This window comes from Capricornis sumatraensis, chromosome 7, assembly GCF_032405125.1.
Source record: "Capricornis sumatraensis isolate serow.1 chromosome 7, serow.2, whole genome shotgun sequence".
NCBI lineage: Eukaryota > Metazoa > Chordata > Mammalia > Artiodactyla > Bovidae > Capricornis > Capricornis sumatraensis.
In genome coordinates, this window is record NC_091075.1 from 91,047,840 (window position 1) to 91,102,589 (window position 54,750).

General features: G+C 39.1%; 1 protein-coding gene across 1 annotated transcript; it reads left to right on the plus strand.

Annotated features, from left to right (window-relative positions):
- Positions 1-837: 837 nt before the first annotated feature.
- On the plus strand, positions 838-48,785 carry LOC138081853 (alpha-fetoprotein-like). Its single transcript, XM_068974967.1, has 14 exons — positions 838-922; positions 2,244-2,295; positions 2,434-2,575; positions 4,287-4,498; positions 10,286-10,418; positions 15,866-15,963; positions 17,131-17,260; positions 24,939-25,153; positions 26,569-26,701; positions 28,500-28,597; positions 30,706-30,844; positions 32,228-32,454; positions 40,449-40,581; positions 48,741-48,785. Exons 1-14 carry the CDS (start codon positions 838-840, stop codon positions 48,783-48,785), a joined length of 1,842 nt encoding a protein of 613 aa, XP_068831068.1.
- The last annotated feature ends 5,965 nt before the right edge of the window (positions 48,786-54,750 follow it).

Genomic DNA, 54,750 nt, shown 5'->3' on the forward strand with positions numbered 1-54,750 from the left:
TTTATAAATGAGGAAACAGAGAACAGGAATGGTTTAAATAGTAACCAGTGGTCTCCTATTTCCAAAACTTTGGGGCTTTAAGTTTAGCTTGAACTTCTAAGTTAATCCATAGTCTCCAGCGTCCTACCCTAGGCTAAAGACCTGGATTATAGGCAAAGCAGAAAACAGCTGAGAGATGTTGGTATCTCAACTTTTACTACTAGCTCTTGGATGGTGTGAGGTCTGACATCAGAAAGACCTGAATTTCTACCTGTGAGTCCATGAGCAAATTATACAACCCTGAGTCTTCAGTTATTATTCAAGAAATAAGAATCCTGCTACCTAAATACAGTCATATAAAGTGCTAGACTTGCAGCGAACACTCAGTATATAGGTTGCATTCTCACGGGTTTGTTTCCCAAATCTGTGCTCCCCACTCTCACTAGAGACCTAAAAATGTATCCAGCACTGGAACTAGGGTAGTCATAATATGTGTTTACCTGATCTCCTGCCATTTTAGAACTTTGTACATGTCAACAGGCATTTCTAGGAAATAAGGTATTTACCAAAAACGTCTATTGATTACTTTAGTTCAAGTCCTATGTGATGTAATGTTGAAAAAACAAGTAGATTGACATGACTCATTTTAAAATCCAGTATTCATTAATGAATGCTATCTATCAGAAATACTTCTTCATTATCATGAATTTCTGTAATCTTTTCAGGGTTATAGTGGCCTGGGGAAAATATTCACCAGAAGAAGTTTAATTATTAATAGTACTTACTCAGAAAGAATATAAAAGGATTATTCAGTTCTCTCGAATGATAGAGTACCTTCTATAAAGTTTATCTGAAATAATGAAGACTGTTAGATCCATATCTTTTCTTATTTTCTTCAGCTACATTAAGTGTCAGACTCTTCAGAGAAGTTTACTAGATGCAGGTAGGGAATTCTGTTTATAACCTATACATCCTTGTGCCAGGAGGTGAAACATCATGACAAAACTTCATAGATTGAAAAAAAGAATTAATATATTGGGGAAACACAAGCAGAAAACACACACGGGGAAACACATACATTTTACTTCCAGTCTAGACGAGAGAATGATATATTTTGAACTTGCATTTAAAATTGGATAAATTATTTTAGATTGAGCAATAGTGTTTATAGACTAATATCATGAGCTACATTATTCAGCACCTACTATGTGCCAGCCACTGTGCTCATTGCTTCACATATAGGCTTTCATTTAATCCTAACCACTATCCAGTGTAGTAAAAGTGATTAACATTTGATTGATAAAGACACAAAAACCCTGAGTGCTTAAGTTAGTTTCTCAAGGCCATATTCAGTATCGAGCTAGAGGCCGAACTCAGAATAACTGTCTCCAAAGCCTCTCCTTGTTAATATTGCTAATGGTATGGTTTCTTTATTAAATAGATAGTGGCTAAACTCTTTAGACTTAGCTACTGAACAATTTCAAACTCTTCAGAAGCTGTTGGTATAAGAAGGAAGACATGTTTTCAATAGAGAGCATGTGTATGTGTACACGGTGAGTGAAAGTGATGAAGATGTTGAGTGAATCCTAGTTGTATAAGATATTGTCTTTGCCACATTAAGACTAGCAAAGTAGTAATGTTTATATTGTTGTTCCTAATGCCAGCATTTGATTTTCTTAGTGTTCTTTGGGTGAGCTAGTAACTTCTAGTAAGTTATTTAATTAAAAAGTCAAGTTTAGTTAACTCAGAAGTGTCAATACAGATATGTGTAACATTTGTTGGCCAATGACAGATAAGAATATATATTTGACAGATTTCAACTACATGATGTTTTGGACTAGAAATAAATCATTCACAGAATACAGCTTAAATACAAAAAATGTTCTCAGTTGCTCAGTCATGTCCAACTCTTCGTGGCCCCATGGACTGAAGCCCGCCAGAATCCTTTGCTCAAGGGATTCTCCAGGCAAGAATACCAGAGTGGGTTGCCATGCCCTCCTCCAGGGGATCTTCCTGACCCAGGGATTGACCCACGTCTCTTACATCTCCTGAATTGCAGGCAGATTCTTCACTGCCAGAGACACCTGGGAAGCCCAAATACAAGAAAATATATATTCTTATAAAATTTATCCTGATTTATGATGTAAACAAAAACAGATCTGGAAATTTATGAGTGAATAAATGTAGGTTTGAATTGTAAAAAGGGGATTTCAACTTGGAAAATTTCCTCTTTTGCAAATAAAAATCTCATTTTCTTTTTCCAGCCATGCAGCAAATAAATGGCCAGAATTATCTAGAGGAGAACTTAAAAGCTGTGTGAGTTTTATTATCAAATTTTTTAATTGAAATTTACATTCATATTATTTTGTAGGGGAGTAGGGCAGTGATATAACAAGACTGATGGAGGAAAGGGGTTTGATTGGCTTCAACATTCACACAAGTGTTCTGTTTCAGCACTAACATTATGATTGCACAGTTTCTTCAGAAACTGACTTATGAAGAAGTACAAATCATAGTTCAAGAGTTGCTAGATCTCGCAGAAAAATGCAAGAGCCTCAAGTCACATGAATTACCATCAGAATCCTGTCACCAGTTGGTAGGTGAATCATGTTCTGCCTTTTCCTCTCTATTTTAAAAAAAACAAAACAAAAACTAAATTGCAAGTGAAAGATGTTGCTATGGGATGGGTTGATTGAATAATCAAGCAAGCGATTTTAAAGCAAAATGTGTACATGAGTCACACTCAAGATATAATCTTTGCAGGTTTATGAACCTACAGTATATTAAGCTCATATCTAGGAGATCACATTCTGAGAACCAAAGGCTTGAGAAAATGAATTATACCATAGAATGTCAGCTTGTTCATCTAAGTTGATTGCTCTTTCTCTGTCACGAGACTACTATTGTCTGACATCTCATATGAAGATTCCTGGGAAATTAAAATACTGATTTAAAAAAGTGTCTAAGAGAATATAAAAAAGAAGAAGAAAGTGAATATTATTCTAGGTTTTTTTCCCACCTAGTAGAAAATCTTGAAAATTACTATTGTCTGTTATAAAGTGTATATCTTGTGATTATAAAAATTCTTTTTTGTTAAACTCTTTATTGAATTTGTTGCCATATTGCTTTTGTTGTTTATGTTCTGGTTTTTTGGCTGTGAGGTATATGCGATCTTAACTCCCTGGCCAGGAATTGAACCCATACCCCATGCATTGGAAGGTGAGGTTTTAACCACTGGACTACCAGAGAAGTCCCAAAAATTATTGATAAACATATCAACATAGTCTTATAATCTACATATTTTTGAATCAATTATTCTCATATCAACAATTTAAATACAAATAGTTTTCTTTATTTGTAGGTTTTTTCCACTCTATCTTCTTGGGCTAAAACCTATCTATTTTTTATTAGAATCTAAGTAGTCGTAGGAAAGGGTTTCTCAGGTAGTGCTAGTAGTGAGAGAACCTCCTGCCAGTGCACCAGACATGAGTTCAATCCCTGGGTCAGGAAGATTCCCTGGGGGAGGGCATGGCAACCCACTCCAGTATTCTTGCCTGGAGAATCCCATGGACAGAGGAGCCTGGAGGGCTACAGTCCAAGGGTTTGCAGAGTTGGACACGACTGAAGCGACTTAGCAGGGCATGCACACAGTCATAGAAAAATCATTAGCCTTATTAGAAACACACTTTACATGAAATACTTCTGCACTTATTGTACAGTGATTTCTTCTTATTTCCACTTCAAGAGATGACCTTTTTCTGACTTTATCCCCTAAATCTGGAATGTCATTTGAGGTTTACAGCATCCCACACATTTACTGCCATCCAAAGGCATTTGAAAACTGAATCATTACATTTCTGTTAGAATATTTGACACTGAATACGCATTGCCTTAGAGCTCAATTTTTAAAATAAGTCCCCATGGAAACCAACTAAAAGCCATCACGAAACAAGGAAAGCAAGCCATCACATATTTCTTGGTGGATAATTCTTATTAAAAATTCCTTGATTTCTTTAGGCCCTGGCCATTTTGGCTTATGCTTATTTTAATACCTCTCAGCTGTATGAAAATGAAACACTTATATAAGTAGGGAGAGAACGATAAATTCTATTTGGCCAATGTCTAGCACATGAGACTTAACAATCTTTTAAAAGACTTTTGCTCAAAAGAGCTATGTCCAAGGACTATTGGATACAGAGTATAAGGTTATACACTCAGTTGCCTTTTCTTTATAATTCCTGAACTTTTTTATGGTTAGGAGTATGGACCATATGTGCCTTCCCTCATGTTATTATTTCCTTCTACAGATGACTACCTTCCTAGAGCATATTTGCTATAATGAAGGAATGGCTGACAAGCGTGTATTTTCTGACTGTTGCAATATAAATAAGACAGCAAGACACAAGTGTTTCCTATTACACAAAAAGGATGATGCAGGTTTCAGTGAAATATTCCGGATTTCAAATCCCGAGCAGATCTGTGAGATGGACAAAGAGAATCAAGTGCCAGTGAAAGACCAGTAAGTCACCTTTCCTTGCCAGGTCTTTGAAAAAGTATTTTCTAATTTTGAAGAGAGATTTTTAGATAAAGCCTCTGAGTACACAATGCTTTATTATATAAAAATAAAGTAAAAATTTGAGCTACAATTTATTTTTTTCCTTCAGAATGACAATGGTCTTAGCGAACCCTGGAGGGCATGAAAATGCCTGTCATCAAACACTAAAAATGACTAGGATCTGTAAAGGACCCATCTCCTTAAGGGTTGGATTGGTCAGACCAGTAGCAAATGATCTTGAAAACTATGGTCTAGTAGGCAAAGCATAACAGGCAGAGTATTGGAAACAGAGTGCAGGTAACAGCTTAGGCAAGGGGCCAGTACAGGTTCACCAAGGTATAACAGGAGGGATATGTGACAGGCATAGACTCTGTCACTGGGAACCTAGGAATAAACAATAACGATAGATTGGACAGAGATCAGTTTCTACTCAAGAACTCTGATTCTATAATTCTTGCCTACAGTGGATAGCATTATAGCCCATGGGTAGGTGTGCTCATATTTTGGTTTCTTAGTTAGCATAGATGTCTATCTTTAGAGACTTACAAGCAAGTAGCTGGGGCTCAGACGCAGGAAACCAATACCGAGAGACAAAAATGACAGGAGAAGTGCAAAGCTTCAGTTCTCAAGGAATGCAGTTCTGGTCATTTGGTCAAGACAGACAGACACCAGGAATAAAGGAAGGAACTGAGTGCTGGATATAGTGCAAGAAGCATGGTGCTGATTCTATCATTCATAATTTCGGATTTTAGAAATTAAACTCTACACCAGAAATGAATGAATAGACCTGGTGACTTGATGCTGAACAATGTAAACATCTTTAATTCAACCATCCAGAGGCAGAAATCCCCCATGAGTTACTGAGCCTTCAAGAAGAACTTAAATGGCCCAGTCACTTAGGGTGAAAGGACTAAGGGACAGCGGGTTGGACAGGTTCTTACTTGCCTAACATGAGCGGTAACCAAATAAGAAACTAAATATGAGCTTGGTTAGCTATTTACTAGCCATTCGAGGTGAGAGTTATAAAATCAGGTTTGGGTTGAACATTCAGAGATTATAAAACCTAACTAACACTCAGGCAGTGAATCTAATCTCTTCTTGAACATTTACAATTAAATCAGTTACTGTTGTTTAGCCAATAAGTCGTGTCTGACTCTTGGCAACACCATGGCCTGTAGCCCTCTAGACTCCTCTGTCCATGGGATTTTCCAGGCAAGAGTACTGGAGTGAGTTGCCATTTCCTTCTCCAAAGTCAGTATTGCGGAGTTATTTCATATGCTGATTTAACTTAAATGCGTGCTGCTGCTAAGTCGCTTCAGTCGTGTCTACAGCTATACATATTCAAGGGAAAATAATTTTCTGATTACTTGCTTTATATTATAAGCCAACAACTTTATTTCTCAAAGAAACAGTAACTTATATCAAAGCTGGAGAAAAGTCAGCTATTATGGTCTTATCAAAAGATAGTGTATTGGACATGTATACCTTCTTGTACATTTGGATTATGTAAGAAGTTTTCAAAAACAGTTGTGATCATGGTAAAATTTTATTATATATCTTACTTTAGTACCCAACTTCCAACTAAGTATGACTCTGTGTTACTTTACAATGGGACTTTCTATTATATTTTTAAGTGGTTCTGATTATTAGAAAGTTTTTTCCTCATACGAAGTTCAACTTTGCCTTTGGAGGTTTGTACTGAAAATTCTTGAAAGGAACTAAGTTCAGTTCAGTTCAGTCGCTCAGTCGTGTCCGACTCTTTGCAACCCCATGATTCGAAGCATGCCAGGCCACCCTGTCCATCACCAACTCCTGGAGTTTACTCAAACTCATGTCCATCGAGTTGGCGATGCCATCCAACCATCTCATCCTCTGTCGTCCGCCTCTCCTCCTGCCCCCAATCCCTCCCAGCATCAGTCTTTTCCAATGAGACAACTCTTCGCATGATGTGGCCAAAGTACTGGAGTTTCAGCTTTAACATCAGTACTTCCAAAGAACACCCAGGACTGATCTCCTTCAGAATGGACTGGTTGAATCTCCTTGCAGTCCAAGGGACTCTCAAGAGTCTTCTCCAACACCACAGTTCAAAAGCATCACTTCTTCAGTGCTCAGCTTTCTTCACAGTCCAACTCTCACATACATACATGACCAATGGAAAAACCATAGCCTTGACTAGATGAACCTTTGTTGGCAAAGTAATGTCTCTGCTTTTGAATATGCTATCTAGGTTGGTCATAACTTTCCTTCCAAGGAGTAAGTGTCTTTTAATTTTATGGCTGCAATCACCATCTGCAGTGATTTTGGGAGCCCCAAAAAATAAAGTCTGACGCTGTTTCCACTGTTTCCCCATCTATTTCCCATGAAGTGATTGGACCAGATGCCATGATCTTTGTTTTCTGAATGTTGAGCTTTAAGCCAGCTTTTTCACTCTCCTCTTTCACTTTCATCAAGAGGCTTTTTAGCTCCTCTTCACTTTCTGCCGTAAGGGTGGTATCATCTGCATATCTGAAGTTATTGATATTTCTCCCAGAAATCTTGATTCCAGCCTGTGCTTCTTCCAGCCCAGCATTTCTCATGATGTACTCTGCATAGAAGTTAAATAAGCAGGGTGACAATATACAGCCTTGACATACTCCTTTACCTATTTGGAACCAGTCTGTTGTTCCATGTCCAGTTCTAACTGTTGCTTCCTGACCTGCATACAGATTTCTCAGGAGGCAGGTTAGGTGGTCTGGTATTCCCATCTCTTTCAGAATTTTCCACAGTTGATTGTGATCCACATAGTCAAAGGCTTTGGCATAGTTAATAAAGCAGAAATAGATGTTTTTCTGGAACCCTCTTGCTTTTTCCATGATCCAGCGGATGTTGGGAATTTGATCTCTGGTTCCTCTGCCTTTTCTAAAACTAGCTTGAACATCTGGAAGTTTACAGTTCACGTATTGCTGAAGCCTGGCTTGGAGAATTTTGAGCATTACTTAACTAGTGTGTGAGATGAGTGCAATTGTAAGGTAGTTTGAGCATTCTTTGGCATTGACTTTCTTTGGGATTGGAATGAAAATTGACCTTTTCCAGTCCTGTGGCCACTGCTGAGTTTTCCAAAATTTGCTGGCATATTGAGTGCAGCACTTTCATAGCATCATCTTTTAGGATTTGAAATAGCTCAGCTGGAATGCCATCACCGCCACTAGCTTTTTTCATAGTGATGCTTTCTAAGGCCCACTTGACTTCACATTCCAGGATGTCTGGTTCTAGGTGAGTGATCACAACATCGTGATTATCTGGGTCATGAAGATCTTTCTTAGTTTAGCTTAGTACCCAATAGAAAGCAAAGATACTGAATGACTCTACTGAGATTTCCTATTGGCCAAGAATTTTGCCTTTTTTTGAGAGGCAGTTATATCTTAATAATATAAATTCTGCTTTATTTCCCCCTACAAGTTATGTTTAAGAAACCTTGCTGAATTGAAACAAGTCTGTTGATTGAACTTTCAAGAGTAAGTAGGTTGAGTCTGGGCTGAAGGTTGTGGGGAGAACACCATTTTTTCTCCTTTCGCTTAAGGTGTTGTTTAGTTGCTAAATTGTGAATGACTCTTTTGTGACTCCATAGGCTGAACCTCACCAGGCTCCTCTGTCCATGGGATTTCTCAGACAAGAATACTGGAGTGGGTAGCCATTCCCCTCTCTAGGGGATCTTCCTGACCCAGTGATCAAACTCACATCCCCTACATTGTAGGCAGATTCTTTATCACTGAGCCACCTGGGAAGCCCCCTTTGAATATACTATCCCTGAAAGTAAATAAAGCCTGACTATACTTTCATTTTGGCTTTTGTCTTAATTAGCTGCTCTGGCACTTGGCCTCTCGGCCTTCTCCAGCTCAGCTCAGCTCAGCTCCTGACAACTTTCCTTTAAGAAGTAACTCAGAAATGAAAGTTGCTTCTATTTTGGAGCTATACCACCTGGAGCATGTGTTTCAAAGTTTACTTCAAAAAAGAAAAAGAACAAAGAACTGTGCAAAGTAATTAACAGCCAAGCCTAGAAGTGGTATATGGCATGTTTATTCAATTGATTAGAACTCAGTTACATGTTCTCACCTAACTGCAAGGGAGGCTTGAGAAGAAACTTTCCTGTGATTATAAGAGAAAATGGATTTGTTTAAGCCTTAAGCCAGTTTTTGTCTGCAATATCAACCTTCATTGGGTATTTGTGTGTGGGAGGAGGGGTGGGGAGTAAGTAATTTGAGCAAGCTTTTGGAATAGTGTGAGGAGATATGATGATAAGTGAAAGGCAGGCCTGGTGCCCAGGCTCCACAGTGAGTGTAAAGGATGAATTTGAGAGGGACTTCCCTGATGGTCTGGGGTTTCCAGGTGGTGCTAGAGGTAAAGAACCTGCCTGCCAATGCAGAAGATATGAGACATGGGTTCTGTCCCTGGGTCTGGAAGATTCCCTGGAGAAGCGCATGGCAACCCACTCCAGTGTTCTTGCCTGGAGAATCCCATGGACAGAGGAGCCTGGTGGGCTACAGTCCATAGGGATGCAGAGTCGGACACGACTGAAGTGGCTTAGCAAGCACACAAGCACTATGTGGTGATTGGCTTGACAGCATTATTAACTCGGTGGACATGTTTTGAGTAAACTCCAGGAGATAGTGGAGGGCAGAGGAGCCTGGCATGCTATAATTCATGAGGTCCCAAAGAGTTGGACCTGACTTAGCAACTGAACAGTGACAACAATCACAATAAAAACTGTGATTTCTTTGATAAAGTTTCCCATTCTACATGAGACTTCCAGGATGATCTGAGTTCTTGTGTTACAAATATTTCTACTTAGCAAGAACTTAGAAAAACACTATCTGAAGCTCTGGCTTCAACCAAACACAAGAGGTACAGATTTTTAAAATGTGAATTCTCCCAAATTTAGAGCTTTATTCCATTTTAAAAACCAACCACTCATTAAAATAGCATGAGTTGATGCTAGGGAAGAGAATAGGTCTTATCCACCTCCTGGACTGTCAGATGTCACTAACTGTAACATTATTAACAGTGACTAATTAAATTACCTGGATTAATTCATTATTATTCTGATTTGGCTTTCAATAAAAAACCTTTATATCTTAAAAAAAAAAAAAAAGACTCTGAACTCCCAATGCAGTGGGCACTGGTTCGATTCCTGTTGGGGAACTAAGATCCCACATTTTACAAAATGTGACCTAAAAAATGTAAGAAAAAAGAGAAAAGAATGAATTTGAGAAGCAAATTAATATTCAGATTTAGTCATAAACCCAAATATTGAGTGACACACCTTGGAGGACAATGGCATAAACTTTTGTAGTCTAGAAAGAACTTACAGATGATCTTGAAAGATTCCTCTTCATCCACCAATAACTTCTAAATTTAGTTCCCCTTTACCAGCTGTACTATCCTCCATTTACAATAACTTTCTACTTTTACTACTTATATAAAAATGAACACTTTTAATTAGTGATTTCCTTTTCTCACTGGTCCAGAAGATACAGTGGATTACTTCTTGGGCACTGTCTAACCTCACAATGACCTGTCTGTTGTGAACCTTTGATACATTTAAGTGTAGTGGTATCCCATTTATGTTACCATGAAATTCTAGAAGTTTCAGGTCAACTAAGCTAAATGAATCATAAGTTTTTAAGAAACAGTGTCAGAACATGTTCTTGAATTCCAAATTATATTATTCCATAATAATTCCATTACTATGACTTTGTATTTGTCAAATTATAGGTACATTTATGAAACTTCTAGGAAGCACCCATTCGTGTATGGACCCACTATTTTAACCATGTCTGTTTGCTATGAAACAGCTGTTCAGTCATGTTGCCAAGAAGAAAATAAGGCTGAATGCTTCCAGACAAAGGTAAACTATTTTTTATCAACTGTTATGTAGGAACTTGTTATGCGAAGTGTGGACTGTAGACCAGCAGCGTATGAATCACCTTGCAGCTTGTTAAAGATGCAGAATGAAGCTCTTCTCCAGACCTGCTCAATAAGACATCATTTTAACAAGATACTCAGGCCATTCATATAGTCCTCAAAATTTGAGAAGCATGATCCAGCACAAATATCACTTCATAATACATATTTAATACTTCAATTATTATTTCTGCATAGCAAAACACCCCAACATCTCTTTTTTCTCATATTACCTTATTTAATAATTAATTAAATGGTGTCATTGACTTGGCTGGTTTGGACTTCCTCACAGTGTGGCAGCCCAAGGGCAGCTGGACTGCTAACATATGGCCAGAGTCTCAAGAATGAGTATTCTTATGGATAAAGCAGAAGTTGTATGGCCTTTTATGACCAAGCCTCAAGATTTACCTTTATTAAACTCTATTGGCTGAAATACTACAAAACTTTGAAGGAGAAAGTAAATACACTGTAACAAAAGCTTGTTGTAAGAGGAACATGAGCTAGAAGACTTTATTTTAGCTAACCCTGGAAAATACCATTAGCCACACATTTAATTTTAACCATATGGCCTTTTTTCCTTAGTTGAATAGACATAAATAAGTGATTAGTTCCATGATAAAAGAACTTTTTAATGTATGCTCATTAAAGGTTCTCTGGATACCAACATAAAATAACTGTCTCAAGAAGGCACACTGGATGGATTTTTCAAAGGTCGCGCTGAAATGAATAGTAGTTTGATAATCAATGCAGTAACACTGTTTTCTTGCTGTGTTCTTTGATCTCTTCAATGAGCATTTCTCTCATAATCCTCTCAACCCCTATTTCTCTACTCCTTTAACTATGTTTCTCCTATTGAGCTCCTCATCTTCTACCTTGTGTAAGAAATTAAATGATGTAGCTAAAGAGTCTCTAGCATATACTAAGTATGCAATAATCATAGTTATCTTTAAAGCTACACACACACACACACAGACACACACACACACGTATATTTCTTATCTCTCTTCCATTCTTCCCCTGGAACTGGAGTTAACTCCAGTTCCTTCAGAAGCAAATTCTGAATCCTAAGCAGCACAGTTTTTTTTTTTTTCTCTCCTTTTGGTTTCATATTATTAAAAACAACAAAAGCAAGTGATTGTGTAGACTTATGTTTCATTATCAGGCATTTTGGAAGAATGAACTTTTTCATGACTGTTAGTTTTTCCAGCTAATTTGTTACAAAGTTTTCTTAATTTTAACCCTTTTCAGAGGAAATTTTTCCTTAATGTATAATATGCCCCTATAATTTTTAAAAATTTTTATTGGCATATAGTTGATTTATAATGTTATGTTACTTTCTGCTGTATAGCAAAGTTAACTAGTTATACATATACAAAGACCAACTCTTTTTTTAGATTTTACCCCCATAAAAGTCTTTATTTATTTATTTATTTCAATTAATTAATTAATTACTTTAAATTTTAATTTTTACTTTATTTTACTTTACAATACTGTATTGGTTTTGCCATACATTGACATGAATCCACCACGGGTGTACATGCGTTCCCAAACATGAACCCCCCTCCCACCTCCCTCCCCATAACATCTCTCTGGGTCATCACCGTGCACCAGCCCCAAGCATGCTGTATCCTGCATCGGACATAGACTGGCGATTCGATTCTTGCATAATAGTATACATGTTTCAATGCCATTCTCCCAAATCATCCCACCCTCTCCCTCTCCCTCTGAGTCCAAAAGTTCTTTATACACATCTGTGTCTTTTTTGCTGTTTTGCATACAGGGTCGTCATTGCCATCTTTCTAAATTCCATATATATGTTTTAGTATACTGTATTGGTGTTTTTCTTTCTGGCTTACTTCACTCTGTATAATTGGCTCCAGTTTCATCCATCTCATCAGAACTGATTCAAATGTATTCTTTTAAAAGGCTGAGTAATACTCCATTGTGTATATGTACCACCGCTTTCTTATCCATTCATCTGCTGATGGACATCTAGGTTGTTTCCATGTCCTGGCTATTATAAACAGTGCTGCGATGAACATTGGGGTACATGTGTCTCTTTCAATTCTGGTTTCCTTGGTATGTATGCCCAGCAGTGGGATTGCGTGGTCATAAGGCAGTTCTATTTGCAATTTTTAAAGGAATCTCCACACTGTTCTCCATAGTGGCTGTACTAGTTTGCATTCCCACCAACAGTGTAGGAGGGTTCCCTTTTCTCCACACCCTCTCCAGCATTTACTGCTTGCAGATTTTTGGATCGCGGACATTCTGACTGGTGTGAAGTGGTACCTCATTGTGGTTTTGATTTCCATTTCTCTAATAATGAGTGATGTTGAGCATCTTTTCATGTGTTTGTTAGCCATCCGTATGTCTTCTTTGGAGAAATGTCTATTTAGTTCTTTGGCCCAGTTTTTGATTGGGTCGTTTATTTTTCTGGACTTGAGCTGCATAAGTTGCTTGTATATTTTTGAGGTTAGTTGTTTGTCAGTTGCTTCATTTGCTATTATTTTCTCCCATTCAGAAGGCTGTCTTTTCACCTTGCTTATATTTTCCTTTGTTGTGCAGAAGCTTTTAATTTTAATTAGATCCCATTTGTTTATTTTTGCTTTTATTTCCAGAATTCTGGGAGGTGGATCATAGAGGATCCTGCTGTGATTTATGTCGGAGAGTGTTTTGCCTATGTTCTCCTCTAGGAGTTTTATGGTTTCTGGTCTTACATTTAGATATTTAATCCATTTTGAGTTTATTTTTGTGTGCAGTGTTAGAAAGTGATCTAGTTTCATCCTTTTACAAGTGGTTGACCAGTTTTCCCAGCACCATTTGTTAAAGAGATTGTCTTTACTCCATTGTATATTCTTGCCTCCTTTGTCAAAGATAAGGTGTCCTTATGTGTGTGGATTTATCTCTGGGCTTTCTATTTTGTTCCATTGATCTATATTTCTGTCTCTGTGCCAGTACCATACTGTCTTGATGACTGTGGCTTTGTAGTAGAGCCTGAAGTCAGGCAAGTTGATTCCTCCAGTTCCATTCTTCTTTCTCAAGATTGCTTTGGCTATTCGAGGTATTTTATATTTCCATAAAAGTCTTTAAACGGTATTGAGTGGAGTTCCCTGTGCTATCTATACACTAGGTCCTTATTAGTTATCTAATTTATATATAGTTAAGTTGCTCGCTCAGTCGTGTCCGACTCTGTGACCCTGTGGACTGTAGCCCACCAGGCTCCTCCGTCCATGGGATTCTCCAGGCATGAATATTGGAGTGGGTTGCCATTTCCTTCTCCAGGGAATCTTCCTGACCCAGGGATCAAACCCAGGTCTCCCACATTGCAGGCAGATGCTTTAACCTCTGAGCCACCAGGGAAGTCCAGTTTATATATAGCAGTGTGTCTACTTTGCCAACAAAGGTCAGTCTAGTCAAGGCTATGGTTTTTCCTGTGGTCATGTATGGATGTGAGAGTTGGACAGTGAAGAAAGCTGAGCACCGAAGAATTGATGCTTTTGAACTGTGGTGTTGGAGAAGACTCTTGAGAGTCCCTTGGACTGCAAGGAGATCCAACCAGTCCATTCTGAAGGAGATCAGCCCTGGGATTTCTTTGGAAGGAATGATGCTAAAGCTGAAACTCCAGTTCTTTGGCCACCTCATGTGAAGAGTTGACTCATCAGAAAAGACTCTGATGCTGGGAGGGATTGGGGGCAGGAGGAGAAGGGGACGACAGAGGATGAGATGGCTGGATGGCATCACCGACTCGATGGCCGTGAATCTGAGTGAACTTCGGGAGTTGGTGATGAACAGGGAGGCCTGGCGTGCTGCGATTCATGGGGTCGAAAAGAGTCGGACAAGACTGGGCGACTGAACTGAACTGAGTGTTTATATGTCAGTCCCAATCTCCCAATAAATATATCCCTCCCTTCTACTTTCCCTGTTGGTAGCCATAAGTTTTTTTTCTATATCTGTGACTCTATTTCTGTTTTATAAATAAATTCATTTGTACCACTAATTTAGATTACACATATAAGCGATGTCGTATGTTCGTCTTTCTCTGTCTGACTTGACTTCACTTTGTACAACAATCTCTAGGTCCAGCTATGTGTCCCTATAATGTTAAGCATGCTGCTGCTGCTGCTACTAAATAAGCAGGTGCTTTTGAATTAGTTAAGTTCTTTTCTCCTCTCCCTTGCTCTATGATGGTTACAGTCCTGCTTGCCTCCAGAATGTCTGTTCCCAGGAGTTCTTAGTCCTTACCCAGAGAAGACTGCATAGTCAATCGTGTTAAAGTGATGTCTGTGATCACAGAATGTGCTTTATGAGTTAAGCTTTCACAGACTCTTTTGTGAAGAAGAGAATAACCTTATTTGTATTGATTTCAAAGAAGTGTAACACAACAAAATAAAAATAAAATAATAATTATATTTATAATTAGTTATAAAGTATAAATATTATCTTAGTGTCAGATTTGTGATTTGAGTAATGCCTCTGTATGAATTTTTAAATTTGTTCTTTAAAGAAGCATTGTAAGATATTGATACCCGAAGTAAAATTAAGATATGGTCAATATAATGTTTTAAGTCAATATATAGAGCTATTCTGAAATTTTAAATGTTACTTATATTCTCACCACACAGAGATACTAATTTCAGTATATTTATTTTTATTCATTCACAGGTTTTATTTTGTACATTCTTGTGACCAAATTGAATATATAGTTTTTAATAGAAACTTAAACATATGTACTTTACATTAAAAGTGTACATCTTTTCAAAAACAATGTGCCATTATTCACTTAGGCATCTCTATTCTTTTGAGACATTTTTGTCTCCAAAATTTTGCTACCATAGCAAGGCATACATGTTCTTTTTGCATAATTATATTTTTGTTTATTCAGAGACATTTATTTGGAATAGAGTTTCAAAAGTCAAAATTCTGAGTTAAAGAATATGAAGCTTTGGGGGGACTCCATTAATTTATATTGCAAAACTGGAGTGTATATTATAGATAAGCATTTAAAGACATGTTCACCATGACAGGGCTAGTAACTTGAATAAAACTGAAATACAACTGTAAGACATTATTGAAATTTATTCTGTCAGCTCTCTGGATTCTTGTTTGTTCACAGTCTTGTTCTCATTTATACATCAAATGTCTAAGTTAAGGGACAAGCGATCTCTGGAGAAGTGAGTGCTATTTTGTAAAAAACAAATAAACCCAAAAAACAACAGAAAAACAAAACTTTCACCAAATCATGCTTTTATGTTTGGTCTTATAGGTAAGGCAATAAAAACTTTCTAATTTTGAGAAGATACATGATTTTTTTTTTCTCTTCTTTACTAACCATGAGGTGAACTTTTTCAGTTATTACCATAGTTCTTTGATGAGTCATTTTTCTAATTACAGCTGGAACCCATCAGAAAGTACGTTAGAGAAATATCTTTGAGGCATCACCATTTATGTGAAATTGGGATTAAATTCAACCACAGAGTAGCAACAGCTGTGTAAGTCACCTACTTAGATTTGTGGACTTTGCTGCTTTGGATCACCCTCTGATTGAACTCATTGAAAAATCATCTATCTTTTGTTCACTAATGTCTCTCAGCACAAACCGGGTTCTTCTCTCTACAGGTGTGCTACTCGGCTATTCAACAGGGCACCCTGGGCTATGCTTCACATTGCACAGTCCTCGTCTCCACTCACCGTCTCCTATCTTAATATCTTCCCGCAGCTCAAATTTTTAAGGCTCTTTTCCAGTGTACAAAAGATTCTCTATATTCAGATTCATACCCTTAGTTGTTCTGTATGGTTAAGGCTGGAGGACAAAAGGTATTTTTCTCTTGGAAGATAAGAAAGATTTTGGCTCTAATGTCACAGAATACAGGAAAATTGAGTGGTGTTTTTAGGGTGGGGATAGAGGAGTGTGGAGTGGGAGGAGAATTTGATGTCACTCAACATGTCTCTTTCTTGGCCCAGATTTTGTTTCTGTTTACCCCTGAATGCATGCATCTTCCTTATATCACCTTCTTACCCATTTTAGGACAATATCACATTGCCTGGAAGCTCAGTTCTTCTTATAAGGCAAGCCTATTTTTCATGGTTCAGTGGTAAAGAATCCTCCTGCCAAGGAGGAGATGAGGTTTGCTCTCTGGGTCAGGAAGGAATGGCAACTCACTCCAGTATTCTTGCCTGGAAATCCCATGGACAGAAGGACCTGGCAAGCTACAGTCCATGGTCACAAAAGAATTGGACATAGCTTAGTGACTAAAGAACAACAGAACAAAAAAAATTTCAGGGATGTTGTTCAGTTGTCAACAGAGAGGGGCAAGGGAGAACCAAACCTTTTATAATTAATGTCTTTATGGAAAAGAATTTTATTTGGAAATAGGTCAGATAAATTCTCAAAGTACTTGTCCAAGCAACTCAACTTCTTTAAGCAATAATCTGAATAATGACAATGACCATTTATGAACTGAATAATTTTCATTTTGTGACTTAGATTTTTGTATGGCTCTGGATTCTGTCACTGAAGAAATAGAAAACATAATATGCAACTATCTTCATCCTACATTTATAAATGTAGTTCTATTCTTTTGATCACTCATTGAACTAGGACTAATTTTAGAAAGAATTGAATCCAAAAATTTAAAAATGCACTTTTCTCCCCCCAGGGAATTCGTTCTGTTGACTAAAAAGCAACCTAAAGCTAATTTTTCTGAAATTGCCAAGCTGTCCATGGATATTAAAAATTTGCATCAGATCTGCTGTGAAGGAAATGCAGTAGGGTGTGTACTTGGCAGGGTAAGATTTTCTCTTTCCTGAAAACTCATCTCAAATTTAAAAATATTTGTATTTCTTAAATAAATATTATAAATATATATATATAATATATACCATATAAATATGGTATATACTAAAGCTAAAAGAGTAATTATTACTTCTTAATATTACCAGTAGAATGATGTCTCCTCTCCTTTCTCTTCTCATGCAACATTTTTTTCTTTCTTTCTCTCTCCCTCCCTCCCTCACCCTTCTTCCCTCCTTTTCCCTCCTTTCTCAACCTGTCTTACTTTACTTTATTATTTTATTCTTAAATTTTATTCTTAAATTTTTAGAGTTGACTGTTAATTTCCTCCCAAATTGTGATTGTATTTCATTCATCTTTGAATCTCTAGCAAATCCTATAATTGCAAACTATACCTTCAGGCCATACCAGCCTGGAGGGAAGAAGAAACCACCAAAACAGAGATATGGCAACAAGGGGCAAGGGCTGGGGCATGGGCAAAATAGAATTTATCTGTCCCAGATTCAAATATAAAGTCTCAAAACCCCAGAGAAGGAATATATTGTAGCTGTTAAAAACCCAATAAGGGTTTAGTAAATTACAATCGTATACAAGTCATGTTCCTATCCATTCTGCAAGTTTGAAAACTAATAGTTTTCATCACAATTAAAAAATAAAGCAGAAGCAAAGTAAGAATAACATGATTTCAGAGAGAAATCCTTTTCTCTTAAGAGCAGTAAGCTCTACCTCCAACCATTTTAGTCTCATTACACAACAGATTCCTGGGTTGTTCAATGGGGAAAGAATATGCCTGCAATGCAGGAGATGAAGATGTGGGTCCAATCCCTGGGGCAGGAAGATTTCTCTGGAGGAGGGCATGGCAACCCACTCTAGTCTTCTAGGCTGGATAATTCCATGGACAGAGGAGCCTGGTGGGTTATAGTCTATGGGGTCGCAGAGAGGCTGACACAACTGAAGCACACAGGCACACAACAGATTAAGGGATGTGGGTAACAAGTGTAGTTAAAATAGAAAAATCATTGACTAGAACACTCAACAGAATCCCTAGAATTCTTAGTCCTCAAATATTTACTTTGCCAGAACAGAGAGTTGGGCTAAGGCCACAGCTTTTCCTTGGCAGCTGTTGCAGTTGGCCGTTGCTTGCTGAGGTCAGTGCCATGTCATCTTGACCAGTTGTAAAGGCGGTGGCTGCCACTGCGAATTCCATCCTGGAGACAGGCAATGTGAAGTTGTTCTTTGGAGTAGTTTCTGTATGGCAAGAATCTCAACTGATACTGGAAGGAATACTGTCCTGCACACTTAGAAGTCCTGCTGGCTCTTCAGGATAGGCTCTCAGACTTCTATCTGCATGAAGTTTATGTGAATTTGCAGGGAAATTACAGGGAACTTTGACTTCCTTGGTGGCTCAGATAGTAAAGCATCTGTCTACAATGCGGGAGACCCGGGTTTGATCCCTGGGTCGGGAAGATCCCCTGGAGAAGGAAATGACAATCCACTCCAGTACTATTGCCTGGAAAATCCCATGGACAGAGGAACCTGGTAGGCTACAGTCCATGGGGTCGCAAAGAGTCGGACACGACTGAGCAACTTCACTTTCACTTTCACTTTGAGGACTATCCATGGTTGTTAAAACAAGACAAAATTGCTTAAGTCCTTTAACACATAAACAATACCTATTCCAAATTGGTAACTCAAGAACAGCTTCCATTATAGTCTATATTGTGATAGACATGGGATTCCCTCATAGCTCTGTCAGTAAAGAATCCGCCTGCAATGCCAGAGACCTGGGTTCAATTCCTGGGTTGGAAAGATACCCTGGAGAAAGAAATGGGTTCCTTCTCCCAGTCCAGTACTCTTGCCTGGGAAATCCCATGGACAGAGGCGCCTAGTGGGCAACAGTTAATGGGATCACAAGAGTCAGACATGACTTAGTGACTAAACCATTGAAACCACGTGACAGATGTGCTAGAACGTTCTCCAGTTATTTAATAGTATTGGCTAGTATTCTAACCAATATAAAATAACTATGGGTACTTCTGGCATTCTTGCCATATTCCAGACTATAAAGGTAACAGGTTTAGAGTTATTGGCTTTATAAAGAAATTGTTTACATGTAATTTTTCATCCCTTTTTAGAGGTCATTTTGCTTTGTTTCAGTTAGGGTGGATTCTGAACATTAGCAAATATTCTTTTATCTCCTAGAGATGATCATTTGATTTATATTGTTTGACTTATCCATTAGTGAATTATCTTAAAAGATTTATTAATTTTTGCCCATCTTTACATTGCTCAAGTCAATCTCATTTTACTCTGTCTCTAGCCTTTCTCTCTCTCTCTGCCTTTCTCTATGAATATTATACATATATAAGTCAAAGTTTTGCACTTATGTTTAGATATGAACTGGATTTGGAACTGTCTTTTTTGGCACATACTTAATCTGGTTTTGGTGTCCAGTTATGCTCATTTCTAAGAAATGGATTAGAATTTTTTTCCTTTTGAATTCTCTGAAATAAATATTACTGTAACATATCTATTTTGCGAGGGTTTGTCTGTGAAGCTGGAACAGGGATGGAGGTATAACCTGGTGTACAGCTTCTCCATTTCTTCTGTTATGGATTCATTTAAATGTGTTCTCAGCTAATCTTTGGGAGAAGGCAATGGCACCCCACTCCAGTACTCTTGCCTGGAAAATCCCATGGATGGAGGAGCCTGGTAGGCTGCAGTCCATGGGGTCGCTAAGAGTCGGGCACGACTGAGCAACTTCACTTTCACTTTTCACTTTCATGCATTGGAGAAGGAAATGGCAACCCACTCCAGTGGAAAATCTCAGGGACGGGGGAGCCTGATGGGCTGCTGTCCATGGGGTCGCCCAGAGTCGGGCACGACTGAAGCGACTTAGCAGCAGCAGCTAATCTTCATTATTCATGAATTCTGTCCTTGTGAATTCACCTACATGCCGAAATTTTTTTGTAACCCCAAAATTAATACTCACAACACTCTGTGGTCATTCCCAGAAACTTATGCATGTTCAAAGCAGTGGAAATTTAAGTTGTCTGATGCACAAGTTTCCAGCTGCAATAGAACAAGGCGATGCTCTCCGCCTTCCCACTGTAGCTCTCGTTCCGTAAAGAAATGTTCATTTAATGCCATGTTTTCTGCATTTCTGCATTTTTTGTTGACAATTTAGCAGTTTAAAATGGCCCTGTATATAACACTGAAGAATTGCCCAGTGTTCCTAAGCACAAGAAGCTGTGTTGTGCCTTGAAGAAGGACTATATATTTTAGACAAGCTTTGTTCATGCATGAGTAACAGTGTTAGCGGCTGTGAGTTCAATGTAAATAAATTGCCAATACTCAGTAGTCCCCCTTACTTCCTGCCTTGCTTCCTAAGGTTTCAGTTAACCATAGTCAAATTCCATCTGAAAATAGTAAACAGAAAAGCCCAGAAATAAACGATTCCTAAGATTTAAATTGTGCACCATTCTGATCAGCAAGATGAAATCTTGTGCCGTCTTGTTCCATCGCATCTGGGATGTGACTCATCTCTTTGTCTAGCGTTTCCTGTGGATTAGTCATGATAGTCATATAGGTCACCAGATTGGCTGCCCTGGGATCACGGTGATTGGGTTCAAGTCACAAACTGACCTCAGTGCATAAGCGTGGCGATGCTGGCCAAACAGAAGCTATAAAGTGCATCCTTTAAGGGGAAAGGTGAAAGCTCTCCTAATAGGGAAAGGAAAAAAAATCATATGCTGAGGTCACCAAGATCCATGGTAAGAACAAATCTTTTCTCTATAAAATTGTGAAGAAGGAAAAATAAATTCGTGTTAGTTTTGTCACACATCAAACTGCCAAAGTTTCGGCTACAGTACATGATAAGTGCTTAGTTAGTTAAGATAGAAAAGGCATTAAAATTGCACAATTAGGTATTTTGAGAGAGACCACATTCACATAACTTTTATTACATTATATTGCTACAATTTTATTATGTTACTTTTGTTAATTTCTCACTGTGCCTAATTTATAAATTAAACTTTATCATATGTGTGCATGTACAGGAAAAAATATAGAAGGTTTGGTACTACCTGTAGTTTTAGGCATCCACTAGGGGATCTTGGAATGTCTCCCCTGCAGTAAACAGGGGTGGGAGGACTACTGTATATTAAATAAGGAGTTTTTAAACAGAAACATACACAAAACAAGGGTTATGTCTTGATTTGTTGATGAACATGTGGTCAGAGTTAGAAACTTTATCCTCTATTTCCTCTAGGGCAGATGATTCAATATTCGCGAATTCAGTGTTTATAACTACTGTGAATAATGAGACTCAGCTATCCTTATTTATGTCAGGGCTCGAAATATACGCTTTCCTTTAAAACTTCTCCTTCACTAGTATTTTCTCATTTAGAAATAGAGTTCTGCCTGACAATATTATTATTGGACAACTAAAAACATCAATTGTGTAACTATACCTCCTTATCCCTTTCATTAATCAGTTTTGCAAAAGGATTGTTTAATTTCTTATTCTTTCCCAAGATAGTGTTCTTGGAAAATGGAGTAAGACTACTCCAGTCTTACAAATAGGTGGAGCCTAGTCAGAAGTGATTTATGTCATTTCTTTTGTTGTTGTTTTTCAGTTGCTAAGTCATGTCCAGCTCTTTGCAACCCCATGGACTGCAGCATGCAAAGCTCCTCTGTTCTTCACCAGCTCTTGGAGTTTGCTCAAATTGATGTCTTGAGTCACTGATGCCATCTAACTATCTCATCTTCTGCTGCCCCCTTCTCCTTTTGCCTTCAATCTTTCACAGCATCAGAGGCTTTACCAGTGCGTCTTTTCCAATGCCATTTCTCGGCCGGGCCTACAAAATCTCCTGGCCAAAACACTCCCAATCTGAGGGCAATGTTAGAATCTATAGGTGGGTGATCACAGAGCCTTTGCCAGCCTTGTTGCTAGAACTACTGCCCACAGGCCCAATGCCTCCCCTTTCAACAGGACTTTATTGAAACAGATTTGGTCCTAGTAAGCCACTGAAGGCAGCCTTGTCTCCAAACTAATGTAGACATTCTCCCTATTGATCTCAACCTGACCCCATAATGCAGCTTCTACTTACCACTCTCAGATCTAGACTTTCAGTACATTCTCCTTCTCTCCTGATCTCTTGATCTTTATGTCAACTAAATATTCCCAGTAAGTTCGAAATATCCTAATCTATCATTTCCCAAGTATGTCATGGTCTTCACCTCTAAGACTCTTTATAGATCAATATGAATACATCTAGTATGCTTTTTCCTCTCCATTTGTTTCCAACTAACTTATATTTGTCATTCAAGACTGAAATCATTCATCTTATCTAGTTGGGATTGCAATCTCTCTTTTCTCATCCAAAGTATAATATACATATTTCTCTAACAATTTATTTTATAATGCATTATTTTGTTGTTTAATTATTTAAACTCTCCAACTAGACCTGTGAGTTCCTTAAGTGTAGCGATTAGTTTGTTCATATACACACGTACTAATTTGCGTGTGTGTGTGTGTGTGTGTGTTCAGTTCAGTCACTCAGTTGTGTCCGACTCTTTGCAACCCCATGGACTGCATCACTTCAGGCTTCCTTGTCTATCACCAACCCCTGGAGCCTACTCAAACTCATGTCCATTGCGTTGGTGATGCCATTCAACCATCTCATCCTCTTTCATCCCCTTCTCCTCCCACCTTCAATCATTCCCAGCATCAGGGTCTTTTCCAATGAGTCAGTTCTTCGCATCAGGTGGCCAAAGTATTTCAGTTCCAATATCAGTCCTTCCAATGAATATTCAGGATTGATTTCCTTTGGGATGGACTGGTTGGATCTCCTTGCAATCCAAGGGACTCTCAAGAGTCTTCTCCAACACCACAATTCAAAAGCATCTGTTCTTCGGTGCTCAACTCTCAAATCTCTCAACTCTCAAATCCATACATGACTACTGAGAGTCCAGCTCTCAAATACATACATGACTACTGGAAAAACCATGGCCTTGACTAGACAGACCTTTGCTGGTAAAGTAATGTCTCTGCTTTTGAATATGCCGTCTAGGTTGGTTATAGCTTTTCTTCCAAGGAGCAAGCATCTTCTAATTTCATGGCTGAAGTTACCATCTGCAGTGATTTTGGAGCCCCAAAAAATAAAGTCTGTCACTGTCTCCACTGTTTCCCCATCTATTTGCTAAGAAGTGATGGGACTGGGTGCCATGATCTTAGTTTTCTGAATGTTGAGTTTTAAGCCAGCTTTTTCATTCTTCTCTTTCACTTTCATCAAGAGGCTCTTTAGTTCTTCTTCACTTTCTGCCATAAGGGTGGTGTCATCCACATATCTGAGGTTTTTGATATTTCTCCCGGCAAGTCTGGCATTTTGAATGATGTTCTCTGCATATAAGTTAAATAAGCAGGGTGACAATATACAGCCTTGATGTACTCCTTTCCCTATTTGGAACCAGTCTGTTGTTCCATGTCCAGTTCTAACTGTTGCTTCTTGACTTGCATGCAGATTTCTCAGGAGGCACATCAGGTGGTCTGGTATTCCCATTTCTTGAAGAATTTTCCACAGTTTATTGTGATCCACACAGTCAAAGGCTTTGGCATAGTCAATAGGGCAAAAGTAGTTTTTCTGGAACTCTCTTGCTTTTTCGATGATCCAGCAGATGTTGACAATTTGATCTCTGGTTCCTCTGCCTTTTCTAAATTCAGCTTGAACAGCTGGAAGTTCACGGTTCATGTATTGCTGAAGCCTGGCTTGAAGAATTTTGAGCATTACTTTAACTAGAGTGTGAAATGAGTGGAATTGTGCGGTAGTTTGAACATTCTTTGGCATTACCTTTCTTTGAGTTTGGAATGAAAATTGACCTTTTCCAGTCCTGTGGCCACTGCTGAGTTTTACAGATTTGTTGGCATATTGAGTGTGGCACTTTGACAGCATCATCTTTTAAGATTTGAAATAACTCAACCATCACCTCCACTAGCTTTGCTCATAGCGATGCTTCCTAAGGCCCACTTGACTTCACATTCCAGGATGTCTGACTCTAGGTGAGTGATCACACCATCATGGTTATCTGGGTCATGAAGATCTTTTTTGTATAGTTCTTCTGTGTATTCTTGCCATCAGGAAGATTCCCTGGAGAAGGGAATGTCTACCCCTCTCCAGTATTCTTGCCTGGAGAATTCCATGAACAGAGGAGCCTGGTGGCCTATAGTCAATGGGGTGGCAAAGAGTTGGGCACAACTGAGCGACTAACACTTTCACTTCTACTTTTTACTTTTAAGTAAATATGTAAGTGTAATAGTAATGTTATAGTAATGTATATAGAAAATGACAGTGACAAAATGTTTTCTCAAGTGAGATCCTAAAACAATAGCAACAGCAAGTGATAAAACTCTTTATTTGTATTTTGTTAGGCAAAACTTGAAAACAGTAATACAATCTGTCTTCTTTTAAGTTCTTTGAGAGCTGTGAGACTTGAGTAAGGTCAAGTAGAGAAGCTTTCTTATTAGAAAGAGTCAGTATAAACGGCCTTTCTGGTCTTTCAGTTTGCCAAGAAAAAAGCAATATAAGGCCAAGTTTTCCTCTGCTTTTCTCAATAAAAATAAATATGTGCAGAATGAAATCATCAAAAATAACTGCTTCCCTTTCTGTTTTATAGAGTCAGCTTATGGACTACATCTGCTCTAAACAGGCTATTCTATCTAGCAAATTCACTCCATGCTGTGAACTGCCAGAACCATTCCGAGGAGAATGCATTATCAACTCGGAAAATGATGACAAACCTGATCTCTCATCCCTGCCCCTTCGCAGGTTTACAGAAGATCAGTCTGTATGCAAACAATTCACTGACAAGCAAGATTTCTTCCTACAAAGGTAATAAGGCATTTTGTAAAACCTTAATAAAGGGATATTGTATTTATGGATTCTTTGGGAGAAATTGCAAACTTGAATGATGGCAGAGGCTAGTCAATATCAGTCAATGGTTAAATGGCCAAAAAGATATGCTCTGTAGAGTCCAAGGTGGCAGCTACTATTTGGTTCTAGCTACTTGTGGCCATCTGGGAATGTAGGCTTTGGGTGGTTGGATCAACTGCATTTGGAGGGGAGTTGAAGGTCTCTTGAGTTCTAAATGTAGAGAACCAATACAGGAATTTTTAAAAACAAAGTGAGTGTCAAGTGTGCAAGCTTTGCTTTGAGAGACTTAGAGTCATGTTTAAGTAAGGGCCTCAGATTAGTATGGCCAGCTTTTCTGATTATTTTAATACCTACTATCAAAGCCATTGCATAGCATTTCAAGATTAAAGAGATGGAATACTAACATCTCTGGTGCCCATGAAGAAGTACAAATTATTTGGGTCATAAAGCAAACTGATTTCAAGATGCAATATTAAGATAGTATTATTATGTGACTGAAATATTTCCAAAGTCACTGTGTAAAGTATTATTTGGAGAAACTAAATTCCAACAAAGTATAAAAATTTGAGTTTTCTTCAAAGTTTTCTCTTGAGTGACATTAGCTATATTTCTGCAATTACATTTGACATTGGCTTATAAAAGTAAATGTCACTATCTGAACTCACTTTCCCTAGACTTGCATTTGGTACTGAAAAAGTGGACAGGCACAACTTTGGGGAAATCACATTAGTCTGTGAGTTGGGATACCTGAGTTCCAGTCTAATTCAGTCATGTATCTGCTTTGAAATGCAGTTCAAGCCATTTAATTTCCCCAGGCTTTTAGGTTCCAACTATAAACTGAGGCAGTTAGATAAGGTCCCTCCTTAAGGCACTCCAAAGGTCCCTTCTGCAATTTTATGATTCCTTTAGAAGTATTCTAGAGTCCAAATTTCTCTTTCTCATAACCCAGAAGAAGGTATAGATTATGGACAAGGGGAAGATGGTGATTTAATACTTACAAAAATTGTAATATTTATAAAATCTAGCCTCAAAGGTCATTAGGAAAAATGTTTCATCTACACACTTGAAATGAATTTCTAGTAACAGCAAGGAGAGACCCTGAGCCAAGAACTAAAGCTTATCTAAATATTTTAGGATCAAGTTTGAATCTGCCCCTCACTGCTGTGTGACTTTGGAAAAATCACATAACTTTATTGATTTGGTTTCCTTATCTCAAAACATAGCCAGAAAATCCTCCCTGCCAGTCACCCCAAATTTTCAGATACCTTAAAGTCAGTTAAAATATTGAATAAATTGCATAGATGGCTTTTGAAAGAAAAATATGACTTCAGAAACTTACAGTTTACTCTCTAATTTGCTTCATGTGGAAACAGGTTTCTTTATGAATACTCAAGAAGACACCCAGAGTTGGCAGTTTCAGTCATTTTAAGAGTAGATACAGTATATCAAAGTTTACTGGGAAAAGGCTGTAAATTAGAAAATCCTCTGGAATGCTATAGCCATGGGGTAAATTCCTTTTATAAAAACCTATTTCTCATATTTGTGGTGTGATTACAAGTAGAGAGAAGTCCAGTGCTGTTAGTAGTGCCATGCTTTATAAGATAATTATGCATGTTCTGATTGCAAGCACTACACAGAAACTATGATTTCCATCTAAACCAAAGGTCACATCATTGCACAGCAGCAACTCTCTGTGTGAGTCACTGGCTTATAAATCCTGTGTTTTATGAAACATTCTCTGTGCAATTTTCTCTTTTAACTTTGCTTGGCCTGGTAGCAGGTAGCATGAAGGCATAGCCTGTTAGGGTGAGGGAAGGTTGACCATTTCCACCAAGCAGGCCTGGACACTGTCTCTATTTCAAGCCCGAAATCATACTGTTGCAGGCAGTGGCTCCTGTTGTGCAGTTGACATGAAAAAGCAGGTGACTTTCCAAATCTCTGACCACGTGATCTGTCATTCACAGGTTACCAGGAGCCAGGAGGTTCTGGCTTTTGTTATGCTAATGAGTGGCTTGGGCGTTTACAGAGAGGTGGGAATAGAGGGCGAAGGCACTTCTTGTTCTGTCTGAATCTAAGCAGGTACATCGGGCATCTTCCCGTTCTTGGAGAGAAAGCTGAATAAAGGTGATTTAGACTTCTGTAGGTTAACAGTGGTCCCCAACCTTTTTGGCACTAGGGACCCATTTCATGGATGACAATTTTTCCATGAACCGGCGTGGTGGGGAGGTGGGGGGAGATGGTTAGGATGATTCAAGCACACTACATTTATTGTGCACTTTATTTCTGTTATTATTATGAGGCTCCACCTCAGATTATCATGCACTGGATCCTGGAAGATCTAGTTAGCAACCTTTCAAGGCATCACCTGTAGATTTCATAATCACCCTTATTATGATAATAGCCCCTTATAGGAGGATGGGCGTTTAGAGTTTATAAAGTAGCTTTACAACCAGTGTCCTATTTTATCCTCATGGCAGCTTGGTAAGATAGATGGCAGAAGTACTAGCTACATTTTATAGATGAAAGTATTGGGTTTCAGAAGGTTCAAGTGACTAGCCCAGTACTTCTCGGGCAAGAAGGTTTAAATCCAGACAAACAGTTTGCAAATTGGGTAAAATTTTTACTATTGAACACTGCTTATTAGGATCAGGTGGACTGGGTCTGATTACTTAAGATGATAACCAGTGTTCCTAGCAAAGAGCTAAATCTGCAAGGCCAGTTGTATCTTCCCACTGGGATTTTATTTGCACTGTTCAAGAACTTTTTCAATTTGTATTTAGCTCTGAGAATTCCATGTGATTTCCTTCAATGTGTATTTGTGGAGTGCTTCACATCTGGCATGCGTTTTTAATAAACCTTACTTCTTAATATGTATCTTATCTACATCCATAGCCATATCTGTACTGTTTATATAAAAATGCTGTTATTAAAAATAACCAATATATACACACATATTCTGATCAATTGAACTCTGATCTATAAATTACTTTTAAGGACCTCTTTCTGGCTTGATGAAAGACTAGCTTCATCCTTGTAAAATATGCCATTTAAACCCACAAATGAGTTCACATCAGAGGAAACTAAATATCAATCTGGTTGTCCCACTTTTTTTCTCCACAAAGTACATGGCCATTCCTGTTATAGCAAAATGTGTTTTCTCAACATTTCCAAACTCACTGAGTAAATAAAACCCTGGGTTTAGTAAAACAGTTACATTAAACTATTACAGAAGATGATTTTGCAATCTAACCTCAAGATATATTGTCGCAATAATAGGCAAACACTGATTATCTTTATTTTTCAGGAAGGGATATTTCAAAGAGTGGTTCGTGAAAGCCATGAACGTGTGAAAAATCAGTGTGATTTACGTGAGAAATTAGGAGATAGTAACTTTCATGACAGGTATGCTTCTAAGATATTGTCCAGATTATGCTTGTTAGTTTTTGTTAACTTTTGCTGCTAAGAGTTGCTAAGAGTCTATATTCAACCTTAAAACCTCAGAGGCCAAGGAAAAAATCAGTTCCAAATTAACCCAGCCATCCTTATCTTGATAAGATACTTTACATAAACTTGTGTGCTTTTACTTTGCTTTTTGGTCCAGTTTCCAGATTCCAATCAATGCCCAGAGGTTAGGGAGCCAGCAGGCCCTGACCCTCCGTCTGCAATCTCATAGGAGCCTCTACCTTTCACCTGTACATTTAGCTTGGGGCTTTGCCTGCAATTTGGAGTCAAGGCTGCAACAGAGATCTAATCTAGGGTTGCTTTGTCAGTTTCAAACCAGGTCACTATAGCACTACAGTATTTTCACCATCAAGAGTGGAAATAAATGGGTACCTTAGTTATTAGTCTAGGGAGTGCACAAAAAAAACCTCTGTATGCAGAGAGCCTGGCAAATCCCATTTATGTCAAAGACTGTGTGCTCGGTCGCTTCAACTGTGTCCAACTCTTTGTGACCCTATGAACTGTAGCCCACCAGGCTCCTCTTTCCATGAGATTTTCCAGGCAAGAATACTGCGATTGTTTGCCATGTCCTTCTCCAGGGAATCTTCCCAACCCAGGCACTGAACCCAATTCTGTCTGGGTCTCCTGCATTGCAGGTGGATTCTTTACCCACTGAGACACTTGGGAAGCCCATGTTAAAGATTAAGTATCAAAACATAAGCCAATTTTCAGTAATATTTAAGATCTTACTAGTATAGTCTACTTAAAAGCAGAGTACTGGGGAAAAATTCAGTTTGATACAGTGTCCATAATATTGAACGTAAATGACTGGAATAATGGAACCAGAGAAACTATTCTCACTTCAGACAGAATATTTGTTTTTATCTTCTTTTTTAACTATTGTGTTTGTTAATGTCTAGTTTAAGGATTAGACCCATGGCTCTCAAACTTCAGAGTGCATCAAAACAACCTGGAGGATTTGTTGAAACACAGCTCTCCTCTAGAGTTTCTGAGTCAGTAAATCTGGGATGCTGCACGAGAATGCGTATTAATATTTCTAACAAGTACCCAAGGATACTGATACTGCCAATCCAGGGGTCATACTTTAAGAAGCAGCTACATTATTTCCCTAACTCCATTCTCATATAAATGCAATAAGTGATTCTGATATTCTATTGTCCTCAAATCCAGTTTGTAGTCATTCTCATTCAAATCTTTCCCTGAATTCCTCATTCCCCCCTACTGTCCTAGTTCAGGCCACCACACTCTCCCACTTGAATTACTGGCATGGGTTTTCCTTCCCTGACTCTGCCTCTTGCCACCTCCAATTGCTTCTTTAAATAGCAACCGTAATGATCTTAAAAGCATTGTAAAGCTGCCTCTAGAGTCAAGCTTTCTTCTTTCCCCTCTTCAATGTCCAATCCCCCCAGTTAAGGAAAACAAAATCTCACTCAGTGACTTTCTAAATGCTCCACTCTTACTTTTAATCCCCTTCCCATGGGTCATTTTTAGTTATCGTCAGGCTCTCAGCTCACATGTCATTTCCTCTGGGAGGCCTACCTGACCTCCCTGGGATGGAATTAGATGCCATTCCATGTATACCTATAGCATTCTGTGTTCCTCTCATCACACTGAGTGTACTGTTTTATCTCCCCAGCTAGGGTGTGAGCCCATGAGAGCAGGAAATGTTTCCTGATCACTGCTGTAGCTTCTGTTCCTACATATCACAGACAACCAAAACATGCCTTAAAGACCTGTGCATATATTTATTTCAGAAGCTGTTTACTTAGAGTCTGATTTTACAGTCACCCACATTAGCTATCATACAATCCTTGATCCTATGTAGAAAAAACTGGATCAGAGTGGAGCAATGTGTGGTGTGGAAAGAGAATTCTGGGTCTACTGAAGAAGCCACTGGACCACCAAGATAGGAACTAAAAGAAAAGACTTATGCCCAATTTAATAACTTGCTCATCCCACATCAGAGACAAATATCAGATGATGACAAACACTTTGTTCATTTGAGGCACAGAGTCATTGCCAGGAATAAGAAAACATTATTCTTTCAGGCTCGTAGTCCTTTATACGAAGAAAGCCCCGCAGCTGTCTGCTCAGGAGTTGATTGTACTCACGAAGAACATGGCAGCTGCCACCGCCAAGTGCTGCCCACTGAATCAAGAGCGCCAGTTTGTCTGCATGGAGGACTCGGTAAGCACATCCACATCCTTGGCTGCATGTTTGCCTGAACTCCAAGCCCCAGCATCAATCTCATGTCGGTGGACACTTCTGTGTCACTGCTGCTGCTGCTGCTAAGTCGCTTCAGTCGTGTCTGACTCTGTGCGACCCCATAGATGGCAGCCCACCAGGCTCCCCCATCCCTGGGATTCTCCACTAGACCCTAATAATTCTGTCCTTGGGAGAATTTCTTTCTGGCCGGTTCATGCCAATTGTCTTTGATTGACAGCAGTGGTAAGACTGTCACTTTGCAAAAACGGGATGTCAGATTCATCAGACCTTTGCCTGGATCATATCTCAAGATCTATTCCTTGGATTTTCAAGTCAACAAAAGTGATTTTGCTGATTTCAGACTAACTCATCCTAATCAAAAATGTAGTAAAAAACAGCCAGTTCTCCTCTGTGTATCTCCTTTACTCTCACACAATTATCATACTCACAACACCTTCAGCACCAGATGTATGAGTATTTTTTCTGATAAAATATAATTGTTTTGGTTGCAGATTTAAAATTTTTATTATCTAGCTCTGTCTTCCTTTTATTTTAAATTGTTATTAGCCATCATGCCTTCCTTAGGGAACTTGTGGTTTATATTTCTAAAACCTTGCTTTTAAGTGATCTCTTTGGTTACTGTGAAAATAGATAAACTTGTAAATTGGATGCTGATGCTCCGTGGTTTCAGCCACTTCCTCTCCACATACATAAGTGACAGGGTATTTGTGTGGTCATACTCAGCGGGGCATAGAGCAGGCTTGCAGTCAGCACTAGAGTAAGTATCAGACACCACAATGGGAGCAAAGCAAGGTGACTGTTCAATAAGGAGACAAGAAAATTAAAGAGGTAACTGGAAGAAGATTCAGGGATTCCTTTCACCATTCATTTATTCATTTTTTCCAATAATTCAACAAATGATTATACAGGATTTGCCATATACCAAGTTTGATGGTGGTTACCAATGTTCAGTTATAAAGCCTAGAAACACATTGGATTTGAGCTTTTTAAGTAAGAAATCCAATCATCAATCTTATATCTGGATCAAATGTAGCAGTTGTGTTGACCAGAGGCTTGATTTTAACTTGATGCAGCATAAAGAACTCCTGCCTCACTTGTCTGTAAACTGGGCTGGGAAGGAATTTGAGAGGTGGGGTCCAAGGGAATTCACCTTGAGGATAATAGGAAGGTGGAGGTCAAGGCTGAGAACTAGGCTTCATCTGACACTCTTGCTCTTTCCCAGATGATAAAATTCAGGTGAGTTTAGCAAAAACTAGAATTTGAGAATTGTTTTCTATGGATAAAAAAAATAATGCTAATGACCACAAAACTTATGGCTCTTATTGTAATTCTTTTCTGGGGAAGGCAAAGTTAATTCTTGGAGCTTTATGCAGAAGGCATGAGGCGGAGTCCATCAATGCTGCTGTGGGTCACTGCTGTGATGACTCGTATGCCTTCAGAAAGCCTTGCTTTGATGACCTGCAAGTCGATGGAACTTACATCTCTCCACCTTTATCCTGTGACCAAGTCATCAGCCTTAAAGAGGACTTGTGCAAAGCTCCAGAGGAGGAATTACAAACTGAAAAGCGGAAGTAAGGATCTTTCTGTACACACAGCAACAGCAATGACAGATACACAATTAACTGAAATCACTCCACCTCCTGACCATGGGACAGCTTCCCCTGTAGTGCCCACCCAACCTTCCCACTCCCCTCACAGGCTCCGCATCTTGTCCTCAGGAGAAAGGAGCCTGGGCCTCATAGTTCTTTCTCCCTCAAGATCAACAGAAGTGCTAGCTTACTTCTAATTAAGTTATTTATTCTAAGACTTGCTCTTGCAGGGTCTAAATATTATTAGTTCAAGAATATCATCTTTCCAAGTGAGGCCAAGTTTTTGTTGCCTTGAGAATAAACACATTCTTGTGGTCAGCAAGCACAAGGTTGTCACTTGCTCTGTTCTATCACAGTACTTAAATTCATAAACCAACTGACATTTGAAGTCCTTTCTTAGCTCCCAAAGTGAACTGATCACAAACTAGTCTTTAAAACTTTTCAGTAAGCATATGATGATCACTGTAACACTTAGTTAACCATTCTTTCTTTAGTCCTGGCTAATGTGAGCATGTAATACTTTACTTTCAGAGTTCAAGATTTGCTTTCCCTTGAGGAAATTTTCTGGTACAAATAGGCATCCTTTATATATGTCATCTTACCAAATCCTGATCACAGATTTAGGAGGTAGATAATATTATTACCTCATTTTAATTGTGAGGGAATTGAGGCTAAGAAGGCAAGAAGAACTGGGATGAGATCATGCAGTAGGTAATAAGTTGCTGAACTGGAATTGGTACCCAGGCTATTTGGCTCAGAGCACATATGCTTAACAACCAACATGTAGCTGTTAGTGTGTCCTTGTCAAAGGGTTATAATGCTGGTTATAATTTTTAAAACTTGAAACTCTTCATGTAAAGGCTAGATAATAAAAAGTATGAAATACTAGGAAGCATTCCTGTTCTGGTGAATTCATGGTGTTTTCTGTATGGAGAAAGCAATAACATAGAGACTGATAATGTAGAGATTTTTAGAACATTCTGGGAAAATACATACTGGGAAATAAGAGCCAGGCTGGACAAAGCCCTCCATTTCCTGGGAAGTGGTAGGGCCTCTCTCCTATATAGTTCTGGCTGATTGTCAAAGCCTAAGTCCTCATACACATGAAAAGAAAAAAAAAAAAAAGAAGAGTCTCCTGGAAGGAAAAGACAAAATTCAGCATGATTATAAAGAGAAGGCAGAAATAAAGTCGTGCGATAAGATAGAGAAAATAGAAAGAGAATGCTGGTTCAAGAGAAAAGAATTTAAAATCCAGTGAAGAAAAATGCAGGGTTGAAGGGTTAAGACTTAAGATAGAAGGGTTAGACATACTATAGTTAAAACTTAAGATTAGAGTGTGCTTCAAGTGAAAGGATGGATGGATGTAATGAAAATAAAAGATCAATATCATTGAGATGAAGAACCGGAAACAATTTGGTGTTGAGGATTAAAAATAGGATCTAAGATTTAAAAAGGCAAATTGAAAAATTGAAAACTGAAGGAATACATAGAATTAGGGGAATTTTTAATAGCAGTCAGGTTGAGAAGTAGAGAGATGGGAGGTGGAGGTGGGAGGAAGTGGAGAGGAGATAAATCCACTGCAAGCAGATCAGGAGTACCTGACAAGTTATGGGGGGTTTGGCGTTTAGCTTCCAAATGTCACGGAGTCCCCAGCTATGGAAAAGGCAGCTTTTATATTCGGAGTGTCAAGGAAAGGTAACACGATGCTGATACCTCTGTTCTAAATCTCATTCCCGGACTTGCATTCTCATAATGGGAGCCTTTTTCCCCACTTACCTACCCTACATCAGTGAGTGTTTCTTGTTTAGATAAGCTGCTTCTGTCTGCTCTGGAAGCTCAGTGGTCCCTCTGTTGGTGGCTCTGGGGAAGTGCATGCAGAAGCCAGCTGCAGTTCAGTTCAGTTCAGTTCAGTTGCTCAGTCCGGTCCGACTCTTTGTGACCCCATAAATCGCAGCACACCAGGCCTCCCTGTCCATCACCAACTCCCGGAGTTCACTCAAACTCATCTCCATCGAGTCGGCGATGCCATCCAGCCATCTCATCCTCTGTCGTCCCCTTCTCCCTCCTGCCCCCAATCCCTCCCAGCACCAGAGTCTTTTCCAATGAGTCAAGTCTTCCCATGAGGTGGCCAAAGTACTGGAGTTTCAGCCTTAGCATCAGTCCTTCCAATGAACACCCAGGGCTGATCTCCTTCAGAATGGACTGGTTGGATCTCCTTGCAGTCCAAGGGACTCTCAAGAGTCTTCTCCAACACCACAGTTCAAAAGCATCACTTCTTCAGTGCTCAGCTTTCTTCACAGTCCAACTCTCGCATCCATACATGACCACTGGAAAAACCATAGCCTTGACTAGACGGACCTTTGTTGGCAAAGTAATGTCTCTGCTTTTGAATATGCTGTCTAGGTTGGTCATAACTTTCCTTCCAAAGAGTAAGTGTCTTTTAATTTCATGGCTGCAATCACCATCTGCAGTGATTTTGGAGGCCCCCAAAATTAAGTCTTACACTGTTTCCACTGTTTCCCCATCTATTTCCCACAAAGTGATGGGACCAGATGCCATGATCTTCGTTTTCTGAATGTTGAGCTTTAAGCCAACTTTTTCACTCTCCTCTTTCACTTTCATCAAGAGGCTTTTTAGTTCCTCTTCACTTTCTGCCTTAAGGGTGGTGTCATCTGCATATCTGAGGTTATTGATATTTCTACCGGCAATCTTGATTCCAGCCTGTGCTTCTTCCAGCCCAGCGTTTCTCATGATGTACTCTGCATATAAGTTAAATAAGCAGGGTGACAATATACAGCCTTGACCTACTCCATTTCCTATTTGGAACCAGTCTGTTGTTCCATGTCCAGTTCTAACAGGATTGAGGAGAGCACAACAGTTCAGTGTGTCTGAGGCACAGGTGAACGAGAGGAAAGAAATTCTGGGGATTGAGACTTGAGGGGCAGGGAGGAGCCAAGCTATGAAGACACCTGCAATCCTAAAGCTTGTGAGGAAAGAGAAGAAGGGTACCTATGAGGGAGCCTGCCTACCTCCTCTGTCTTCTCTATTATTGTTTAATCTACAACTCAAATCCTCAGGGAAGTTATAAAAATGCTCATCCATTATTTACTGAATGAGTAAATGGGTAAATAGGTAAGAAGTTGTGACAATGTACCATCTATTGTGGGAATCAGGGAGAAGGGAGACAACTGTTGGAAACAACCAATAATTTGAAACAGACAGTTGCAAGTTGTGCTATTACTATAATTATTCGTTATCTTTGCCATCATTTGATGAAATAATTAATATAATTACTCATATTATTTTTGCCATTAATGTACGGGGTACCTTCAGTATGTCAGTTACTGTACTCAGTCTTTTAACAGTAATTTTTGGTCTTCACAAAAACCTTGCAAAGTACTGTTTGCTGTTGTTCAGTCACTAAGCCGTGTCTGACTCTCTGCGACTCCATGGACTGTAGCCTGCCAGCTTCCTCTGTCCATGGGATTTCCCAGGCAAGAATACTACAGTGCATTCCATTTCCTTTTCCGGGGGATCTTCCCGGACCAGCTATTGAACCTGCATCTCCTGCATTGGCAGGCGAATGCTATAGGTGCTCAAACTCTCTTTTTGTAGATGAGGGTCAGAGAGGCCAAGTATTTTACCCATCATCAGACACACTAGTGAGTGGAGGACCTAACTTGAGCTGAATTAAGTTTGACTGCAAAATTTGTGCCATTTTCATGACATTGGAAGGAAAGAGAAGTCCAGACTTTGCATGAACTTGTGGTAAAGCCTCTGCCCCTCCTGTACTGGCTTTGGCTACTTAGAGTTCTAAATTCATAGAAGCCCCAGTAGGTGCTGGAAAATAGGGTAGTCTCTCTATGTAGGTACACTTGGTGGTTAGTTTTTGTACCCTGGGGCTGAAGCTATCCTGTGCTTTAATAGGTTGGTCAGTGAATTTCAGCGTCATGAGCAATACTGGTTCTGTGGGAAAATATATTCTGAGACAAAATTCACCAAAATTCCAGTGGAAAATAGCCTATATTTCTCACTTTGAATAATCAATGTGTTAAAAACTGATAATTAGTATTCAAAGACAGTATCAACTGTTTTGACTATGCATCATACTTGAATGATACAGAAACACAAGGCAGTGTTTCCTCTCAAGTGGGATCAAGTTTAGGTCTAATGGGAAAGTTGAAAATGTGCATACATCAACTATACTTTAATCAAAAGTAATTTAGAAAAAGTCAAATATATGCAGAACAGTTGGATAGGAAAAGAAATGCTTATACTATTGTGCGGCTAAGTTGCTGCTAAGTCACTTCAGTCGTGTCCAACTCTGTGTGATCCCATGGACGGCAGCCCACCAGGCTCCCCTGTCCCTGGGATTCTCCAGGCAAGAACACTGGAGTGGGTTGCCATTTCCTTCTCCAATGCATGAAAGTGAAAAGTGAAAGTGAAGTCGCTCAGTCCTGTCCGACTCTTAGCGACCCCATGGACTGCAGCCTACCAGGCTCCTCCGTCCATGGGATTTTCCAGGCAAGAGTACTGGAGTGGGGTGCCATATTTCTTAGTAAAATTTTGATATATTTTATTTTTAAAATAATACATAATCACTGCAGAAAATTTAGAAAATACAGAAAAGAGAAGAAAACCATAATACTTTTATTCCAACACTGCAGAGATACCCATAATAAATATATATACAGTGTGGGAGTATAGAATGTCATACACGAATACAAGTTTACATTCCCGTGGTTGCCCTCTGTCCCTCCATCTATGGTTTGAATGCTTAATAATGCAAGCTTTGCACTCATGCTACTCCCTGCTTATACAGAGCTTCGGTTCCAGGAATTATGTCTGAGTCCTCAGGGGAGCGCTTAGGAAACTCCTGTCGCCTCACTCCCTGAATTCTCCAGGCATGATCCTTGGCCCCACTCCCACACAGGGAGTGTGATCAGCCACTGGGATCAGCCGTGCCCTCCAGGTACTGTGGTCTCCTGTTCAGCAGCAGACTACAACCCTTTCAAGGGATGACAAAGTTGCTTTATGTTTTGTTGTTCAGGGAAAAAATAATATCTTCCCCAGACCCCAGGATTGTACTTGTTTAGTCAGTGTTGTGGGAGAAGGCAATGGCAGCCCACTCCAGTACTCTTGCCTGGAAAATCCCATGGACGAAGGAGCCTGGTGGGCTGCAGTCCATGGGGTCGCTAAGAGTCGGACACAACTGAGTGACTTCACTTTCACTTTTCACTTGCATGCATTGGAGAAGGAAATGGCAACCCACTCCAGTTTTCTTGCCTGGAGAATCCCAGGGACAGGGGAGCCTGATGGGCTGCCATCCATGGGGTCACACAGAGTCGGACACGACTGATGCGACGCAGCACTGTGACTTCATGGTGTGCAGGACTTCAGTGATGGTACTCACAGAGCCCCCTTTCAAAGCGTTACCCTGATTCCACATAACTCAGAATCGAGTCTAATGGAGGCCCAGCTGGGGAACCGCTGAACTACTCCTGTCTTCTACGCCCAGGCCTTTCTTAACGGGCGGAAGTCTGTGAACCTGACTTCTTGTCTCAGGACAAGTTCTCATAAGTAGTTCTCAATCCTCAAGTGCTTTCTGAGAGGGAAGCTCACTGCACTGGCTTTTTATATTTGCTCAGAACTATACTATACCCAAGGAGTTGAAACTACTCCTACAAAGTGGAGATGACACAGAGCCTTATTTTAAGGAGGTGACAGAGGGAGTACATTAGGTAGCATTTATAAATTATCAGCACATTGTCTGAAACCTAGCAAATATCAATGCACTCAAAAGATGTTGGCTGTTTCATTGTTTTTTTTTTTTAATGTAGTTAAAAAACATAATGTACACGTTAGTCTTCAAAACAGCCATTTTAATGGTTTTTTAATATTCCAGTATGTAGGTACAATACTCAGCAAAAAAGAATCTGCCTGCAATTCAGGAGAGGTGAGCTTGATCCCAGAATTGGGAAGATCCCCTGGAGAAGCAAATAGCAACCTGCTCCAGTATACTTGGCTGGGAAATCCCATGGACAGAGGAGCCTGGCGGGCTTACAGTCCATGGGGTTGCAAAAGAATAGGATATGACTTAGTGACTAAACGACAACAAGAACACGTGGGTACAATAATGAATTAATTCCCTGTTGCTGGGCATGAAAATTGTTTTTAATTCCTAAGTGTCATAAATTGTGGCAATGAATATTTTTGTACATCTGTCTTTGTCCCCTCTCTGATTTTTCTTTCTAGATTCCCAGGACTTAGAATTAGGGGTTAACATGGAGTTAATTAGAATCTCCTAGTCCTTTGACTGTGTTTTGCTGGTGCTCAGAGGATACAGTGATTGCCTGCTTCTCAAACCCACCTCATATTGTATTAATAATAGTTTCTGAAAAGAAACTTGGCTTGTGTTTGCTTATTCTTTTCAGCCTTTCTGATGGTCCACCTTCGTCCATTATCAAGGCGGGGCTAGGGTGGAGGTGGGAGAGGGTGGAGGTGAAATGGGAAGGTCAGAGGCATGTTCAAAGGGCCATCCAGTTAAGCTAAGTATCTGTCCGATTGTTTAGAGGGATCAGCGTTCTACGGCCATCTGGCCAGAGCTGTTTTTGTGGGTCCTGTGGGCACCACTTGGATAAGCCAAGCCTGGGAGCTGCAGAGGGCCACCTTGGCTTGTCCATTGTTCCCAACTGCACTCCTGCTTCCCTGCCTGGGCTGCAGCTTGCTTTGCCCAGTGCCTGCGGTGGTGTCACATACACGTTGGAGACTTCACTGTGGACGACTGTCAGGCAGCAAAGGCTTGGTGGCATCTCAGACCAGGAGTCAGGCGACTCAGAGTCACCTTGCTTTGGACCAGCTGCCTGCACTGAGACCTCAGGGAGAAGAGAAGGGCTTGTCACTGGGCTGGACAGTGAGACTGATGCGGTGCACACCTGCTCTTCTGCTGGCTGGTCCTTCTTCACCATCATCTCTAGCTGATGGGAACTGGCACAAACTGTGTCTGCCAGCCACCCAGGGCAGCCCAGGTGGGGCGGGGCTGAAGTTCTCTGTCTTGTGATAGAAGACTTATACAATATCCTTAATTTTGCCTCTTGGTAGAAAAAGCCTAAAATATTAATATTTGTTTGATCCCTGGTTTAGAGTGTCATAGAAATAGCTACTTGAAGCTTTGAGATATTTTTATTATACCTGTTCACTAAATAAGGCCACTAGGTGTTTTCAATTTGAATTTGAAAATGAAGACCAAGCAAAGGTTTTTTGGGGGGTAAGCAATAATATATGGATTAAGGTACATTTTCCCTACTCTTCATACCTTGTTTTCTTTGTAGTTAAATCTTTCTTGATCAGAAAAAAAAGACAACATCTTTTATTAAATAGATAGACACTAGGTTGTAATTTTGGATATTCAAAGTGATTGAATAACTGACATGTATATGGTTGTTGGGAAACTATTCTATAAGAGACATCTGAGTTCACTGTCAAACTACTAAAGTTTCAAATTAGTGTATTGGCTTTATCATTAATAACATATAAAGGGCCCTCAATGTCCGGGTGTGTTATATTTGAAATATTTATTGGGAAGTTAGTTTTTTAGGATAAATGTTGTTCACAAGAAAATACTATAGGGAAAGCTAATGTATTGTATAACCTATTTTCTACCCAATGTAATAAAAATAGAAAAAAGTATTTGTCCTATTAATAATTACATAAGGATAATTAAATTTACTATAATAGGTATATTGATGAGATGTGCTTGAATAAAAATGTCGAATAAACATGAAGATGGAGATAGACATTGTGAAAACTGTAAGGACATCAGGTCATTTTCAGATCCTTTAAACTTGAGAGTGAGAGCTATGCAAAGGCGTGGGTGGTGTGCAGCTTTCAATAAGTAAGGCAGGTTTGCAAGGGGCCTTCTAGAACTCAGTGAGTGCTTGTTTTTTTTTTTTTTTTGCCACTCATTTCTTATTCAGACTCCTCAGCAACCTTGTCAAGCAGAAACCAAATGCAGCAGAGATGCAGTTCCAATCAATTATTGTGAATTTTGCTCACCTGGTGGAGATATGCTGCCAAGCAGAGAAAAGTGAAACGTGTTTCCAAGAAGAGGTATCCCTGTTTCCTTGTTTATTCTCTTAGCATTCTTAGGGGTTAAGTTTAAAAAAAATTCTCCGTTCTAGTCATGAATGGATTGGGAGAAAATCACAGTCTCAGTGGACTGGTGTAACTAAGTATTTTGGTTGAAGATAACTAATATTTATGTTCATTTGCAGAAACTAGGTGTGTTAGACACGAAAAGAGATAAACAGAAAGTCATTGATCTCAGATGAACTGAGATGTTTCGGATTAGGAGTGGGGGGAAGAAGGATGAGCAAGACTCTGGTCATTGTAGAGGAAAGGTGTCCGTGGAAATACAGAAAAATTTTAAACGAATAGCAGTTTAAAGGCCTGTCCGGGCAAGCTGTAGCTTTGTTTTAGAAATTTCTAGGGGCACAATCAGAAAGAGTCACTAAAGGTAGTTTGGGGCTTAACTAGGAAACCAGGTGAAAAGGATTGTATTTTCTCAGTGGTAGGTCATTAGGATAGGGGGTTGAAGAATAGAAAGAGAAACTACGATCAGAAAAAAGTGTCTCTGTGCATATCCACTAAACTGACTACCAGGTGATTGTTTTGTGTTATCAATCTAATTATATACAGTTAACAAGGAAATGACTTTTCATAAGATGGTAAAGTTGTGTGACTTAAATTTCTAAGAATATCATGCAGATCCTACTATCACTCTGAGGCACAGAAAATTCATGTAAATTCATGGAGTGGACCTCAATGGCCATTCTCCTGCAGATATGACGTGAGAAACAGAAATTTGGTTATAGTAGGTTATAGTGTCTGAGTAGAAGAATCCAAGTATATGGTTAAAAATATATATATAATAAAGGAGCCTTTACAGTCAAAACAGGTTGGGGCTAGTTAAGGCTGGGGTTTAGCAATGGCCTAGGGAAACATTTTCACAGGTAACAATTTTCACAAATGCCATAATTACCTTCAGCGGCTCTTTTCTGGGCTTCCCTCATAGCTCAGTTGGTAAAGAATCCGGCTGGCTCTTTTCTACTTTTTCAACAAAACTGTACATGTGCTTATGTTAAAAGTCACATATCTATAGTCTAAGCCAAAGAACTGGTGCTTTTGAGTTGTGGTGCGAGAAGACTCTTGAGAGTCCCTTGGTCTGCCATGAGATCTAACCAGTCAATCCTAAAGGAAATCAATCCTGAATATTCATTGGAAGGACTGATGTTGAAGCTGAAGCTCCTTTACTTTGGCCACGTTATGCAAAGAGCTGACTCACTGGAAAAGACCTTGATGCTGGGAAAGATTGAAGGCAAAAGGAGAAGAGGGAGGCAGAGGATGAGATGGTTAGATAGCATTACTGATTCAATGGACATGAATTCAAGCAAACTCCAGGAGACAGTAAAGGGCAGGGAAGCCTGGTATGCTGTAGGCCATGGCATCGCAGAGTCAGACAGCACTTCGTGACTGAATAATAGCCATAATCTGTGGCTCAGCTGGTAAAAAAATCCACATCCAATGTGGAAGATCTGGGTTTGATCCCTGGGTTGGGAAGATCCCCTGGAGAAGGGAAAGGCTACCACTCCAGTATTCTGGCCTGGAGAATTCCATGAACTGTTTAGTCCATGGGGTGGCAAAGAGTTGAACACCACTTAGAGCCTTTCACTTTCACTTTCATAGCCTTGACAAAAAGGTAGTCAAGCTACCGCCCTCTGGCTAACTTAGCTTCACTCCCTGTTTATGTAAATAAGGTTGGGTGGGCACACAGCCCTGCCCATTTATTTACATGTTGTCTACGGCTTCTTAAAACAGCAGAATTGAATAGTTGTAAAATTGAGTAGTTGTGACAGAGACTGAATGAACTACAGAGTTCCAAATATCTGGCTGTTCACAATAAGAACTTTGCTGACTGCCAGACTAGCTGATACACAAAATGAAAACAGTCACAAATGTTCACTTTTTCATTTTAAAGCCCTTTTACTTTTTGTATTTAGAAAACACATTGCTACCTGAGTAACAACAGTAATAATAATAACAACTATTGTAGTTTTATTATATATCTTATATATTATATATATTACAGTTAATAATATTGTAATATCTTTGTATGGGGAAGAAGGTGGTCAAAAAGTACAAACTAGCAATCAGTTATGAGGGAAACAAATGCCAGGGATATGATTTGCAACATGATAAATATAATTAACATTTGTTCTTGTTGTTCAGCTGCTGAGTCGTGTCTGACTCTTTGCAACCCCACGGCCTGCAGCACGCCAGGCTTCTGTTGTCCTTCACTATCTCCCGGAATTTGCTCAAATTCATGTCCATTGAGTCAGTTATGCTACCTAACCATTTCATCCTCTGTCACTCTCTTCTCTTTATGCCTTCAGTCTTTTCCAGCTTCAGTGTCTTTTCCAATGAGTCAGCTCATAAACCCTTTTTCAGAAAGGCCTGTACTTAAGAATTCCCTAGAGAATGTTCTTGCTCTTGAACAGGAATACTTCTTGCTGGAACTACTTCACCAATAACATGATAGGAAGATTTCTGTGTGCTTTTTCCGACACTTTTTGTCGAACAGCAACCTTCAACTTAATGGTTGAAAAGCCCAAATTTCCTCCCTTCCCTCTCTGCTTTAGGATTTCTCCACATATTAAGGAAGCAACTAGGAGCTATCTGAAGAATATATCATATTAACTATCATTTGCTAGATTAACTTCTTCAGATAAAAAATGCTTATTATCTGTAATTATACATCATCTATAACGTTTCATGAATTTTATTTCCTTATGATTATTCTAAGGCAGTGATTCTGGAATATTTGTGTGCATCAGAGTTGCTTGGAGGGCAACTTCTCTTTTGTTAAAAGAAAATCAGTGTTTTTTACTCACAGGATTTCTGATCAATAGATCAATAGATCTGGGGTGGGGTCTGGCAAGTTCCCAGGAGCTGCTGATGCTATGGTTTGGAGAACACTTGAGGAACCACTTTAGGGTGAAAAAAGATAATCATAAACTAGTCCCCCGTCCCCTCCCAATATTTTCATATATCTAACTCCTAGTGAGAAGTTGGAACCAAGGACAGTAACAAAAATAATGAAGCAATTGAAAAGTAACCTGTTTATGAAAAGAAGTGAAAGAATTTGGGGACATTAAATAAAAAAGGTAAGACTGGAATATTAAAAAATAACATTATGTTATATGAATAGGCTTAGCCAAAAATACAGGACTATATAATCGAAAATATAGAATATAGGAATATAATATCTTGGAATCTTATCAGCAAGAATTTGTGTGACTCTGTGTGTGTCTCTTTGTGGAAGAGGCCTAGGTTTGACTGTAGGGCAAAGGAATAATTCCTAGTGACTCTGGGAGTCTCCAAAGTCCCCCAAGTAAAGTCTGTGTGTGCTTGGTTGTGTCCGACTCTTTGTGACCCCATGGACTGTAGCCCACCAGGCTTCTCCGTCTATAGAATTTTCCAGGGAAGAATATTGGAGTGGGTTGCTGTGCCCCTCTCCAGTGGATCTTCCCAACCCAGGGATGGAATGAGAATCTCCTGTGTCTCCTCCATGAGCAGGTGGATTCTTCACCACTGTGCCACTTGTGAAGCCTTAGAGGTGATGAGGCTTACCCGATTAGCAGTCTGTAGATTTTCCAGTTAGACTAACTGCTGCAGGGACCTACAGGCATTTTCTTTGTTTGAATAGTAAATTATGTGAACCTGTTCTGTCTGCTAAAAGATAAAGTGGGCAGGCTTGAAGACTGCCTTTCTAGCTATGACTGGTGGGAGGATAAAACATTTTTAGACAAGATGGAAGACATTCTGAGAAGTAAACCAGAATGCAGGAAAATTCTAGGGAGAAAAAAGTGAGCCGAAGTTAATGTTGGAATGTTAATAAGAATAAGAATGAAACGAAAGGAAGGAATAAAATAAGAAACTCAGCCATACAAGGTGAATTGAATCTTCCAAAGAAAAGGAATCTCATGTTTCATGAGGTAATAATGTGAATTGCAGGCATCAGCAGTTTTAAGAAGAAAAATACTCAGGTCAGAGGGGAATGATAATTATAGCCTGAAATAATTATCTGTCAGCCAACAGAATATAACATAGAAAAATGTTAACAAGAAGTAGCAGAAATTTGGGCAGGTTGAAATGATAGTTTGAAAAATAATATATAAAATTTAATAATAAAAAAAGCAGTGCTCTGCTTTTAGTTGTGACTCAACACAAGTTCATGTGAAAAGACTTGCTGTTTTAAGTTAGCCTCTGCTTACAGTTTGATGGGTCTACTATTAAAGCTACTGCAATCCTGGGATGCATTTCTGGAGAAAAAGCAAGGATCAGAGTAAGCAATGTGATATCTCGATCATATGGATAAAGTCATTCTGAGATACTGCATTTAGTTTCTTTTATAAGTAACACATGAACATGAGTAAAGCAAGAGTTCAGACAGAAAAGCAGGGTACATTTCCCATTCCCAAAAGATAAGCAATTTAAATCTTCCCTATTAGTACTCCTAGCGATTAGTGTTATTACTTTAGTAACTTCTTAAAATATTGCTATCACTTAAAGAATATAGTGTGTTTACACTGACTTCAACAATACCACTCGTAGACTTTTAATATATTTTTAGGTAAAGTGTTTTTCTTTTATTGATTATATTCTTCCTTGGTTCTTACACTTCAGTCAGCATTTAGTGATTTTCCACAACATAATTAACACCTAAATTTCCTTAATTTCTTTGCCAGCTTTCCTTTTTAAAGCTATGCCATTATTTCCACACACCCTAGGTTTGTTATCCTGCTTTGTTAATGTAAGGTGTATGTGTGCTAAGTTGCTTCAGTTGTGTCTGACTCTTTGCAACTGGCTCCTCTATCCATGGAAATTCTCCAAGCAAGAATACTGGAGTGGGTGGCCACGCCCTTCTGCAAAGTGCATGGAGTGTACAGTTTGTCAATAGTTGATGCTAACAACTGGAAACCAATAAATAGTATATTCAATAGTGCGTTTAACTTTAATGTTATTTACAGCCATACAATGAATGGATTAGTTCAACAACTTATCTGGTATTGCTTTAAAAATACCAATATTAATGGAGTCTTTTTTCTTATTGTCAAATGCAGAAAATATGCCACATTTGTTTAGTTTTACATATTTGGACTATGATTTCCTAATACATCCTTCTTTCTTGAGAGGTTCTAATTACCTTTCTTTTTCCATATTGAGAAACAAAACATCTGCTTTCATCATACCGCTAAGTTGTATCAGGTCTTAATCATACAGTTTTTGTAATAGAATATTCTATCATCTTAAAACTATATTTGAAAAGTCCTCTGACTTACTCTTTCAGTTTGGACCTAGTTATTTCTAGAATTGACTATCCATGGAAAGTTTCTTCCTAGTGTGAAGTGAAGTGAAGTGAAAGTCACTCAGTTGTCTGACTCTTTGCAATCCCATGAACTAGCCCAAAGAATTCTCCAGGCCAGAATACTGGAGTGGGTAGCCTTTCCCTTCTCCAGGGGATCTTCCCAACCCAGGGATTGAACCCAGGTCTCCTGCGTTGCAGGCGGATTCTTTAGCCACAAGGGGAGGCCAAGAATACTGGAGTGAGTAGCCTATCCCTTCTCAAGGGGATCTTCCTGACCCAGGAATCCAACCGGGGTCTCCTTCATTGCAGGCAGATTCTTTACCAACTGAGCTATCAGGGAAGCCCCTCTTCCTAGTATAACTTTGGGTAAAACGGACTATTTCTAAAATTCCATTTTATGTTTTTTCTTGAATTCTATTAAGTTTTTCTGGGCTAAATTCTTAAGCATGTAATGTATTTATGTATTTTTTCAGCATGGGCACCCAGGAGAAAAACTTTTGGTGTCCTTATATGTTTAAATTATTATTTTATCCATATATTTACACAGCTTTGTTTTTTAGCTGTATGTTAGCTTGAATTCTTTAGTTGTAAATAATATGGTCAAATTCTGGATAACTTAAGTAAAAAATAGTATATTGAAAAGACAGTAGTGATTTCAGAAATCTTAAGGGAGCTTTAGAAAATGGACTGAGCAGCAGGTAAGAACAGAAGTAGCTCAGAAATCAGTGACTTTCTGGTCTTTTACTGCTGGAATATCTCTACATGTTGCTATTCTGAGCTCCTATCTCTGCATTTTGAGATGTTGATTAATATCATATCAATGACTTTATTTTTCAGAAGTTCATCAACAGCTCTTACATTGATGGTAGGTTTTTCAATAGGCTTTATTCTTTCTGGTATATTGCTACTATTATTGAATTGGGACTTCAAAAGAGATGAAAGGATGTTGGCAAATTGCTATATCCTAGAATGTGGAGTCTTGAAAAGTATGTCGCAGGATGTGGAGAAATAGACAAGCAATATTTATTCCAAAGTTCAGACGGATGATAGGTTAGTAGCCTCCTATGTGGACAACATATGGACTTGGGAGAAAATATTTGTAAACAATGCTACTGACAAGGGATTAATTTTCAAAATACACAAACAGTTCATACAGCTTCATATCAAAAGATCAAATAACCCAATCAAAAAGTGAGCAGAAGACCTAAATAGATATTTCTCCAAAGAAGACATACAAATGGCTAGCTGGAAAAGATGCTCAATATTGCTAATTATCAGAGAAATGTAAATCAAAGCTACAGTCAGGTATCATCTCACACCATTCAGAAAGGCCCTCATTAAAAAGTCTACAAATAAGAAATGCTGGAGAGAAAACAAAGGAATCCTCCCTCACTATTGGTAGAAATGTAAATTGGTGCAGCCACTAAGAAAATAATATGGCGTTTCCTTTAAAAATACTAAAAGGAGACCTACCATGACCCCACAATCCCACTCCTAGGCATATATCCAGAAAAGATGAAAACTCTAATTTTTCAAAGATACATGCACCGCAGTTCATAGCAGCACTATTTACAATAGCCAGGAATGGAAGCAATATAAATATACCCACTAACAGATGAATGGAAAGGAGATGTGATATATATACACACACACACAATGGAATGTTACTAAGTCATGAAAAGAGTGAAGTAATGCCATTTGCAGCAACATGGATGGGCCTAGAAATCATCATACAAGGCGAAGTAAGTCAGATGGAGAAAGACAGATAGCATTCGATATCACTTCTATGTGGAATCTAAAAAAATGATATAATTGAATGTATTTCCTAAAGAGAAATAGACTCACAGACATAGAAAACAAACAATGATTGCCAAAGGGGATAGCAGGGGGTGGAAGGAGATAAACTAGGAGTTCCAGATTAATATATACATACTACTGTGTATAAAATAAACAAGAACCTACTGTATGGCACTGAGAAATATATTCACTGTATTGTAATAACTTATAATGGAAAAGAATCTGAAAAATAATAAATAAGAGAACTTCACTGGTGGTCAGTGACTAAGACTCTGTGCTCCCAAAGCAGGGGGCCTGGATTTGATCCCTGGTCAGGGAACTAGATTCCACATGCTGCAACTGAGAATCTGCATGCTGCAATGAAGATTAAAGATCTGTGTGCTCCAACTAAGACCTGGCAAGCCAAATAAATACATAAATATTTTTAAAAGATACATGTGTATGTACACACACACACAGACACACATATGGGCTTCCCAGGTGGCTCAGTGGTAAAGAATATTCCTGGCAAAGCAGAAGCCACAGGTGACTCAAGTTGCATCCTTGGGTCAGGAAGATCCCCTGGAGAAGAAAATGGCAACCCACTCCAGTATTCTTGCCTGGAGAATTCCATGCACAGAGGAGCCTGCTGGGGTGCAGTCTATGGGGTTTCCAACAGTTGGACACAACTCAGTGACTGAGTACATATGTACTATGGGATTACCCTAGAGCTGTTTTAAAATGCAATGTGAAGCTGATGTTGATTGTTCATTTTCACTCTGCAGCAAAAGAGTGCCATACTTTAGTGAGAAGGAAGCAAATTTTTATTTAGCCAAATCTGGGGTCTTGAACGTAGGTGTCATTGCAGTGAATTAAGTCCTTAAACTAAGGGACTAGGCCTATGAGCAATTCTATTCTAAGACCTTGAGTCATGGGCATATTGGGATATATCTCAGGCATGCAACAGGGAAGTCTTAAAGATTTTCTATTTGGGGATCAGAGCTGTTTAGCTGTGTTCTCTTTCTCACAGATGTGCTTATTTGCTTTATTTTATTTTATTTTTTAGGGGTCCAAACTGATTGAAAAGTGCCAGCTTCTTTTGGGAGGCTAAATGATTCCAGAAAATGTCACCATAGGATCTTTGTTGAGAACTGCATTTTATTTTTCATGAATAATGAAATACATGTTTAATACTCAGAATAAAAATCAATAGTGTCAGTTTTCATCTTCTCACAATGCTACTCAGGAACACTAACCAATCTAGACTAAATCTCTAGTTTCTTACTCAGCAGAGAAATCTACTTATTGCAACTCTTCTGCAACCTCTTTTCTCCTCATAAACTTTCTACTTCTCAGAAGCAGCAATGGAAATATGAACTCAAGGGCAGGGCGGTGGGGTGGGGGGATGTGTGGCTTTCAGAGGTCTCAGGTGGATATAATGGGCTGCCACATGCCACATCAAGCTGGGACCTGGCTGCTGGGTTTCTGGAATGAAAAAGATCCAAAGTGCCACTTCGGGTTTCTATCCATACCACTACTGAAAATAATTATTGATGAGCTGAATGAAATGATTTTGTAAGAAAGTTACTTTCGTAACAGTATTCTCGTTCATCTTTACCCTGGATATGTGATGCTGACATTGCCACCAAGGAATCCCAATATGTTTGTATTAACTTGAACTTCCAATGATGATGTGTATCAGCAGTTTTTTTCCCCCAGAACTCCTGGGAGAAAGACATAAAGAACTTATCCTTTGGACTTAGTTTTCCAGATGCTTTTTTGTGTGTAATGAAGTAAAAAAAAAAAAAAAAAAAAAAAAGCAGTGATAGTTTAGTGCTTAGTCAATGAATGGTTTTGATTAGAGAAAATATTAAATGCTCTTTTCAGTGCTCTATACTTGATTTCAATTTTTCCTCACTCCAGTAATTTCAATGTGTTCATATATATATTAGCAAATTAAATCCAAAAAACACTGAAGTATCTATTATGTTCAATAAACTGTGCTGGGTATTGCAGGGAATGATATGAATATGATACAACCAGGTCACTAATGAATTTAAACAAGATATAATCACATGAGGAATTGTAATAATGGGCAGATTTCACATTTCCAGTGTCTTAAGAGCAGAACTAACTGATAAGGTAAAAACCCAGGGGTTTGAGATCACACATTACCCCAGAGACAAGGAAAGTCCATGGAAGAAGGGACCCTGGCCAGTGACTAGAAAATGTACCTGGTGGGTTTTAAGACAAGAGCAAAGTAGTAAGACTCAGTGAAAGCCTAGGTTACAATGCTGCGTGGGAACACATTGTAGCTTAGTTACAACAGTGAAAAGTATTAGTAAAGCAGTCATGCCCAACTCCTTGTGACCCCATAGACTGTAGCCTGCCAGGCTCCTCCATCCATGGAATTCTCCAGGCAGAATACTGGGGTACCCATTCCTTTCTCCAAGGGTTCTTCCTGACCCAGGGATTGAACCCAGGTCTCCCACATTGCAGGTAGATTCTTTACTGTCTGAGGCACCAGGGAAGCCTAGTTATAACAATAGCTAGTATTTATCATACACTTCTTACATGCAAAGTGTCAGCCTTTAAATGTATTATTCCTATAACTTCTACAACTGTATAATGAAGTAGGTACTATTATTTCTTTACTACAAATGAAGACAGACAGACTGCCATTTGAAGGTGTGTAGTTTAGGGTGAAGCCCCAGGCTTCAGCAATACGTGAACTGTGAACTTCCAGAAGTTCAAGTTGGTTTTAAAAAAGGCAGAGGAACAAGAGATAAATTGCCAACATCTTCTGGATCATTGAAAAAGCAAGAGAGTTCCAGAAAAACATCTATTTCTGCTTCATTGACTATGCCAAAGCCTTTGACTGTGTGGATCACAATAAACTGTGGAAAATTCTGAAAGAGATGGGAATACCAGACCACCTGACCTGCCTCTTGAGAAACCTGTATGCAGGTCAGGAAGCAACAGTTAGAAGTGGACATGGAACAAAAGACTGGTTCCAAATAGGAAAAGGAGTACGTCAGGCTGTATGTTGTCACCCTGCTTATTTAACTTCTATGCAGAGTACATCATGAGAAACGCTGGGCTGGGAGAAATGCTGGGCTGGAAGAAGCACAGGCTGGAATCAAGATTGCTGGGAGAAATATCAATAACCTCAGATATGCAGATGACACCACCTTTATGGCAGAAAGTGAAGAAGAACTAGAGCCTCTTGAAGAAAGTGAAAGAGGAGAGTGAAAAAGTTGGCTTAAAGCTCAACATTCAGAAAACTAAGATCATGGCATCTGGTCCCATCACTTCATGGCAAATAGATGGGGAAACAGTGGAAACAGTGTAAGACTTTATTTTTGGGGGGCTCCAAAATCACTGCAGATGGTGATTGCAGCCGTAAAATTAAAAGACGCTTACTCCTTGGAAGGAAAGTTATAACCAACCTAGATAGTATATTAAAAAGCAGAGACATCACTTTGCCAACAAAGGTCCATCTAGTCAAGGCTATGATTTTTCCAGCAGTCATGTATGGATGTGAGAGTTGGACTATAAAGAAAGCTGAGTGCCGAAGAATTGATGCTTTTGAACTGTGGTGTTGGAGAAGACTCTTTAGAGTCCTTTGGACTGCAAGGAGATCCAACCAGTCCATCCTAAAGGAGATCAGTCCTGGGTGTTCATTGGAAGGACTGATTCTGAAGCTGAAACTCCAATACTTTGGCCACCTCATGCGAAGAGCTGACTCATTTGAAAAGACCCTGATGCTGGGAAAGATTGAGGGCAGAAGAAGGGGACAACAGAGGATGAGATGGTTGGATGGCATCACTGATTCAATGGATGTGGGTTTGGCTGGACTCTGGGAGTTGGTGATGGACAGGGAGGCCTGGCATGCTGCAGTTCATGGGGTCACAAAGAGTCGGACACGACTGAGTGACTGAACTGAACTGATATACTCTTGTGGTTAATAGTGTGGATTCTGGAGCCATAGAACCAAGGATTCTAGAGCCTTGGTCTTCTACTAAAGAGTTTAGCAAACCTCCTAACCTCTCCATGACTTACTTTCCTCATCTTTACAGTTGGACTTAAAAGTTAATATCCTCTTGGAAGTGTAATGAATGTTAAATGAGTTGAACTAGGGAAGGCATTTAAAATAGTGCTTGACAAATGCTAAGTGAGGTTAGTTTGAACAATATGAAATTGTTGCCTTTGTAGGCCAAATATGGACAGCTTCAAATGTCTCAGTCTAATAGGTCAGCTGTTATTTAGAAGACAAATGGATCCTGTTGAAGGGTTTTGCCCTCTTGAATTGCATCCTATTCCTTTCTTTCCTTTCATATGTAGATATCTCAGTATAATAGATACATCTGCCATCTTTTCCACCTCATCAACTGCCTTGCAAATGTACTTGTTTCTCCTTCAGTGCTTGAAGCCATGTGGAACAACCCTAAACAAAATTCCACAGTAACACTGCCTAACTGTATATTTCATACTGCCAAGAGATAATAAAATATACCATCATATTAGAGAATAACCATTTGAAAAGTTTCTATATATTTTTAGATACTAGAGCAGATTTGTGAAAAAGGAAGCATACTTACAGGGGATTTTATAAAAATATTTTAGACAATTTATTCACTCATTCTTTTATTCATTCATTAATGTACTCAGTTCTTTGATTGAATGAGCACATCCTATACAAAGGGCACAATATTAAATACAGCAAACTATACAAAGATGAATGTGATAGGACCTCTACCATTAAGAAGTTTAACGTTATCTAGAACTGAATTTGAACTAATATGTAACTGGTAGTGAAATATTTGGACCATTTAAAACAAAGATGAATAATTCTGTTACAAAAGCTTATATTCTTGTATGACAGAAAGATGTCTCTAAAATGATTGAACAGATTTTTGTCTCAGAAATTATATCAGTTATCTATTGTTATGTAACAACTTATCCTAAAATGTAGCAGGATATTACCATAAACATTTTGTATCTCATACATGTTCTGAGGATCAGGAATCCAGGAGTGGTGTAGCTGGTTTTTTCTTTTTGTTTTGGCTCAAGTCTCTCATGAGGTTGCAGGCAAGCTCTTAGACAGGGCTGCAGTCATCTGAAAGCTTGACTGGGGTGAGTTGATGACCCGCTCACACGGTTGTGGACTGTGGAGGGGATGCCTTGATTTCCCCATGGTTACTCTGGATGTGGCAGTTGGCACCCCCAAAGCAAGCAATCCAAGAGAAGAAGCAAGGAGGACACTGCAGTGATTTTTATGACCTAGACTCCCCAAGCAACAGCCTGGCACTTCTGTTCTCCTCTGTTCCTTAAAAGTGAGTCACTAAGTCCAGCCCACTGGCAAGGTGAGGAGGATTAGACTCTGTCTCTTCAAAGGCGGAGTATCAAAGCCTTCAGAGACATATTCAAAACTACCACTGCAGTGATGTTAATGTCTCACTTGAAGAGTTTATTTGCCTTTTTTTGCATCTAGTAGAACTCTGTGATTGCAGGTACTTGCTACTTGTTCGTTGGTAACTTTTTAATCATACATTTTCTATTTCCTGGTTTAAAAAGTAATACATGTTCATTGTAGATTATTTAATAAGAAAAACAAATATGAAAAATATGAATCACCCATACCTTATTCTACAAACCAGATATAACCACATTTAACATGCTTTTGGTTTGTGGTATATATACTACATACATACATGTATACATACAGGAATAGGATATATTCATATAAAAACAACTATATTATAGATAGTACACTTTTGGATATTTGTATCTATATTCTTATCTTAACATAAGGAGAATTTACTCTTATAATTAAAATTTATTAGAAAACAATTCTAAGAGCTGCATTACATTCTATGGGTGACTGTTTTTCCTTTAATATTTTTTTCTATTTTTGAATATTAGGCTATTTACTTCCTTTTATCACAATAAATAATAGTCATCTTTACATAGTGTCTTTGTACATCTGATTATTTTCCTATAAGATCCTACAAGTAAAATTATAGGGTGGACTTACTGCTAAATTTGCTCTCGAGAAAAGTTATATTCATTTGTATCTCTTTTGTTGTTTAGTTGCTAAGTCATGTCTGACTCTTTTTATGACCCCCATGGACTGTAGCCCACCAGGTTCCTCTGTGCATGGAATTTCCCAGGCAAGAATACTGGAGTGGGTTGCCATTTCCTTCTCCAGGGGATCTTCCCAACCCAAGGATCAAACCCAGGTCTCCTGCATTAGCAGGCAGATTTTTTGCCACTGAGCCACGAGGGAAGGCCAGTAGTCTAAGTACTGAGTACAGTACATCTCACTGTAATTTGTTGAGTATTTAATATTATCATTTTTTCACCTTTTTAATAGACCAATTTCACTTTCTTACTTTGCATTTTGTTGACATACCAGTTATTTTATTGCCTCTCTGTTATAAATTCACTCTTTGTTGTTGGCTCTGTGAAACTGGACGTGGAAACCATTATTTATTTATTTTCAGGCGAGGCTTTATTGGGGCCCCAGCTGCAGCAGGAGAGAGCATTGAAATACACTTCCTTTGCAGCCTACGTGATATCATGCTTCGCCAGTAGAGGGCGCTAGAGAAGCACTGTAGGAGGAAGCAGGTCTTTCCTGATTCGTAGGGGCTGGCATGCCAGGTTCCCGGGAAGCTGACTTTCTTCCTCCGGGGCTCCTCCCAGAATGGTTTCTTCAGCGCTAGTTGCCTGTGGGGTGCAGCTTTCTTTAGCATTTGCTCCCGCAACCCCTTTTGTAGCTCTTGATTTGGTTTGTGGTGCCACAGCCTGGAGCCCCTTACAGTCCTGTGCTCTAACTCAGATCATTACTCTCCACACCCTCTCACCTTGGTGCTCACTCCCGGAGAGTGCTCTGTGGGGCTGACTATCTAGTAAGCCACTTGCCCCATCTCTGTCCCATGCAGCCTCAAAGATGCCGCAGCCCACGGCATACATAGAGTTGTACTAGGTTCCTGCAGAGATGGTTCCTGCAGAGATGGTTCCCGCAGCTCACAGTCCCAGCAGCACTGGCAGCAGCGCCCCAGGCTTCATCTGGG

Bases quoted from the DNA above. Each gene is read 5' to 3' on its own strand.
- LOC138081853 (XM_068974967.1), top strand. From the start codon at position 838: ATGAAGACTGTTAGATCCATATCTTTTCTTATTTTCTTCAGCTACATT. The intron at 15,964-17,130 runs GTAAGTCACCTA...TTCTCCCCCCAG, and splicing joins CACAGAGTAGCAACAGCTGT to GGAATTCGTTCTGTTGACTA. The intron at 28,598-30,705 runs GTATGCTTCTAA...TTATTCTTTCAG, and splicing joins GATAGTAACTTTCATGACAG to GCTCGTAGTCCTTTATACGA.